Here is a 63,590-nt window from a genome sequence, read left to right as displayed (position 1 = left end):
CTGTGCACCAACTGCTGAGGCCGAGCCCACGCTCTGCGACGAGGCCCCGCCGCAGTGAGAAGCTGAGCCCAACAACTGGCGCGTAGCCCCACTCTCCCCCACCAGAAAAAAGTCTGCACAGCAACGACGACCCAGCACAGCCAAAAATAAATCTTAAACAGAATGAAGTCTCGAGTGCCCATCACGAGGATCCATCAGTCCCGGCGCTCCCACCCCCAGCAGCAGATGGCAAGTGTCTCCAACATCGAGGCGTGGAGGCCCAGCAGAACCTGAACAGGCTGGGAAGGGCGGCGGGGGCAGGCGCGGCCCTGTCCTGCCCCGTGGGTGCTGGTGCCTCCAGGAGAGCAGAGGCCAGGAGAGGGTCTGCTCCTGCTCAGGACGTGGCTGCTCATCTGATGGGGGCCGGGGGAGCGGACGTCTGTCCTGACAAAGGACGAAGCCATAAATGCCGCAGAGACAGACGGATGGATAGAGCCCCCAGCTCCCCACACCCAGCAGCGCGTCCACTTGCTGAGTGCAGGGACCACGTGGCCCCGTGCTCCTTGCAGTCCCCAGCCCTCACTGCGGGGGCTCGATGGGCAGATGGAGGGCTGTCTCTTCCTGCCCTGCCCCAACCTGAGCCCAGAGCCCATCTGATGGGGGTCTTTTCCAGCATCCCTTCTCTCTGTGCCTTTGGTTCCTCTTTCCTTAGGAAACAAAACCTCAAGTCTCTCCTATTAAAATGAAACAAAGCGAAGTAAAACAAAATGACCTGTTTCCCAAACCCCCTCTCTTTCTGTGTCTCTGCTTTGCACCCTTTTTTCTCCACCTAGTTCTCCTTAAAACTTAACACGCCTGGTTCTAGCTCACCAGGACAACAGTGATTTTCTGACTGCAAAATTCTAGGAAAACTTTTCAGCGCAGATGACGGGAGGTGATCAGACAGGTCAGAGGGGAGAACAGGAGCGGGGTAGGAGGGGGTGCTGCTCCTCAACCCGGGGGGCTGGAGCCTGCGCCTGCGCCTGCGTGCTGAGCCGGGCCCTGGGCTGGAGGAGAGGGAGGGGGAGGCTTGGGTGGGAATGCTGGGGACTGGGGAGGGGGTTGTACAGGCCTGCAGGGCTTCCCCGCACCTTCTGTGGGCAGATACACAGCAGCAGCCTTGCCTCAGGCCTGCAGGGCCTTCCCCGCGCCTTCTGTGGGCAGATACGCAGCAGCCTGGCCTCCCCAGCGGGTCTCCAGGCCCCGGGGTGGCCAGGCTGTCCCTGGGCCAGGGGGGACAGGGCGTGGAGGGTGATGACACCGGTGATTCCGCAGGTGAGTGTGTGCCAGCGTACCCACGAGGCACCGGCACTAGAAGAACTTAATTTGCTCTGTTCCCAGGCTGGGGCTCAGAGCTGGACTTCTGTGACTTCAAAGCCCAAGCCGGTCCACTCGTCCTTCTGCCTCTCGTGGATCAGATCTGAACCGCTCCGAGCCGGGCCTGGTGTGTGGGCCACATCCGTGGGCAGACCTCGGGGTGGGAAGCCGGGCCAGCAGGAGTGGGAGGAGCGGGACCGTGACCCAGTTTGGGCCTGGCCCGGGGCTTCAGCCACAGCGTCTGCTGAGTCATTCCACGGCCGGGCTGAGTGGCCGGCTGGGCCTCCTCCCATCTGCCTGATGCGCCTCTCCAGGTCAGGGCAGACCGAATGGCATCCCCGGGGCCTCCCTTGCCTCCCGGGGCCCTGGGCCCTGGGGCTCCCACCTCTCCTCTTCAGGAGAGCCCCGTGGACACCCTGCCCTCCCTGCCCCGCGGGCCTCTGTCCACCCAGCTCCTGCAGAGAGAACTACACTCTTTCCTCCGATGCAGTCTCATTGCACCGAAGGAACAGGCTCTCACTAGCCCCCAATAAACACACATTCCTCCTTCATCAGGAGGCTCTCCTGGTGTCCAGTGTGACTTGTACTTGCTGTGGACAGAAGGCTGTCCCTGGCTCAGTCCTTGGGGGCGGGGGCATGGGGGCAGCCTGGCAGGAAGGGCGCCAAGTGCCAGGCGTCTCTGCGGGGCCCAGGGGGTCTGGGCCGAACCTGGCAGCCTCAGGCCGTGGTGGGGCAGCCACTGGCTGGCCCTGGGGGCCGCCAGCCAGGTCACCTTCAGGTGGCACCTTCCTGGGTCCGTGGCCAGGCCAGCTGGGCAGGGCGGGGGCCGACGAGCGCTATTTTGGGACCCGAGGGGAAGAGACGAAGGAGGCTCTGTTTGCAGCTCTTCTGTCTGCCCACTCCCTCTCCTGGGAGGTCTGTGGACACGGGCGTCCGCCCGCACTGACCCTTCCCACTGAGCTCTATTTTCAGCCGAGACCCGCGTGAGCCCTCTGCGAGGCAAGGATGGTGGCTGTCCTCGCGAGGCTGGCTGTGTAGGGCTGGGCTCGGGTGTGGAGGCTGGCGGTGCACTGGGGGCTCAGCTCATCACCGCCCCACGCCACCGGACACAAGGCGGCTGCGTTGGAGTCCACGCCCCCGGCGCACGGCTCCCCAGGATGGACTGGTCACATCTGCTCACCCTACGTGGCCCCGGGGATGGAGAGCAGGGCCGGGATGTGGCGGGGTGGGGTGCCTGCTCGGAACCTCCGGCCGGGGCAGAGGAGCCCCGCCCTGCGGGCTGGAGAGGGCCCCTCGGGCCTCAGCTTCCAAACTTGGAAGTGCAGGGGTTCAGTTGGACCCCCTACAACTGCAGGTCAGCCGGCTCGGGGGCTCTGGTCCTCTCTCTGCGTGTTCAGTCGGAAACAATTTGCAAGAGGGCCCTGGCAGGGCCTCGGTGGACCAGCCTCCTGCCCAGTGGGTGAGCCCAAGGTCAGGAAGGGGAGCTAGGCTGAGGAGGGACATGGCCACAAGTCCAGGGGGCAAGAAATGCCACACCTCTTTCCCTTCCGTCACTTTAGGTCAGACAGTCTCTCCTCCCAGCTGGCGAGCAGTTCAGGCCGCGGTCCCTACAGCTTGCTCCCCTGCCAGCCGGGGTCACATGGTCTCAGGACCTCACACAGTGCAAACTTGGGGGTGGGCTCTGTCGAGGGAGGGCTCGGGGGCCTGCACATCCAGCAGCCTCAGTTTGTGTGACCCAAGCGCAGGGACCCGCCAGGGAGCCCTGGTGCTCGGCCAGCATCGGGTCCCCAGACTGCTATCCCCTTCCTTCTGGGAGCCCTCTTCCTTCTCTCTCCCTCCCTCGCTTCCCCTAAGACCCTGGACCTAACCTCAGTTCACTCGGGGTTTTAACCTAGCATCCAAAAGCAGGTTATCCTCAGAGTTCTGCTTTCCCCCTGCAAAAGCAACTAAGGCAAGGAAATGCAAGAACTCAGCCAAGTTCCCAGAACAAGTGGAGGGGCAAAAACCTAGTGAAAGCAGATTAAGACAGCTCCCGGCAGCACCAGGTCCCTGGGAAACGCTCCGCTCATCAGGTGGGACGCTGGAGCCATTCCCGCAAAGGCTCCCCAAGGCCCTGATTCAGCAGCAGCAGCTGTGAGGTGAGCTGAGTCACCCTAACCCAGGGAGTCAGGAAGACCACCCCACAGAGGTGGGGCAGCTGGAGGGCGGGGAGAGGACACCCTCCCGGCCTGAACCTATGGGCCTGGAGTCCAGCCCCGTCTTCACCTGCAGCCACAGCCCTGAGGCAGAGCGAGTTCTGAGGAGGCAGGACGGGAGGGCGGTGCTTCCAGCCCTGACTATCTCTGCACCTCCACCTGCAAAGGGCATGGACAGGCCCCTGCTCTGCACGGCCAGGGCCGACCCTGGAACAACACGGGTCTCCACTGCACAGCTCCACAATGACGCAGGCTTTCTCCACCAGCAACTCCAGGGCTACCCCGCCCCTCGTCCCGCATTGGCTGAACCTTGGATGCAGAGAACCTAGGCCCACCTCTAAGTTCTCTGACTGCCCACGTCCCTCACTGTGGTCAAGGATCCTCAGTAGAGAATCTAGGCGAGGTCACAGGTGACAGAGCAGCCCTAACGTTGCGTGCTTCTGACAGGTGGGCGGCTGCCAGCCACTTCCCCCACCCGCCCCCCAAGAGAACCCCCTCTCCCCTTCTCCTCTGGGGCAGCAGGCACTCAACCCAGAACTGATGTATCTGGTCAGGTCCCCAGGCCCACTGTGCTGCTTAGCATCCCCAGCTAGACTGGCTCCTGGTGGAAGGGGCCCTGCACGTGAGGGGCTTGGTATTTGCTGGAATGCCATGGAGCCAGGAGCTGGCTGTGTGTTCCCATCTCCTTAGTGACCATGGGCCCACTGGGCGCCTTCCAAGTACAGGTCCCTTTAAGCTTCCGGAGCAGAGTCCTGTCTGCCCGAGTCCCCAAGCCCTTTGAGCCTCTCTCCTCGACCTGACCTGAGCCCACTGCTTGGCCTTCTCCCTGCGGACGTGCCGCCTCTGCCACGCAGCCCTGGCTCGGCAGCAAGCTGGGACACAGCGCTTGGGCCCGCAGCAGGCACAGGAAGGCCAAGGTGGCCCAGCAGGGCTCCGGACGCCGTGCCCTGACCCCAGCCTCAGTCTACACGGGGGTTTTACAGATGCAGGGACAGTTCCTGCCACACCGCCCGTTACCAGCACAGGATCGTGCAAGCACTGCTCTATGCTCGGGAATCCTGGGTGTTTTCACAGGGACTCTTATCAACCAGCACCTTGGAGAACAAGCTTACATAGAGGTTGTGCCCACGTTTGCTCTGGTAGAGATGCTTGGATTCTAAGTTAACAGCCTCCCCAGGGACTCCGTTACCTGAGAACCTGATCGGTGTCCCCGTCCTCGTCCAGCACGTACTTCTGTAAATGGCCTCAAACCGTCTTCTGGAAGGTAAGGTGTGAAATGACCCCTCGTCGGCCACTTACAAGATGGGGGCTGAGGGCAGAGCGCCCTGGGCGCGCCACAGACCACCCACCGGGCTGCTCTGCGGTCACAGCTGGCGGCCGGTTGCCGCCTGCTGTCCTATCTGGTCAGTAGCATCAGACGCTGAGGCCCATCTGGCGTCACTCTCGCCACCCGCGCCCTCCATGTGGGTCCCCATGGGCCGGCGCTCTCGGGGCGGAAAGGGAGCTGGGCTCTCACGTCCTTTCCGGCTCCCAGTGTGGTCTGCGCCCCCCTCCCCTCCTCCCCACCGAGCTCCCTGAGGCCCAGTGTCCCGGCCACAGACCTTGATGTCCTGGCCGCTCTCCTCCAGGTTCAGGGCGCCCATTTCTCGACTTCTCACCTTGAACCTCCAGTCCTTCTAAGCAGGCAGCCCTGCCCTTCCTACCCGGAAGCTAGTTCTCTTTGGCCAAAGAGATGGACACGAAGAGGGAGTCAGAGGGTAAGTTCTCGTCAGGACCACTGGCCTCCGGGAGGTCTTTTCCATTCCCTGCCGAGTGGATGCAGCCCCTGAATGCACTTCCTCGTCAACAGAAGGGAAACATTATCTGTGCACCTGCCGTAAAGGTGAACGGGAAACAGGAAGGGCCTGCACGTCAAGGGCTCCAGGGAGCGCAGCGGGAGAGGCTGGGGCCGGGCTGGCAGCCCCGCTGGGAACCTGCCCCTCCAGCTTCCCACTGGGGGCAAGGTGGGTGGGAGGCACACCTGATGACACTGAGCCTGAGGCTCCCGCAGCAGCCCTGGGGCCCTTCCCTGAGAACTAGTCAGCTACACTTGTAGCCCACCCCTGCTGTGAGACCACCGCCTTAAGGAACACTCCGCAGCTATTCAACACGGGCTCTGGTACGGGCACGACCAGAAAAGGGGGCGCAGGGCCACTGGCTCCCTCCCAGAAACTGAGCACGTAGCTCTGTCTCTAGGAGGCCCTTTCCAGAGGCTCAGCTGCACAGTCCACGGGGCTGCACCCGGCCCCGGCCCGTCACCTCGCTGCTCCTCTGAGAGCGACAGGAGGCAGTGCCAACGTCAGAGAGCATGCAGACTGCACTCGTTTGTAAAGATCACTTTACTCTCCTAGAAAAATACACATTGCAAATGTGAGGGCCACAACGTCCCCACCTTAGAGGATTCCTGAGGGAGAGGGACAGCCTCAGTATCAGGCTGTGTGTGGGGCGTGTGTGCAAGAGGCATGTTAAATATGGTGGGGGCAAGTGGACTTTTAAAAAAATTTGTTTTTCCATTTTTTTTTTTTTTCTAAAAAAGGAAAACCAAATTGCCATCTGTCTGGCTAACCTCGTGTGCGTGCATGTACGAGGAACAGCATCAGGGAGGGGCTGTCATGCAATGAGGCAAAACCAAGACGGCCTTCTTGGACGGGGACTCTCAGGGTTGCAGGAGGAACAGGGTCCCTGGGGGGCTCCCCTCGGCCCCGAGACAAGTGCATCAGCGGGTGAGGGCAGAAAGCCCACTTCTCTGCGAGGGGAGCTGGAGCGGAACACATCAGACGGACTATGAGACACCAGGTCCGTCCTAGAAGACGAATGGTCGTGACTTCCTGTGCTCCAGGTGGGGGCCCACAACCAGGAACACGATCGTGCCGGGCAGTGTGCTCTGGCCTGGCCGGCAGAAGCCTGGAGCGCAGAGGGGCTCAAGTGGGAGGAGCTGGTGCTCCAGCGCACACTCCGAGAGGCACAGGCCACCAGGCCTCGACCGTCAGTGTCGCCTGAGGCCGCTACTGCAGGCTGAGAAGAGAGAGTCCCAAGGCCAGGAAGGGCTGCACGCCGGGCATGGTGGGCGGGGTTCCCCTCAGATGCCGATGGTCTGCAGCACCCGCCTCTCACTGTCGCTGAGGTGGCCCGAAAACATCACATAGCAGGGCTGCTGGGCGAACTGGCAGAGGAAGTCTGTGAGGTAAGCCTAGAGGGCGGGAAGGGAACGCCTGAGGGCTGCAGCCAGGGGGGGCCGGGCTCTGGCCTTCAGACGAGAGCCCACACCCCAGGGTCCAGTCTCTGGCGAGGTTCAATCCAGAGGCGGAGTGCCACAGGCACTTCCCAGGACCACGCCTCACATACTACCCTGAGAACGTGCCACTCTGAGGACTCTGACCATACAGCTGCAGGAAGCTGGGTTCTAGCACTGAGTGAACCTGAGGAGTGAGGGAAAGGGGAAGGGGCACCTGGGTGGGGAGGAGCATGGGGGGGAGGGAGAGGAGGGGGCACAGGGGGGAACACAGGCACCGGGGTGGGGAGGGGCACCGGGGGCGAGCACAGGCACTTCGGGGAGAAGGGCACCAGGGGCAAGCACGGGCACTGCAGGGGGAGGGGCACCAGGGGGAGGAGGGGGCACCAGGGGGAGCACGGACACGGTGGGGAGGAAGGGGAGGAGGGGGCACCAGTGGGGGCACAGACACTGGGGGAGGAAGGAAGGGGGCACCAGGGGGAGGGGAGGAAGGGGTGGGGGAGCAGGGGCACCGGGGGTAGGCGGGAGCACCGGGGTTGGGAGCACAGGCACTGGGCGGGGGGGGAGGAGCAGGGGTACTGGGGGGGGGAGAGGAGCACTGGGGTGGGGAGCACGGACACTGGGGTGGGGAGCACAGGCACCGGGGGGGAGCACGAACACTGCAGGGAGGAAGGGGAGGAGGGAGCAGCAGGGTGGGGAGCAGGGGCACTGGGGGGAGGAAGGAGCACCGGTGTCGGGAGCACAGGCACCTGGGGAGGGGGTGGGGGGTGGAGCGGGGAGCACAGACACTGGGGTGGGGAGCACGGGCACCGGGGTGGGAGCAGGGGCACCGCGGGGGGAGCACGGGCACCGGGGCGAGCACGGTCAACGGGAGCCCCTCACTCACAGGGCACCGTACCTGCAGGTCGAGCTGATAGAGCGGGTCTGTCAGGGCGTCGGGGTCGTCCTCCTCGTCGTCCTCGTAGTAGTCCTCCTCTGCAGAGACACGCGGGGGCGGGATGGGAAGTGTCACCCACGAGGCTGCGCTCAAGGGGCACAAAAACCCAGGTGCCGCCCTTCGAGGACACCCCCACCTCCTGGCCCCGTGTGTGTACGGCTGTTATCCGCACTCACCGTATTTACTTGTGGCAAGAATGTCGGACAAGAGCTGGCCAGCCAGGCCGTCCTCCTCCTCCTCATCCTCCTCGTCCTGGTCCTCCCACATGTCGTTGGCGTCGTCTGCTTGGAGATGAGAAGCAGCTGGCACGCGCCTCCCCTCCCACCAGACTGGCCAGGACGGAAGGCCCCAAGGGTCCCTGCACCGCGCCCCTAGTCCCAGGGAGAACCAGGGGTGAGCAGACCCTCCCGGCAGTCTGCCTGAGAGCCGACTGTGCTGGGGGGCGGGAACAGGCTGAGAAGCCCCCAAGAGAAGCCAGCCGGGAAGGGTGGCCTCACATCAGGCAGCTCCTGGGAGCCAGCCCCACGCGGGCCTGCAAGGCGAGCCCCAGAGCAGTGGGTAGGGAGCGTGCGGGGACGCAGGGCACCTTGGTTCCACTCGGCGGGAGCAGCCTGGCGGGCGGCATTGGCCTCCATGACGCTGGACAGCTCGTTGATGATGAGCTTCAGGATCTTGACCAGCAGAGGGATGTTGGTCCAGCGCTCGGGGTCTGGGGAGGAGAGAGGAGGCTGCCCTGGGCTGCTCCCTGCACAGCACTGCACCCAGCACTCCACCCCCAGGCCACACGCGGCCCCGAGTGCGTGTGTGCAGAGTGCTCAGGTGTGTCCGACTCTGTGACCCCGTGGACGATGGCCCCACCATGCCCCTCTGTCCACTGGACTCTCCAGGCGAGAATACTGGACTGGGTAACCATACCCTCCTTCACGGGATCATCCCGACACGGGGACGGAACCTGGGTCTCCTGCACTGCAGGCAGGTTCTTTACCACCTGAGCCGCCAGGAAGCCCCCCAGTCATGAGGCTCAATGTTAAGATAACTTCATTGTACTCTACGTCAGTTTAGAGGTCAGGAGAGATGAGAGCCTTCAGGGGCTAAAGGGGACGAGCTGTGTCTGTGAGAAAGCTGGGACACAGGGGCCTGAGCAGGTCAGAGCGCCGCAGGCCCCAGAGACGCAGCCTCAGGGACAGCGTGGGGAGTATGAACCTGCAGTTGGATGGCAGCCGTGACAGACATGGACGCAGGGTCCCGGGCCCAGAGCGGGCTGGCCACCAGACATCCTGTCCACTTGCAGCCACAAGAGGACCACACACGCTGTGCCCCTGCTGCGCGGGAGGAACCCATCTCTGACGCCCCTTCTGAATGCCCCCCAGGTGTCCTAGCCCAGCGGGGGTGGGGCACGGCGTCACGCACTCTTGGCCGACTTGGAGCGGGTGCGGACGCCCTCGTCGGGGCTGTGGAGCTCCTCGCCCTTCACGCGGATGTCCTGCAACCGCCGGTCGTCGGCGGTGATGCCGTGCTGTAGCAGCTTACACAGTGCCACGGAGCTGCAGGGAGAGCGCGCTGTGAGCCGGCCTCCCTGGGGACGCGCCCGACCGCGACTGGGTGGGAATGCGCCTCCGGGCCGGCTGGGGGAATGCCAGAGTCCGACTGAGGGGCTCCTGTTCCTAAGGGCGGGTGGGTGAGAACAGCTCTTGAGCAAAGCCACATGGACGTCCACCCTGGAAGGCGTGGGGGGCGGTGAGAACAGGGGGTAAAGTCCAGGGTAAATTGTTAGAAACCTGGCTTTAAAAACAAGAGGAAGCCAGCAGCAGCCCTCAGGCGGGGCCGGGGAAGGGCTCTTGCCAGGGAAGATCCCGTTTTCTGGAAATTTCAAGATGGCAGCTACTCGCAGCTACAGTTCAGCAAGAAGGAAGAGGGGCCGGGAGCGTGGTGGGCAGTGGGGCCGGGGGGAGCACGAGGCCCACCTGACTTTGCCCTCGTACTGCCCGTAGAAGAGGTGCTGCCGGCTGGTCCACTCGGCCATCACGAACTCCAGGGCGGGCTTGCCGGTGGGTCCGGGGAGGCTGCACAGGAACTCCAGCAGGGGCTCCAACTGCGTGTGCACCAGGTGTGCGAACACCATGATGAGGGACTAGGGGACAGGGGACAGCGGCTCAGGGACCCGGCACACAGGCCCAGGGCCCCCCGCGGACGCCCCCGCACCTGCATGACGCTGAGCGTCTCGGCCTGCTGCATCTTGCTGAGGACAGCGCGCAGGATCTGGTCCAGGCTCTCGCCCAGCTCCCGGCCCGCCCGGGCAATAAGTGTGGACACCAGGCGGCCCACGAAGGCGGCGGTGAACTCAGAGGTGCGGGGGTCCAGCAGCTGGCTTACCACCTGCATGACGTACCACAGCCCGCTGTGGCCCTGCTCGTCGCGCCACTGCGCCACCTGCTCCAGCGTCACCGACACGTAGGCCCGCAGGCACTCGCCTCCGTTCTGCAGACACGGGCAGCCTGTCAGCGCCGGGCTCCAGACCCATACGCACACACTCTCCTCCCAGCCCCTCGTGGGAGCCCAGACACAGATCTCTCATCAGAGGAGGAGCTTCAGCTGCCAGGCTCCACCTCTGGTCCTGGGGAACGCAGCTGAGCTGCAGCTGAGACGGGCCCAGGTCTGGGGACAGAGCAGACCACTGCCTCGAGCCTCCCCAGGTCATCCCTCTGCTGACTCTACTGACAGAAGAGGGCTTCTCGGGGCCCGAGCCTACACGGCTGGGATCTCTTCTGCTGCTCGGACCCCACGCCTTTGAGCAGTCGGAACCTTCCCGGTCCTCCGGACAAGCACAGATGGGAGGGGTTTCTTTCTCCAAGGCAGGAAACGTCTCAGCCTGCTGCTCGGGTGCCACGGCTCAGACACCCACGCGGAGGTACCTGCATGGTGGCGTTGTCGTCCGTGTGCAGGGTGCACTGGGCCACAGCGGGGAAGGCCTGACAGATGAGCAGCTGGGAGAGAGGGGGCTTTGTGCTCCGCACCACCGTGGTCAGGATGTCGATGGCCGTCTGCAGGAGACAAGTCAGGCTGCCTCAGGGGCGGGAAGGGAGGGAGGGGCCCACGGGCCTGCCCACCCACCCAGAGACACTCAGGCCCTAGTGAGAGGCCCCACCGTTCTGCGCCCAGGGACACCCCTGCCCCGAGAACACATCACAGCTGGTCAGGGGCGGCGTAGGGCCATAAGGACGAGGACGCACCGCACACAGCCCCGCGGGGATCTTGTCCGCGGGCGCCTGCATGATGCTGACCAGGGTGGGGATCAGCCGTGTCTGCATGGGGCCCTGGCAGGCCTCGATCTGGGACAGCTCCTTGAAGACATCCTGAGACAGGGAGGCCACCACAGGGTCTGGGGAGACAAGACGCGAGCGCTCTGTCCACGCTGCCTGCCACTGGCCCACACCCAAGCCGCCAGCTTTTGCCTGACCTTTCACCCGGACCTGGGGCCCGGGGCAGCCGCTGGGGCCTGGGAGGCAGCATGTGTGTGAGCTGACAGAGTCGGGGACAAGTCAGCAACAGCTGCTCTGAAAACAGAACCTGCCTCTTTCCCTGGGACAAATCTCTAATGCCTATATTCCTGTGAAACATGGATTCATTATGAGCCCAAATGCTTAGAAAAGCAGCCCCCACTGACAGCTTGTTAAGACACCACCACCTCAGAACTGCCTCACACTGATTTTTCTGGGTCCCACATGTTGAGTAGGACTGCATGTCATCTCCTGGGGGTGCTCCCAAAGCCACTCGAGGCAAAAGAGAAGACCTTCAAACAGCAGAGCCTTGTGAAGAAACGGAACTTTAGCTAAACCTGCTTCACCTACCTAAGAAAAACAGAAACACCCTCCAAGGGGCACTCAATGTGCCGGGCGCTAAGACGCACTGTCTGTAGCAGACGAGAACTGCAGCCCACTCGGGGGTGCACGGCCACGGCAGCAAATAAGCAGCAACATAGCCCCTGGGGGAGGCCGCGTGGCGGGCAGGGAGCGTGCAGGGTGGAGTCCTCCTTAGGGCACGCTCTTGTCACACAACGAATCAAGTAAAACATCCACTCCTGCTCAGTTGTTTAAGTTACGTCCGGCTGTCAGTGACCCCACAGACCACGGCCTAAAACGTCCAGTTGACCTCACATTAGTACCACCCCCCTTCCAAGCGTCAATATGCATTCTTCAGGTATAAATGTCCTCAACATTTTTTCTGATAATAAAACCAAAATCTGGGATTCTATTCTACGAGTTTTGGAAAACAATCTATTTACTTACTACAAGGTGAGCACCTCCCTATGGCTTTATTTCTTTGAGACTGGATTATTAATGGCTGCACAGCATTCCATTTTATGGATGTAATTAATCTCTAATTATTTCCAAAGACTTGCTACTACAGAAAACACACTATGAACACCTGATCCTAGACCTCTGTCTGCCTCCTCTTCTTCAGCTCCCCTCTAATCCTAGTTCTAGGCCTCTTCTTTCAGAAAGCTTTTGATTTTGCTGCTCAGCCTCCCACCTCACTGCTGGCTCTTTTCTCCAGCTCCTAAAGAGAGCAAGTCACAGGCGCAGGCTCTCTGCTGTCTGCATCTACACACAAGCAGCCTCTTGCTAACTCACAGTCCCCTCTGCCCTAACGCACAGCCCACGAGACTCGGGGGCATCCGCGCGGCCCCGCCCCGCATACCGTTGCTGTACTTCAGGAAGATGGCGATGGTGAAGGGGCAGATTTTGCTCTCCATGCTCGCTGTGAACTCGGGGTCCACCGTGCACACGATGCACAGGGTCTCCATCACCAGGTTGAGGACCTCGGAGCTGAACTGGGCTGCGAGGTGGATCAGGCCGTCCAGGATGCTGGGGAGGAAGGGCTGCAGCACAGCTGTGCTCTCCGAGACTTTCAGCTGGTCACAGTAGCTGGGGAGCAAGACAAGCAGATGCTCACCAGCAGGCCCGCTCTGGGCTCCCTAGTCAGTGTGACCTGTTACAGAGTTCATGAACCTACTTCTAGAGTTCACTAGACTTTTACATCTTTGTGTAGTTTTTTTTTTTCTTTTAGAATTTTCAGCACCACCATTTCTATGTTTTCTAAGGTATTTCTGCTTTGGTCTTCACGATTTCCTTTAAAATTTCTTTCATCCCATTTTGTTATGAAATCCCAGTCATAGCTATATCCAGATCATTAAGATATTAAGTCAAATGCATTATGCTTCCTCGGACTATAGTTTTAGGCACATTCCTCAGATAGATAGATATAAAGATATAATATGTACTTTTTTGTTATTTTCCAGTTAGTGTTTTTAAATCTCTTCCAATACAACGGTTATTCATTAATAGTAGACTATTCTTTTACTTTCAAGTTACGAAAATTTTGTACTTTTTGGCAGTTTTTGCATCCTAAAATTAGATCAATTTATAGAAACATTTTACTCATACTTACAAATTTGGTGTACTATTTGTGGGGTTTAGATGTTTGTTTTAAAACAGAAAGACTCACAGACTTTGAACCTATGGTGACAGGGGCAGAAGGTGGAGAAGAGGGATAGCGGGAGTTTGGGATGGACATGTACCCACTGCTGTACTGAAAACAGATAACCAACAAGGACCTGCTGCGTAGCACAGGAAACTCTGCTCACTACTGTAATCATCTAGATGGCAGAAGAGTTTAAGAACAGACACATGTACGACTGAATCTCTGTGCTGACCCCTGACACGAACACAGCACTGTTAGTCAACTACACTCCAACATAAAAATTTTTAAAAAATTTACCTTAAAAAAAACATTACACATACTTCTACCTCAGTTCAGTTCAGTCGCTCAGTTGTGTCTGACTCTTTGCGACCCCATGAATTGCAGCACGCCAGGCCTCCCTGTCCATCACCAACACCTGGAGTTCACTCAGACTCATGTCCATCAAGTCGGTGATGCCATCCAGCCATCTCATCCTCTGTCATCCCCTTCTCCTCCTGCCCCTAATCCCTCAGCATCAAGGTCTTTTCCAATGAGTCAACTCTTTGCATGAGGTGGCCAAAGTATTGGAGTTTCAGTTTCAGCATCAGTCCTTCCAATGAACACCCAGGACTGATCTCCTTTAGAATGGACTCGTTGGATCTCCTTTCAGTCCAAGGGACTCTCAAGAGTCTTCTCCAACACCACAATTCAAAAGCATCAATTCTTCAGCGCTCAGCTTTCTTCACAGTCCAACTCTCATATCCATACATGACTACTAGAAAAACCATAGTCTTGACTAGACAGACCTTTGTTGGCAAAGTAATGTCTCTGCTTTTGAATATGCTGTCTAGGTTGGTCATAACTTTCCTTCCACGGAGTAAGCGTCTTTTAATTTCATGGCTGCAATCACCATCTGCCATGATTTTGGAGCCCCCAAAAATAAAGTCTGACACTGTTTCCACTGTTTCCCCATCTATTTCCCCATGAATTGATGGGACCGGATGCCATGATCTTCGTTTTCTGAATGTTGAGCTTTAAGCCAACTTTTTCACTCTCCTCTTTCACCTTCATCAAGAGGCTTTTGAGCTCCTCTTCACCTTCTGCCATAAGGGTGGTGTCATCTGCATATCTGAGGTTATTGATATTTCTCCCGGCAATCTTGATTCCAGCTTGTGCTTCTTCCAGCCCAACGTTTCTCATGATGTACTCTGCATAGAAGTTAAATAAGCAGGGTGACAATATACAGCCCTGACGTACTCCTTTTCCTATTTGGAACCAGTCTGTTGTTCCATGTCCTGTTCTAACTGTTGCTTCCTGACCTGCATATAGGTTTCTCAAGAGGCAGATCAGGTGGTCTGGTATTTCCATCCCTTTCAGAATTTTCCACAGTTTATTGTGATCCACACAGTCAAAGGCTTTGGCATAGTCAATAAAGCAGAAATAGATGTTTTTCTGTAACTCTCATCCTTTTTCCACAATTCAGTGGATGTTGGCAATTTGATCTCTGGTTCCTCTGCCTCTTCTAAAACCAGCTTGAACATCTGGAAGTTCGCACTTCACGTATTGCTGAAGCCTGGCTTGGAGAATTTTGAGCATTATTTTACTAGCGTGTGAGATGAGTGCAACTGTGCGGTAGTTTGAGCATTCTTTGGCATTGCCTTTCTTTGCGATTGGAATGAGAACTGACCTTTTCCAGTCCTGTGACCACTGCTGAGTTTTCCAAATTTGCTGGCATATTGAGTGCAGCACTTTCACAGCATCATCTTTCAGGATTTGAAATAGCTCAACTGGAATTCCATCACCTCCACTAGCTTTGTTCGTAGTGATGCTTTCTAAGGCCCACTTGACTTCACATTCCAGGATGTCTGGCTCGAGGTGAGTGATCACACCATTGTGATTATCTTAGTCGTGAAGCTCTTTTTTGTACAGTTCTTCTGTGTATTCTTGCCACATTAACCTCTTAAATCAATAAACATTTACTAGATGCTGCTCACCATGTCCAATGGGATACATTATAAAAATACATCATCCAAGTCTTTATTTCTGTTATCCATGGAATGGTAACAAGTCAGTAACAACACTGTTTCTGTACGTTAACAGAACCCGGTGCAGAGACACGGCCCTCCCCAGGTTCTCAGTGAGTGGTTTCTCTTGGTGTAGTTTTTAGATGTCTCGTAACATCTGTGTCAGCCGCTGGGTTCAGAGGTCATGGTGACCAGTATACCTGTGGGCTTGGACCTCAGGTCTGACCACTCCCTGTTCCTGGCTCACAGCTCCTTGATGCTCAAGGCCACTGTGCTCTGCACCACCCCTCCTGAAGAGTGGGCTGGGCAGACACTTGCGCTGGGACTGACTGGGCCCACTCCTCCCAAGGTGGCCACACTCTAATAAGTGTCAGCACAGCCTGGCAGGTCAGAGGGGCCGCCCTGTGTGCTCAGACCATATGGGATCTTCTATGCCATGCTGAAGAGGTTAAGCTTTACTCTGGAAGTCAGTGTGTCTCAAAGTTTTTTTTCTTTCACAAACCACTTCTGACATCTAATTTCTTCTTTCCCCTAGAGTCTTCAGGGGAACCAACACCCCAGGAAAACGCTGTTTGTGTCCAGTGGCCTCATGGATCGCCTGGCACGCTCCTTCTCCTGGGTACCTTCATCCCAGAGCTTGAAGAGCATAACCAGGGCCAGAGAGTTTCCATTGCAGCAGCAAAAATACAAGTACTCAATTCTAGAAAGACCAGTTTGAGAGCTGAGATAATAAAGATGGCAGCAGTCTGCAGTTGCAGGCAGCAAAACCCCTCGGGGGCCCCTGCAGGAACTCAGGCAGATGCTGAGCACACACAGGGCAGCTGGAGTGGGAGGGGGGCAGGGGGGGAGGGGGAGAGGAGAGTGGGGAACCGAGCTCCAGAGGCAGGGGATGGTGTCTCTGGAAGAGCTCCGGAGGCAGGGGCTGGTGTCTCTGGGAGGACAGAGCTCTGCTTTGGATGCAGGACCCACAGGTGTGGGGTCTGCACCTCTATGGTGACAGGGACTGCAGGCAGGGGAGGCCTGCAGGTGGTCGTTAGGAGGCTCAGCAGTGGCTGCTGTTAGTCTTCAGGTCCTCACGCCTGTCCTGGTACAGACAGGAGCACACACGTGAACCTGGAGCTGTGGAGAAAGGTCGGCACACATGTGACTAGAGAAATGTGGCCCACGTGTAAGGATCTGTCACCAGTATCCCGCGCAGGAGCGCTCTGAGGCAGTCCGCACTACGATGGACAGGAGGCGGGGCAGGCTCAGGGAGGCGCTGAGGACAAGCTGGGCTGAGACTGGCTGCAGAATGAAGAGGGCAGGGCCACACGTGAACCCCGGCTGAGGACAGGCCCAGCGAGGACCCTGCCCCACAGGAGCTCGCCCCCGGGGTCCGCTCTCCGCACGTGACGCACAGCCCTGTAAACGTGGGCCATGCCGCTTCTCTGCTCTGCGTGTTCGTGGCTTCCGTCAGTTCTCCCGGGACAGCGGCTACACCTTTCAAGAAAGCCCTGCCTGTGTAGTCAGAGAACTGAAAGTTATTTAAAAAAAAAAAAAAAAAAAAAAAAAAGCTTTCTTCACGTATTTTTTTCTGATTATAAAAGCAGGATAAAATGTCCGCTTCTCTCAGCGTTACTGCGGCGTACTCCATCCACGACACGGTGAGCACGAGCGCTGTGGCACCCGGATGCGTGTCCACACCGCACAGGTTTCCCCTCATCCACTTTCTCACCACGTCCGTCCCCTCAGGCTCCCCTGCTGCTGGGAACGTGCGGTCTCCACTCTCCGTTACACACAGCGCAGGCGCCGACAGTCGCGCTCCATGCTGGAGCCTCAGGCCTGACTCATCCTGGGACGACAGCGAGCTCCCTTCCCCCTTCCTTGCCCGCACCCTGACCCCGGCCTTCTGCTCTCCTTCACAGCAAGTCTGGCCTTTCCAGAAGCCTCCAGAGGGAGGTGTGTGGCTCAGCTCAGTCAGCACAGTGCCCTCGAGGTCCACCCGGCTGCTGCAGAAGGCAGGCTTCCCTTGCACAGCTGAGTTCCGTCCACTGGACACACATCACCTTTGCCCACTCCCCGCCGATGCCCTCAAGCAGCTGCCACAGCCCGGCTACGTGAACAGCACAGCAAGGAGAGCGAGCACAGGCATCAGTTCAAGATTGTGTTTCATTTCCTCTGGTTGGATCAAATGGTAGCTCTATTTTTTAATTTTTTTAAGACCCTCCATACTCTTCTCCACAGTGGTTGCACCAATTTACACTCCCACCAACAGTACAAAAGTGTTCCTTTCTCTCCACTCCCTCGTTAATCTTGTTATCTTTTTAAAAAATATTAACTAGCTTGCTTATTTCTGGCTCTGCTGGGCCTTCACTGCAGTGTGTGGGCTCTCTTTAGCTATGGCGTGTGGGCTCAGTTCTGGCACACAAGCTGAGTTGTCCCGCAGCACATGCAATCTTCTCGGACCAGGAATCAAATCCGTGTCCCCCTGTCCTGGCAAGTGGATTCTTATCCACTGAGCCACCAGGGAAGTCCTCTTCTTGTCTTTTTGACACTAGCCATGCTGACAAGTTTGACATGAGAGCTCACTGTGGTTTTGATTTGCATTTTCCTGGGACCTAGTGGTGTTGAGCACCCTGTCATGTACCTATTGGCCACCTGTGTGTCTTCTCTAGGAAAAAACGTCTTTTCCAACCCTCTGCCATTTATTTTTTACCAGATGGTTTATTTGCTATTGAGCTGTATGAGCCTGTTAAATATTTTGCATATTAACCCCTTATCAGATAAATGGTTTGCAAATATTTTCTTTCATTCGGTGGCTGCTGCTTCCTTCGGCTCACGGCTTCCTGTGCTTTTTTAGTCTGATGTGGTCCCACTCATTCATTTTTGCTTTTGTTGCCTCTGCTCTTGGTGTCAAATATAAGAAGTCACTGCCAAGACCAGTGTCAGAGAATTTAATTTTTAGGTTTTCTAAGAGTCTCGTGATTTAGGTCTTAGTTCAAGTCTTCATTTTGAGCTGACTTCAGTATATGGTGTAAGACTGTTGCTGTTCAGTCACTAAGTCACGTCCGACTCTTTGCGACCCCATGGACTGCAGCATCCCAGGCTTCCCTGTCCTTCACTATCCCCCAGAGTTTGTTCAAACTCATGCCCATTGAGTCAGTGATGCTATCCAACTATCTCATCCTCTGTTGTTCCATTCTCCTCCTGCCCTCAGTCCTTCCCAGCATCAGGGTCTTTTCCACTGAGTCAGCTCTTCCCAGCAGGTGGCCAAAATAGTGGAGCTTCAGCATCAGTCCTTCCAGTGAATATTCAGAACCGATTTCCTTTAGGATGGACTGGTTGGATCTCCTTGCAGTCCAAGGGACTCTCAAGAGTCTTCTCCAACACCACAGTTCAAAAGCATCAATTCTTTGGCGCTCAGCCTTCTTTATGGTCCAGCTTTCACATCCATATATGACCACTGGAGATGGCCTTGACTAGACGGACCTCTGTTGGCAAAGTGATGTCTCTGCTTTTGAATATGCTGTCTAAGTCTGTCATAGCTTCTTTTTCAAGGAGCAAGCGTCTTTTAATTTCACGGCTGCAGTCACTGTCCACAGTGATTCTGAAGCCCAAGAAAATCACTGTTTCCATTTCCCCCCCATCTACTTGCCATGAAGTAATGGGACTGGATGCCATGACTTTAAGTACGCTTTTTGAATGCTGAGTTTTAAGCCAGCTTTTTCACTCTCCTCTTTCACCTTCATCAAGAGGCTCTTTAGTTCCTCTTCACTTTCTGCCATTAGGGCGGTATCATCTGCATATCTGAGGTTACTGATATTTCTCTCAGCAGTCTTGATTCCAGTTTGTGATTCATCCAGCCTGGCATTTCGCATGATGTACTCTGCATATAAGTTAAATAAGCAGTGTGTAAGATAAGGGTCCAGATTTTCAAATACCATTTACTGCAGAGCCTGTCCTCCCCCCGTGTGTGTTCTTGGCTCCTCTGTCATAAAGTAATTGGCCTCAGAAGTGCAGGTGTACAGCTGGGCTCTCTATTCTGCTCCATGATCTTTGTGTCTGTTTTTAATGCCAATACCATCCTATTTTGATTACTATCACTTTGTAATACAGTTTAAAATCAAGAACTGTGATACCATACAAATTCTGGAATTGTTTGTTCTATTTATGTAAAAAATGCCATTGGAATTTTGAGCGGGACTACACTGAATCTGTAGATTGCTTTCGGTAGTTTGGACATTTAAATAGTGTTCATTATTTCCATCTACGAACATGAAATATCTATTAGTTTGTGTCTTCAGTTTCTTTCCTTGATGTCTTATAGCTTTATGTGTATAGATCTTTCATCTTGGTGACTTATGTTTATTCTTAGATACTTTATTGTTTTTGATGCAACTATTTTTTAAATTTCTCTTTCTGATAGCTCATTATTCTTTTCTAACTGCTCTGCTCAGGAATTCAGTACTATGTTGAGAAGGAGTGGTCACAGTGGGTACCCTTACCTTGCTCTTGATCTTAAGAGGAAAAGCTTTCAGCCGTTCACTGCTGAACATATTAGCTGGGGGCGGGGGGGGGGAGGCGGTCATATATGGCCTTTATTGTGTTGAGATGTGTTCCTTCTACGTGCTTTGTTGAAAGCTTTTGTCATGAAAGGGTACTGAATTTTGTCAAGTGCTTTTTCTGCATCTATTGAGATATTCACATCTTTTAATTTTTCATTCTGTTAAGTGGGTATTGCATTTATTAGTTAGTTTACGCATGCTGAGCCCTTTGCATCCCAGGGGTCAGCCCCGCTTGACGGCGGTGTGCTGCCCTTCACGGTGCCACTGGGCCGAGTTTGCTGGCGCTGTGCTGAGGGCCACACTCGTCCGGCACACTGGCCTGTCGTTTCTTTTCCTGTAGTGTCCTTGTTATCAGGGTAATGCTGGCCGAGAAAAATGAGTATGCAAATGTTCCCACCTCTTCAGCATTTGGAAGGAGTCTGAGAAAGGCTGGCATTTACTTCTCTTTGAACATTTGGTAGAGCTCACCAGTGGAGCCATCTGGTCCTGGGCTTTTCCCGTGGCAGCTTTCTCGTTACTGACTCACGCTCCTCATCAGCTACTGGTCTGTTCAGATTTTCAAATTCTTCTTGTTCAGGTTTGCTAGGCTGTATGTTTCTAAGAATTTATGCATTTCTTCTAGGTTAAGCAGTCTGTTGGCACACACTTGCTCTCCGTGGTCTCTCGCGAGCCTCTGTCTCTCTGTGGTGGCAGTTGTGAAGGCTCCTGCTTCGTTCGTATGAGGGCTCTCTCTCTTCGTTTTAGTCTAGCTATAGCTTGTCAACTGTGTTTAGTTTTTCAAAATACCAGCTCTTACTCTCATCAAACTCTTCTAACGTCTCTCTGGCCCCCACTCATCTGTCGCTGCTCTTGCCTTCCTCCTGCTGCCTCTGGGCTTCATCTGTTCTCTTTTGAGCTCCTGAGGAAGGAAGTGAGGTTGTTTGAGATTGTTTTTTCTTTTTTTGCTTTAATGTAAGTGTTCCTTTGTTAGAACTCCTTTTTCTGTATCCTGTAAGTTTTGGTATGTTGTATTTCCATTGTCATGTGTTTCAAGACATGTTTAGATTTCTCTTTTAATTTTTCCTTTGACCCACGGGTTGTTCAGAAAAGTACTGTTTGATTTCCATGTATCTTTGATTTTTTTAGCTTTCCTACTGTAACTAATTTCAAAAGTTTCCTCCACATGTGACTGGAAAAGACACTCGATATGATTTTCACCTTAGATTTACCAACGTTGGCATCACGGCCTGTCCTGGAGCACACCCCATGCAAGCCTGGGAAGGAGGTGCGCTCAGCTGCTGCTGGATGAACTGCTCAGTAGGTCTGCTGGGTCCATCTGGGGGAAAGTGTAGTTTAGGTCCAATGTTCCATTACTGATTTTCTGTTTGGACAAACACCCCCTGTAAAGGGGATGGAGTATAAATCTGCTGTTATTGTACTGCTGTCTGTCTCTCCTTTCGGATATGACTATCTGCTGGGTGTACTTAGGTGCTCTGATGGCAGACGCACGCGCATTTGTGACCGTCCTAGTTTCCTGATGAATCAGCCCCCTTATAGTATAATGTGCGGTTTCGTGTTACAGCTTCTGAATTAAAGCCCACTTGCTGATAAAAGCACAGATTCTCACTCTCTTCTGGTTTCCACGTCACGTGGAGCATCTTTTCTCCTCTACTTTCAGCCTGTGTGTCTTAAGACCTGTAGCCTCAACTGGTTCTTTCTTCTAATCCATTCAGCTAATTTGACTTTTAATTGGAGAATTTAGTCCATTTATATTTAAGATAACTTTTGTAAGTGAGCCCAGTTTACTAGCTGCCATTTTACTAACTGTTTGCTGGCTCTCCTGTGGTCCCATTCCCCATTGCCCCTCTGGCTGTCTTCCTCTGTGAATGGTGATCTTCCAAAGAGAAATGCTTTCCTTCTTTTCTCTTTACTGTTTGTGTGTCTATCACAGACTTTGCTTTGTGGTCACCATAAAGCATTGTACAGACATAAAGAAACTCTACTCCTTTACTCCCATCCGTTAATGTCTCTGATATCACAATTTAACCCCTTTTATACTGTGTATTCATTATAATGAGGACTTTCCTGGTGGGTCAGACAGTAAAGCATCTGCCTACAATGCGGGAGACCTGGGTTCATTTAGCTGGTTATTTGTAATACTTTCATATTTTACCCTTTAGAGTCAGGTGGTTAACACCATCATATCACAGTATTAAGAGTATTCTGAATCAATAATATACTTACCTGTAGCAATACATTGTATATTTCCACATTAGTAATATGCATCTTTTCATTTCAGCTTGAAGAATTTCCAGTGTTTCTTGTAAGGCAGGTCTAGCAGTGAAGAACTCCTTCGGCTTTGTTTGTCTTGGAAAGTCTTCATGTAGTCTTCACTTCTGAAGGACAGCTTTGCTAGGTAAAGTATTCTTGGTTGGCAGCTTTTTCATTCAGCACCTAGAATGTATTATTCCACTGTCTCTTGGCCTGCAAAGTTTCTGCTGAGAAATCTGTTGCTGGCCTTACGGGAGCTTCCTTGTATGAGCAGAAGGTTTTTGCTTCTTAATGCTTTGAAAATTCTGTCTTTGATTTTAGATAGTTTTATTATACCATTTGATTCAAATGGCGTCTATTTGAAACGAATGGATCATTTACTGGATAACCAGAGAAGGCAATGGCAACCCACTCCAGGAAAATCCCATGGGTGGAGGAGCCTGGTAGGCTGCAGTCCATGGGGTCAGGAAGAGTAGAACACGACTGAGCAACTTCACTTTCACTTTTCACTTTCATGCATTGGAGAAGGAAATGGCAACCCACTCCAGTGTTCTTGCCTGGAGAATCCCAGGGACGGCGGGGCCTGGTGGGCTGCCGTCTATGGGGTCGCACAGAGTCGGACACGACTGAAGCGACTTAGCAGCAGTAGCAGCATTATACTGTGTCTTGAAGATCACCTTGGACTGAAATTTTGGGGTGAAGTATATTAGCTTTATGACTAGGAGGTGCAAGTCTCCTCTCAGATTTGGGAAGTTCTCATGCATTATTTCTTTAAAAAGGCCTCTTCCCTTTCTTCTGGGGCTCCAATCATGCATCTACTATTTCTCCTAAAGGCACCACTGGGTTCACATTTCCTCCTTGGTTTTCATTCTTTATTCTCTGTCATCCTCTGACTGGAAGGCCCCATCTTCTATTTCACAGACCTCTTCTACCTGATTCATTCTGCTACTGATGCTTTCTATGGTATCCTTCAGCTCCAGAATTCATTTGTTATTTTTTTATGATTTCTCTCTCTTGGTTGAATTTCTCATTCTGTCTGTGAGTTGTTTTTCTGATTTCATGAAGTTGTGTTTTTGTGCTTTCCTGCAGTTAATTGAACTGCTTAAAATGATATTTTGAATTCTTTATCAGATGAATCACAGATCTCCACGTCTTTGGGGCTGGTTACTGGAGAGCGACTGTGTTTCTTTTCTGACACCATGCTTTCTTGGTTTTTCAGGTTCCTTCATGTCTTTCATTGCAGTCTTCACATCAGAGGTAGCAGTCAGCTCCTTCAGGCTGTAGTGACCAGCCTCTTACAAGTGCCTGGTCCTGAATTTCTCACCCTGGTGCCGGGCTGGAGCATCCATTGGGCTGTGGACTTCAACAAAGGCTCCCCCATCTGTGGGTAGCTGTCTCAGTCAGTGTTCTCCAGGAGTTCCTGGACCACTCCTCGATCCAGAGCTGGGACAGCCTGTGCTGCTATAACCTGAAACACAGGTTGGTGAGATTCCCCCTGGCTGCTTGGTGTACGGTGATGATGACAGAACCAAGTCAAATGGAACCATAGCCAGGACTGTGGTTGGCAAATCAGCAGACAGGATGTGAGCCTATCTTCTCCAAACAGCTCTCTTGTCCTCAGGCGGCTCTGACTTGGACAGATGCCAAACTGTGGGTGCAGGAGGGACAGAGCGAGGGCCCCTTGTTCAGGCTCCTCTGACAGCCTGCACCCTAGTGCCCTCTGAGGACACACAGTGATGCCCAGCGTCTCAATCTGCTTCAGAAGGTCAGGAGGCAGTGCAGGCGGGTGGAAGAGAAATTGTGTTTTTAGGGTTTCAAGCAATTCTTAGGACTCAACTGAGGCTCTCAGATTTGGACTTGAAAACACCCCTGCAAACACCAATGCCTCTCTGGTCTGAGGAGGAGCACAAATAAAGGACTACCTGAGCCATGAGCTGTGAGAAAGGTGCAAAACTGGGGAAAACACGCACAGTTTCCAGGCCATATTATCCCAAGTTTGGTTTCTAGCACAGATACCATCAGTCAAGCAGGCGGGCTGGGCTCTCAGCCCGCTTCTATGCTATGCTCCACTACCGTGCAGCCCCAGGCAAGTCAGGTCTCTCTCAGAGCCCAGGTTCGGCCCCTCTGTGGGGGAGGGAGCAGTCCAGATGGTCCCAGAACTGGACTGATTTGAAAAGGAAAGAGGAGTAAAAACAGGACACATCTGGGACTCACAGAAGCCCTGTCCTGCCAACATTCATTCTGCAGGAGATCTTCGTCAGAAATTTCCGAGCGACACGGTGAACAGGTAACTGCTGTTTGGGACTTCTACCCTGAGCAACTTTCTCTTAAGACAGGTCTGCTCGCTCTAAGGTGGCGTACTCACCCCCAGATGGCTCTCACTGCGGAGATTCGAACTGATGGGGGTTGTGTCTCGTGAAGACCACTAACCGTTGCCTGAAGAAACTGCTGGATCAATTCAGGGGACATAGCAACTGTAAAGCGACTGGCAGCCCAGAGGGCCCGGCCCAGGAGGAAAGGAGACACTGGGGAGGAGAGAGAGCAGTCAGGGCCGGGCACGCTGCAGCTCCTCGCCCTCCTCCCAACCCCCGCACCCCGGCGCGCCGCAACAGGGAGGCACTGCCTCACACACACACAGCCAATCAACAGGAAAGGAGGACCGGAAAAGACAGAAGCAAATGTGTGACCTATGGCACAGAACCTAGAGCAGTCTCCCAGATTCCCAAGGTACATTCTGAACATTCCTAGACCAAAAAGACATCCCAGCCCTGACCCCACCCCAGCTCTCGCCATTCCTCATGCACTGCTAACCAGCTCTCTGGAAGCTTCTCCATGGCCAGGTTTTCCCTACTCTTGGACCAACTGGAATATTACAAATTATATCTCTGTCATTCTCTTATTTAAAATGTCAATAAATTCCACAGCTTACCAAATAAAGTCCCTTGGATCAGTGCCTCTGGCATCACCTCCAATTCCTCTCTGTGCCTCCAGACTCAGGCATGCAGCCCACCCTAGCTGTCATCTTATGTTGCCATTTCTGTGCTTGGCTTTTAAGCCAACACACTCACCTCTCCTTGCATTATCTAACCGATCTCTTGGGCTGAAGTAATCCTAATTGTCTCTGAGCCACTTTAATCTCACGTCATCAGCTTTCTAACATGAACTATATATATATATATATATATATTCAAATATATATACACTGATATTCCAGCCACCGGGATAAGGATTACTATGCCCTGCCTATTATTAAGATGTTTGAGAATAGAGACTATACTTATTTAGCTGTCACAGGGCTTAACCTTGTTATCTGTACAATAAACATTAGTTGATGGGACCTATTCAACAGAACCTACCAAACTGTGCCAGATAATTACATAATAAATTACATAATGGAGAGTAACAATTCTCAAAATACGGTCCTGGAAGTTACAAAAGTGAAACATTTTCGTAGCAAAACTAAGACAACGCTCAACTGTTTCAGTCTCACTCCCTGTGGAGTACACAGTGGTTTTCCAAAGGTTACATGACGTGTCACCAGGGCTCTAACAGCTAATGGGAGGTATGCTTGCAATTCTTATGTTCTGAAAGCTTCTCAGTTTTAATTTCTAGTATGTCAAATAATGTCACATGTGACAAAAAAATCTCCTTGGGGTTATTGATAATTTTTAAAGGTGTAAAGGGGTCCTGAGACCAAAGAGTTTGAGAATGGCTCGTATAGAAAAGCTTTGCTATGGCAAATTCTGGAAAAAATATGCTGGTGGGTGTGAGAAACTCCAGCACTGTCATCAACATGTAATCACACTGTGTGCGTCAGGGGCCAGGCGCTGCGGGATGGAGGGTGTGTGACAAGGCTTCCACTCGCACACGTACATTTCAGCAGAAGAGACAGAAACATTCACCAAGCTCAACAGACTGCACACATGGTAACTGCAGAACAAAAAGGAGTCTCCTCAGTGGGTCTGAGATCACGACGCTCAACTGCTTAGTTCTATGACCTGTGACTCAGAATGAGAGAGGACCTAATGACCTCAATAGAGACAGCGGAGAAGATTCTCCAATGGCTTAAGCTACCCAAAGGGCTAACTCAGGACAAGGACACAGGACAGTGCACTGGCATGGCAGGAGCAATGAGGGCCCCATGACTTAGGCTCAGAGAGGAAGCAGAGACTGAGCTGGGATCTGGCTCTCAGGAGGCCGCTGTCCCGCAGCCACAGCCCTGTGCCCCGAGGAATGGGCTCCATGCAGTCGAGGCGATTCCTTTTAAGGCTAGCAGTGATCACGGACGTGAGAGCAGAACACTTTAATTATCTAGTTAGAATGGTTTTAGAGAGAACAGATAGTTTGAGAAAACTGATGGGAAGCAAACAGAGAGGATGAGCCTGACACAGACTGCCTGAGGGTACAGGGGGCTCTGCATTTACAACTCCTGCCAGAGTGCTCCCTGCACAGCAGCCACACTTGCGCCCTGTTCAGACGCCAAACACCACCCCGGGCAGTGGGCGTGAACCCGGGGGGCAGATGTGGGAGAGGGGTAAGGAATGAGCAGTGAGGCCGCCCCAGACTCAGAGCTGCTGAAATCTGAGTCAAGGTCCCCGGGCAGTGCAGAGTCAAAGGAGCCCCAGCTCCAGGCTGCAGGAAGAATTCCACCCCAAGGTTTACCTAAGTGAACAACAGAGCTGAGACCCCCAGAATCCTGCTGTGCTGAAACACACCTGAGAGGTTGAGGTCTGCAAGGACGACGCCGGTCAGGAAGCCGTGCATGTCGAAGGGGATCCTGCCGCTCTTCACGCTGTCAGTGACGATGGACTTCACCGAGCCCAGGGCCAGCATGCAGGCCTCGTGGACCTTCCACCTGCCAAAGGGACCCCATGGCCAGTCACACAAACCCCCCGCCAGAGACACAAGCACTCGAGGGAAAGGCACTTCAGCAAGCCTGACCCTGAAGGGCACTGAGCTACTCTTCCAATCTAAGCCTATATCTGAAAACAGTATAATTTAACAGTAACAGGTTTTTCTAACTAAAAACAAAGCAAAAGCCCTTCCTTTCCAGGCTTTTTAAAAAGGAATAAAAGCATCGAACCAACTATTTTAAGGAAAAACTGCTCTAGAACAGGTGATTCAAAGCCAGGATGCCTGCCCTCACCCACCGCCCAGAGGGTGCCCCCACGACGTGGCCTGCTGCCCCCTCTCACCAGTGCTCAGCGCCGCTGCTCTTGGTCTGCTCAGCCTCCTGTAAGTGCCGAGCGGCCGCGGCGGCCAATGCAGCCGCGCTCTCATTCTGGAAATCAGAGGCCACAGCCTAGGATGAGAGGAGAGGTGCCAACGAATATTTCTGTGCAAATTAAAACCATAAACTGCATTGCTGTGCATGTGGCTAACGTGATCAGATACACTCATAATGCAACCCCGAGCTGTATGAAGGTCTCTAAGTTAAAGCAGCACCCGTCTCTCTGCAGAGGCTGAGCTCTCTAAAGCTTACAGAATGGATGGCTACATTCTGCAGAGCATCAGGGGTCAATGAGAGACACAGCTGTGGACAGCAATGGACCAGGTATTTATCTCTGGGAGGTCAACTTGGAAAAGCAGAGCAAATCTACTAAGTGACATGCCGTGGCCCTCCTGAGGTGCCTTAGAAACACCAAAGGACAACAGACTGCCCACCAACAATGAAACGGGAATAAGTGTATCACCAGACAGGCAGCAGCTTCTCCACAGACCTCAGGCTAGAGATAGCTCTGTGCTCCGGTCAGAGCCACAGGAGACGGGCAGCCACCGGGACGTTCACCTCGCAGCAATCGAAGCTTGCAAATCTGCCAGCCTCTAGTCTGCGCTACACACAGACCCTTGCTGAAGACTGAACTAAGCCGAAGAGTCCCTGATGCAGACGCCCCCTCCCATTAGAACACCGCGCCCCGCACAGCTCTTTCATCAACATTGGCGTGAGAAGCAGGGCCGGACCAAGGGCTTTAGAATTCCTGCGTCTCAGACTTCACTTGAGATGCTCTGTGTTAGTTCTCAGTCACCTCTGACTCTTTGCGACCCCATGGCTGTGGCCCACCAGGCTCCTCCGCTCATGGAATTCTCCAGGCAAGAAGACTGGAGTGGGTTGCCATTCCCTTCTCAGGGGATCTTCCTGACCCAGGGATTGAACCCGGGCCTCCTGCGGGGTTGCAGGCAGATTCTTTACCATCTGAGCTGCTCTGTTACCCACCCCAGTCTGAGGTAAAGCTGTCCAAAACCAGTGCTGAGCAAAGGCTCGAGGGAGGTCTAGAACAAAGAGGAGAAGCCGACGCCGTCAGGACCCTGGTGAGTGGGTGTCGGGGCAGCCCTCTCACCAGCAGCAGGTCCTGGGCCGCGATCCTGACGGTGTAGGAGAAGGTATCGTCGTCCTCGTCTTCCACAAACTGCTGGGGGTTGGCGGTCCACACTTTGATCTGAAAGAACGATGTGGTCAGCTCTGTGAGGCTCCCTCTTCTAGTCCACACACACGGGAAGATTCCAACCTTCTGTTTTTATCTTGACCAGAACGCTACTCTTTCTGATGCAAAGAAGCAAACCCTTTACCAAACCATGCAGCTACGGCCGCTGTAGAAGGTGGCTGACTGCTGGCCCCTCCTACTGCCAGTCGGCTGTGACCCCAACAGGCCAATTTGCTGAGTCTAGTGGGTCTGATGGAAATCCAATGTGAAAATCATGTCAATTCCTAGGACACAGTGGCATTACCATATTTTTAATGCTCTCTTCTGGTCTAATGGACTCTCTGACTAGGCTAAGGATCTGAACGCTGTGTCTCACTATCTGCAGAGAAAGGCCAGGCTCTTCTTGCTATCACACCCTTGGTTAGGGGTCCCCTACAGATACCAAAGTGGGAGTATTCTACAAGTCCAACTACCTACCACAGAAGCTGATAAACCCCAGCACCCAGGGACTTGGCAAAATGATGTGAATGAAACCACAGCTTTCCTAGCACTTCCGGTCACGTTGCTCTTCAGGTATCAGTTTTTAGAAATTAACAGATGCCTGACCCAGACCCCACACTGAAGCTGCACTTGCACGCCGCTCACTGACTCCACCATGCAGGTACCTGCTCCTCAGTGATCTGCATGTAGAGGATGATGTAGTAAATCAACTCAGGCAAGGCCTTCTTGACAGTGCTTTTGAATTTGCTATTTTCCAGGAGAGCGTGGACAAACTCAAAAATGCTAAAGACGAGGTTTTCAAAGCCCAGGACTTCACCTACAGGAAGTACGTGAGAGAAGCTCTTAGTGGCAAGAAGACAGAAAGAAGCACAGATGCTGTGAAGGAACTACACCACCTCTGTGAGCAGGGGTCAGTTAAAGCACTCGTGGGAATGGAAGAGGCCCAGGGGGTCAAAGAAGGGAATTTCAGGTACTAGGCACTCTTTGGTTTTTCCAGCACAAAAACCAGGGAATTCCCTGGTGGCCCAGTGGTTAGGACTTTGGGCTTTCACTGCTGAGGGCCTGGGTTCAATCCCTCGTTGGGGAATTAAGATCCTGGAATTCACGCAGGGGAACCAAAAGAAAGAAAAAAGAATCTGAAACACTGAATATATTTTCCACTGAGAAATTCCATGATTTCGTAAGACTTATGCAAATGCTGACGAGGAACAGATTACAGATTTTCAATTTTTGTTTCCCCACATCTAATCCACTGACAGGAAACTCAATGAGAACATTCTCAAGAGAGCAAAGCCTCTAATTTCCTGCCTTTGTCCTGGCTCCCTTCTCCACTACGAGGTATACGACCAAACGCGCTACATACCGTCGGAGTCCACAGGATCCTCTACTTCCTCTGTGTAATTGACTTCCGTCCTCACATAAGTATGATGAAGAGTAAAGAAACAGAATTTGCAGTCTGCTTTGCACACATTCTACAAGGGGACATGACACACTCCGACACTACGAGTAGATACTTTAAGAAAGCGGAACCACGTGAACGTGAGGCCCGAGGCTCTAGACCCCCAACTACAGGGGTGGCAGGTCCCTGCCCTCTCCCAGAAAGGATATAAGGCTGCACTGTCAGTCAGGGTGTTCCAAACAATGGGCAGGATCTGCGGCATGGAGGACGCCATGTGCTTTGGGAAGTTCTTCACCAGGGCTGTCACTGCCTGAGGAGTTACAGGAAAAACCCGAGAGTCACAAGTGAAACGGGAGAAAAATTACTGGTGTCAGACCACCCTGCAGACTCCCAGCACCCCCAACAGCAAGCACTCACCTTCAGGACCTCCATCTTGAACCCACTGTCTGACGTGGGACCGTCTGGGATCTGCAGGGCCTGGACAAAGGCCTCTGTGAACTGCTGCACCACGGGAAAAATCAGGACTTTGGCTGCACCCTGAAGGCAGAAATTACGATCAGTCCTGGACTCAGCCCGAATCTATGGCATCCAGGCACATGGCACCTCCAGACCCTCCAGGCTCAGGCCCTCGTCAGAAGGGTGTGGCCACACGGTCACTGGAGGTGTCCCCAGGGTCTGCCGTGTCCTTATTCAACACTGGCGGCTCCTCACCAGGAGCTCCTCAAACCACTCCTGATTCCAGGGACTGGTATTTCTTAGCTAGGCTGGTCCCACACAGGAGGCAATGAAAGCGCAATAAAGCCCCGGGTGCCAGCTAGTGCGAAAAGGATGCAGGACAAGATACCAGGAAAAGACAGACTCAAATGAAAGGAGACCCAGATGCACATGGATGCTCACTGCATCAAAAGCACGGCTGCTGCGCCCAACACACCCCGCCAGCGTCCAGGGCAGGCCAGCGGCCACGACAGAGGCGTGCTCACCTTCTCCAGCTCCTCCATGTTGCAGATCATGTGCGCACAGGTGGTGAAGATCTCCACGGCTCGGGAGCGGGTTCGGATCCCATACACCTGGGAGCGAGTCACAGCGGGGCTGTGAGGCTAACGTGCGTGCACGTGTGACTCAACTGTGACCACTCAACCCTGACCTGGGCACAGATTTATTTAATCCACAGAATAAAAGGCAACACAATGTGAGAACTTACTAGAATCAGCCGTGTATAGAGGCCCCTGTGGGCTAATCTGACTGAAAACATGAAGCTGGGTACACCTCGGAATCCCAACACAGTGTAGTGCTTTCAAAATACAGCCCCTGGCTAGGGATGGGGAGGAGCAGCGAGGCTGAAACATCCCCCAGTGGGCAGTCATCAACCCAACACACGCAGTAAGGCCCGTGGTGAGCAGTGCGGGAGACTGTCCCCGACACGCGGCTGAGGGGGCAGGCAGGTGGGTGGCCCCAGAGGGGCCTGAGCAGCCTCGCGGTGGCAGCTTGGAGCTCCAGCAGCCCCTCTGCTCTCCCCAGAGGCCTGGCCTCCCAGTCGCAAGGGAAGGGGCCGAGGCTTGTCCGACGCAGCCCTCGGTCAACTCTTGTCTTCAGGTATGGGATCAGCAGCAGACACAACAGGCTCCCGAGAGCCAGGGCCGCTCTCGGCAATGCGAAGACCCTACCTCGGCCATGGTGAAGATCTTGTACATCTCTGGGAGGATGACGGGTGCAACCAGCGGCATCTGCGTGTCGGTGACTTCTCGAGTGAATTCTACAAAGAAAGGAGGCAGTAAAAATAACACTGCTTTATAAAGACATTCGTGTGACAACTGCTGGACTGCTTTAGGGAGCACGCAGGGAAGATGCTGGCCAGGAGCCCTACCCTGGGGCAGGGAAGCAGCGTGAAGCATTTGTTAGAAGGGAAAGGAGCACCGCAGGGGAAAAGGAGCGCACACCAGACTGTGGAGCGCGCGGCCACTGGAGAACCTGGGCTCAGCCTGGCCTGCGCCCGGTGCCGGCACCCAGGCGCACCCGGGGCCGCCTCACCGGGTTCCGCCTTCAGCACCTGCCCCCCTGAAGCCGCCGTGACACAGGTGAGAGCCTGGGAGACACCAGGGTCCCGCTCCAGCCTGCACATGGGGACGACGGCGCCGACCAGGGTCAGGCTGCTGCTCAGAGGACGAGCAAGGGGTCGCTACCCCGTCAATCTGGCCATCGAGCCAGACTTTCCGTTTGCGTCCAAAACCTCACGAGGCGCCGAGGCAGCAAGCTGAGCTCTGAAACGCATCACTGAAAGTGGAACACAGGACCCGAGCCCGCGTCCGCTCACTTGTCTGCTGCTTGACCAACTGCATTTTGTACTCTGATGCTCATTCTTCACTTTACAGCCCTTCATATAGTTAAGTCCAAAAAAAGTTTTCTGAGGGCACTCATCAAGTCAGAGAAAGTGCAGGACGCCAGCAGCTGCATCTCCAAAGCGCTTTTAGACGAAGAGGGAACCAAGGCCTGTGTGTCAGCGGACTCAGCTGTGACAGCTGGGCCTGCGCTGCCTTCCCACAATCAGCCTTGGTTCTCATGGATGAACGGTGAGTTTAATGGGAAGCTTTGCTAAACCAGGCAGACAGGAGCAGGGCCTTGAACAGCCCCGACGAGCCCCTTCTCCTCCCGGCCTCCTGCCCACCCATGGCACCCTGCGCCCTGCACGTGTGCCTCAGCGGCCCCCAGAGCGCGATCCAACCTCATGCAGCAGCTCCCTGGTGTGAGGTGGCGCTCTCCACACACATCCGCTGCCTCCAGCACAGTGGCATACCCTGCCAGCTCCTTCCCTGCGGCCTAGTGCAAAGTCATCTCACTGAGCAGACTCCCCCAGTCACACACAGCGAGGGCTCTGCAGTGAGACAACTCTGGGGACACGGACAACTACCTTTTCTTCCAGGTTTTACAAAGAGCAGCTGAACTTTGTGTTGGCAGACAGGGAAAGAGTAGGCTTCCTTTCCTTAGCAGAAAACAGATCTGTTAGTTGATATTTTGGCATCAAGAGGCTGTGAGTAAAGAATCCTAGAAAGCTCACTCCACAGAAGGGTACGAGAGGCCACCTGAGAAGTAAGCCACACGGAGAAGCAGAGCCATGAGCAGGGAAGCCAGAGTCCGAGCAGAGAGCGTGTGATTTTCTCAGCTGGGTGGCTGTGTGTGCCATGAGCACGTGTCACAGGTGATCACACAAGTGCACCCAGCTGGGCGGTGCAACGAGACAGGGGCGTGGGAGGAGGGGCATGAAACGCAACTCGAGGAGGGGCTGCCTTTGGACGCAGATCTGGCACAACCGTTAGTGTCAGACTGCTGCCGTGGCTCAGCTGCTCAGTTGTGTCCGGATCTTTGCAACCCCATGGACTGTATTATTCCAGGCTTCCCTGTCCTTCACCACCTCCTGGAGCTTGCTCAAACTCAGTACTAGATGAACTTGTAAAATTGGGCCCCGATGCCAAGTTTAATAAAGCAAGAGCTGTAGAAACGCCGTTCCTAACTAGGTAAGAATACCTGTCAGGAGAGACGGCAGATCATGGAGAAGAAAAGATATGAAAACCTGTAAAGGAGAGGGGACCGTGCTTTCTGACACGTCAACATCCAGTGGCTAAGGTCCAGACAAGGACTCCCTGAAAGCAAAGCAGAGGCGGCGGGAGCAAGCAGGGCAGGATCTGCAGAGGCGGGGCTTCCGGCCGTGTCGGGGCTGGGGGTGCTGAGATCAGGCCTTTGAGGGACTGACAGAGCACCGTGCTTAGAAGAGCTCCTCACCAAACCTCTCGGGACCAAAAGCTCAAGTATCTCTCTCAACGGCTCACACCAAAGACTGCACATTTCCTAAGCTGGCCAAGCGAAGGTCCTGATTACATCGTGTGACTGTTTTTATCTTCTTTCCACATTCCCAGAAAAACTTGACTACTCTTATCTTTGCATTGAACTACGTAGAAAATACTATATAACGATGATGACAATCACAACAGCTACAATCTCTCGCAAACCTGTTGTCCTGGCATAGGACACCTCACCGAGACGAGCTCACCAAAGCCACCAGAAGCCCTTGCCAGGTGAACAGTACCCTCACCTGAACTTTACACACCAGGAAAACTCAGGTTCAAGAGATGAGCAGCTCGGGTCAAGGTACAGCCAGACCGTGAACTGCAGTCTGCACGCCGGACCGCCACGCGTGACCCTCTCCTGAGGGGGGAGGGTCCCTGACGTGGGAGGGCAGCGTGGAAGTGAGAGCCGGGAGGAGTGGGGGGCGCACGGGGTCCAGGGTCCGAGGCCAGGCTGCGGAGCCCGTACCTGTCAGCACCCGCATGGCACCGTGGACGGCGTTCACATCTCCGCTCACCAGCATCTCCATGAGCAGGTTGAAGAGCTGCGGCCAGGCCTCGGGCCAGTCCCAGTGTGCGATGGCCGACACCGCGTAGGCCACGCTGGAGCGCACCTTGCTTATGGACTCCCTCAGGCCGTTGGGCAACAGTTCCCGGATGACTATCTTTGCCTGGAGAGGAGAGAAGCCCGCCTGCATCTGACCGGGGTGAGAGAGCAGCAGGTCGCTGCCCAGTTCATGTGCTGGAAAAGCAGCGTGGGGGGGACACTGCACACCTGTGCAGAGCCCCACACACACTGCACCCCGAGTCACCCATGGCTCCACACTCACACTGTCCACGACAGGAACCACCAGGCACATGCGGCCATTTAAAGTGATGAAAACTAAATGAAATTAAAAATTGAGCTTGTCAGCCGCCTGAGCCCCATCTGAAGCGCTTGGCACCACGCACGGAGAGCAGCTGTCCCAGACGGCACAGGCACGGAACACTCCCACTGTGGCAAGTTCCAAAGGACCTCAGACCTTGAAATGTCATAGGGCCCCAGGACGGCTGCACAGCACTGGACCAGGGAGGAACGCTACCTCATGCAACCCGCAAACAATTCCCTGAAGCTGGAATTTTATTAGATATTTAGGAAACTGAACCTCAAAAGTTATACTTTTAGAACGTTTTATAGCTAGTAAAAGGCGGGCTGGAATGTGAACAAGGTCCGCCTGGCACTCGAGCTCTCTCATCTGCAGCATGTTGCCCAGAATGGCAGCCGCCAATCACTCCATCCCCTTCTGCCCGGCCTCGTGACAGCCCCAGCCTCCTACGATGGCCCCTCAAACCTCCACAGCGAGACAAGTCAAGTGCCTCTCCTCACCCTTTCTGTGGTCTCAGGAGGCCTGAACTTCTCCGACTGGGCACACCAGTGAGTCTCCACATACTGTTTCAGGATGACTGATGCCAGCTGTGAAGGAAACAAGCCAGGTGGGAAAGCAAGGAAAGCCTTTCTTCACACACACACCTATACACAGGGCCTGACACACCCATCTGAAGCCTGTCCAGATCTGGTGCAAAACTCTAAGTTATTCATAAATTGGCCTTACCCTTTCACTTTCCCATAAAAAAGTTTTACCACCAAGTAGAGAGAACTTATTTATAAACGGGGCCAGTCAGTCTTGACTTACCTGACGGATCGCCAGTGCCCCCTGGGGATCGACAGTCAACTCTGCCAGGTGGACACCGAATTCTGGAAGAGAAAATTCCACTGTGAGTCTAAGAACACCCAGGAAAGCCATGGCGGTTCACTGAGCTCTAACCCTGATGCCAACAAGAAAGATCTCAGAGTCTGATTCGGTGTCTCCAAAGGTGCTGGTGACCGCTCAGACCAACTTCTCTAGGAAAGACGAGCGGGGAGCCTGCAGCGTGGGCTGCTTGCCGTGGGCAGTCCCAGCACCTCTCACTTCCCCTGTCACTGCGCCCTGTCTTGCCCTTCAAGGTGGCAATAAACGCAGTGTCTAATTGAAAACTGGTGCTACCTAACCCCAAAGAAAACTTAAAAGCTGAGACTTCAGGAGTTGCCCAGATCTACGCCATCAGGTAAGAGATGATTAAGTCTAAGAAAATAGGGTCTTAACAGGCTTAGTCCTAAAAACACAACTGTTACAAGCCAACAGTTTCTAATAAGCAATGTAAGTGGTAATTTCAAAATGCATACTGGGGGCTTCCCTGGTGGTACTGTGGGTAAGAACCCTCCTCTCCACACAGGGGACATGGTCTGGATCCCTGGTCTAGAAGACCCCACGTGCCATGGGGCAGTGAAGCCCGTGCTCCCTGAGAGACGCCACTGCAACGAGAAGCTCGAGCACCACAACCAGGAAAGGCCGTGCAGCCACAGAGACCCAGCACGCGCGTGCATGTGCGCGCGCACGCACACACACACACACACAAGCACATACGGGGAGGCAGCATGTACCACAACCAGGAAGACCATGCGGCCACGGAGACCCAGCACACACGCGCGCGCGCGCACACACACATAAGCATATGGGGAGGCTGCCACGCTCACTCCCAAGTTAAAATTTAGATCCTTCAATGCAATCCCTGTCAAAATTCCAATGACTGTCCTGTAGAGACAGAAAAACCCATCCTAAATTTCATATGGAATCTCAAGGGATCCCAAATAGCCAAAACAATCTTGACAAAGACCACCTGAACTGGAGGAGCCACTCCCCACTTTCAGAACTTGCTACAAATCGACAACAATCAACAGTGTGGTGCTGGCACAGAGCCAGGCACACAGACCAGCAGGACAAACTGCCAACGCGCAAAGAGCGGTCTGCTCGACGACGGGCGCTGGGACAACTGGGACAGCCGCGTGCGGAGGGCTAACCTGAGCCTCAGCTCACACCACACACAAAAATTAACTCAAAACGGCTCAAGAACAGGTGGGATCTTAGCTCCCCAACCAGGGACTGAACACAGGCCCCCTGTCCTGGGAGCACAGAGTGTTAACCCATGGACCACCAGAGGAGTCTCCTTGTCTGAGAAAGTCTTAATTCTTCAGCTTTAAAGGTTAACTTAGCGGATAGAGAATTCTAGGTGGGTGATGTATTTTCTATGATCACGTTAAATACTTCACTCCACTCCTCTCCTGCTTGTATGGCTCCTGAAGAGCCGTCCAATGTAACTGTTAACTCTTGTTCCTCCACACATAAGGAACTCTTTTCCTCTGACTCCTTTTAAGATTGTCTCTTTCTCTTGGTTTTCTCCAGTTTGAATATGCTAGGCACAGCTGTATTTTAGTCTTGCTGGTCCTAACTTTTGTCAAATTAAAATTTTAAGGTAGTCAAATTTATCAATCTTTTGCTGCCTTTGGATTTTGGGCCATAGTTGAAAGCCTTTCTTTATGCCAAAGATAAAGAAAAGTTTTCCCATACGTCTTTCTACAATTTTTATGGTTTCTTTTTAAACATTTAGGTTCTGAATCCCTTTGCCGCTTACTTTTTGTATGGTGTGGGAATGGATCTAATTGCAACTGCTCCCCACGCAGCTGTCCCAGCTCCTTTACTGAAGGTCCGTCCTTACCGCCGTGTTTTGAGACGCCACCTTTACCAACACTAAGCTTGCAGGTGCTCGCGTCTATTTCTAGACTCGCTGCCTTATTCCGCAGTCCTACCTGCCTGTCTGTGCGCCAGTGCCGTGCTGCCTGTTTCGACTGTAGAGGCTGCAGGTGAGGTTTCAGCGTCTACTAGAACTAACCCCTCTTCCGTTTGCTGCTTTCGGTGTTTTGGGAGCTACTCCTTCCACGCTTACTTTTTGGTGACCTTCAGAATCAACCCGTCTCACTCGTCTAGAAGGCAGCGCTGTCCTATCGAAAGATAGCTCACCATCCTATTCGTCCATGCCTGCTTTTAACCCTTTCAGGATGGCTAGCGCTGCCCCAGGAGTTTTCCGCATAGTTCCTGTTCATCTCACTCCTGGGCACTTATTCTTTTTGTCGCTATTGTAAACTCCTTAAAAAAAAAAACCAAATCACTATATCCTCTAGCCTTTTACTGTTTGTGTATGTGAAGGACACTGATTCTGTGTTTTAACTTTTTTGTATCTTTAATTTATGCTACCTTACTGGATTCTTACTCATTCTTATTACATTCTTATTTTAAGCTACAATTACTGATACAATCCTATGGCACTTAAGTCTCACTCAGGAAAGGAGAGTTCTTGCAAGACTAAAAAAGTTGCCACATTCTTTCTATAGCAGTTACTAAGTTATTAAGTCACAAGCAAACAGTTAAAATCTGCAGAACTACCTCTAAAGACACTGAAGTCCATTCTAATTCTTAGGGTTAATCTGGCTAGTTCAGTCTCTGTTAAGTTTCATAAAACGCATTTTTACTAGAATAAACAATAGGTCCCTACAACCCAAAGATATGGGAGTCAACTTTCCCAATGGACTAACATAGATGAGTCAGACTGCTTGGATACTGACCAAAGCTCAAGCTGAGTGGGAGAAAAACCCCTGAAGTGCACGTGTGACACCCACAGAAGGGGGAGAGGGGAAAGGCGCCTGTCAGGGACCCCACACGCCCTCTGACCTCAGATCCTCGGTGTGTAAACGGGCGCTAACCTGACGGCTCCAAGTCGGCCAAGAAGCTCGGGATTCTCTCCCCTGAACCCTGTCCGCCGATCCTGGTGAGCCTGTGTGAGGCCCTTCAGAACGTCTGTAACACACTCGAAAGTTACCTGGGACACACACTGTTTTCTTTTAAGGCATCATTTCAACAATGGTTGCACGGACCACTCTGATGCGGGTATTAATGTCCCCACCAAAAGTACAAGGTCTGGATCACCACAACAGGGACAAACAAGATCAAGATAAACAAAATCTTTAACCACAAGGTGTGAAAAAGAAAGATACTGAGGTATAAAATGGGGCATTTTTGAAAGGACTTGAAACTTGAGTGGAGACTATAAAGCTTAAGCCGGTCTGAATAATTACCTCCCAACTCAAGCACAGATAGAGGTGGAGCGCTCACACTGAGGCTCACAGAAGGGAGAAGGAACCAGGCCTTTCCCACCAGCCCACCCTGCACCCGTCAGAAAAGTCATTACTGCAGAAAGACCAGGCGAACTACACAGGGGCCCTTTCTCACCAACCCAAGAACTGCCAAGCCCACTCTTTTTAAAGAAGAGCTTTGTGTGAACACACGCTTTCCATCCAAGGCCATGAGGAGGTGGTAGTCTGGTGAGGGTCACAGTAATTGGGAGCTATTTACTCAAACATAATCTTTAAATTCATCTTGTCCTGGAACCTATCAAAGATCACACCCCAATTTCCACCAATCACCGTGCTTCACACATCGCTGAGATTGCAGTACAAGATGGTGAGAGCAAGAGACCACGAGAAGGTTAAGATCCACGTGGGGGCCCCAAAACCTACGTCAGCCAGGGGATTTGTACCTACAACCTGGTTCCACAGAGGATTTTGTCTGCAAGTTTATTTCCTCCACAGAAGAAAGAAGAGGCGTGAAAGTTCAAAAAGATGACTCTCTGCTCAAAAGCCTTAACGGAAATAAAAATCTTCAAAGAGTATCACCTAAGGACAAATCTTTAAAGTAGAATGGATAAACAGAATAGATTTTCTTCACCACAGGCTCCCAGAGTTTCAAGGACAGTGTCATGATCAACTTTGCTTTGGAAACCCCAAAAATTCAAAGACAAAGAGCTCATATGCATTAGGTTAAAGGGGGATATAAGAAGGAAGATAGCAATTTTATTTAACCTAATTTATTCTAGACTACAGGCTTCCCTAGTGGCTCAGACAGTAAAGCGTCTGTCTGCAATGCAGGAGACCCAGGTTTGATCCCTGGGTTGGGAAGATCCCATGGAGAAGGAAACGGCAGCCCACTCCAGTATTCTTGCCAGGAAAATCCCATGGACCATGGAGCCTATACACCCATTAGAAATATAGGCAATCTGTCACAATAGGAGTTTCATACTATAAGATTTAATTTTATTTTCAGTTAATCTTAATCTACTTAAAAAACCATAAGTGTGACAAGGTATGACATTGGTGCTGTGCAGATGGAGAACTCTTACTCTATAAAAGTAACACACAGGATGAAACGCCACGAAAAAACCCGCAAGCTCTCTGACTTACTTTAAAACTTATCAATACCATTGCCTTATCTGCTGATGACTTCTGTGAAGTAGGAAAAACTCCTATTTACAGATATTCACTTAACAGAGATAATATAGTAGTTTTTGATGCACTGTAACTAAAGATATCCATTAAAAAAAAAGTATTTTTATTTTGCTGTGTGTTGGGGGATTTTCAGTTTTGCTGAAATTAACGTAATTTCTTCAAAAAGCATGAGAACACCTGAATAACTTACTCTGGGATGATTAAGGCAAGGAAAATACAAGAGACACAGATAGGCATAGTTCTCTTACTGCGTCTTGCTTGAAAAGGACAAATACAGATTAAAGTAAGATTCAATCTATGAACTTAAGCCGAAGAGGGACATTCTCAAGCGGGCTCTAAGAAGTCAGCTTTCTAAAGCCATTTTCCTTAAGAAATTGCATGTCTCTGGTTCCCTTTCCCAAGACGAGGAAGGACAGGCCTGTAAGCCTGGGTTCACACCAACTCCAAGAGGGGCTGGATTCACCTTTAACCCGACCCCACAAGGTGCCTCAAACCTCCTTTGGAGGAAACCTCTCGCTCTCTCCAAACCACCCTCTGGCCTTTCAGTCTCTGTTGCCCTCTCTGGTTTTCCCTGCTCCCCTTTCTTTCACTTCACCCCACTAGGCAAAAACAGGATCCTTCTACAACTTGGCTTAGAAGGGAAGCTCCAAGGACAGCATGGAGGAGAAAGGATAAGCTGAGAAATACAAGCTCCTGGTCTCAAGGGCCGACTGGAGACTTGAGCTGGACGGTCAGGAAAGCTCCTGTTCCAAGAACTGGGGACCAGCTTATCTGGGAAGGAGGGAGTCTCTGGGGAAGCCCCCTTTCTCACAGGACTGTCACAAAACCACAGCTGAAAGGAAAAAGAAAACTCCACCACTGGCCTTTTTCCGAGCGCGGCCGCCTTCCGCGGGGCTCAGTGCCCGCCACGCGCCCAGGAGTGCATCTGGATCCTGGAGGGGCTCCCTTCGCAGCTGACAGTGCTTACGCTACACTGCAAGAGAGCCAGAAAAGCGCTCGTGAGAACCAGGAAGCAGACCTCAGCCCGCAGGCGCCGGAGACGGAGTAACACAGATGGCTGGGCAACAGGAGATGCCAGGAAAAGCGCGCGAGAGAATCCCCCTCCCCAGCTCAACACAGCAGTGGTGGGAGGAAAGGAAAAAATGTGTTTTCTGTGACCTATCTGCTGGCAGCAAGACATAAAAAACTAAGTCAAGGCCAAATGTCTTCATTTCTAACAAGAAGAAATACCTAAAAGAAGAAAACCACCTAGGCTCTCACGTCATATAGCAAGTTTACCATCTGCCCCGCAGTGCAGGGGGCGTGCGCTCAGCCCCGGTCAGGGAACTAAGACCCCACACGCCACGCAGCCACTAAGCACGCGCTGCAGCCAAAGGTCCCCAACAACAACGCGAGGACCTGAGTGCTGTAACCGACCCGACACAGCAAAATGAGTAAGTGTCAAAAGGAAAGTCGGTACTATGCTGGCCTGGAGAATTAAAGCTTACGAATGAAAGCAACACATTCCAGCACTCAGGTGATGCTGCTCTCAGAGGAGAGGAGACAGAGAAGAAAAGAAGGAAACAACTGTGTTCTGAGACATAAAAACAGTCCGAGCATAAACACACCAAAAATGAAGAGCTGACACTCTTCAAAGTTACGATCGTGGTGTAAGTTGCGCGCGCGCGCACACACACACACAGAGTTCAAAAAGCTGAGTAGAGAACACCAGACTTTGATGTAAGTGACCTTCAATAGTTCACGAACTTTCCTTCTTTTAAATTACCATGTTTATAAGATGCGTGATATGATCCCACCTATTAAATAAAATAGAATTAGAAGAACACTTGAACAGATCAAAAAGACTAATTCCTACTTTACGGAGGCAGAACTAAATTCCTACAAACACTGTTGATAAAACACAAAATCGCAACCTTCCTAAGGAGACAAAGGGCACCAATCATCTGCTGGAATTGTACTGTGCAGCCCGGGACCCTCCAGACTCTGAAGTGCTAAGCGTCTCAGGCTGGCAGTGCCGTCTGAAGAGGGTGGCTCTATGTCCTCCACCCGTCAGCCCTGTTTACAGGCTGCACGACTCCAGAAGGCTTGCTGGGTTCCCTCAGGTGCCCAGTGACCGGGGAAGCAAGACAATCACTCCAGCACACCAGGCTGATGTGAACAGCCCGTCCTCATCCTTTCAAAGCTAACTCACTACACGAGTCAGGTGGATCTCTCAAACACACACACTTTTTTGGCTTAAGAGAACAGACTCCCATACTGGAAAATCTGGGAACTGGTGAGCGATGAGTTATTTCCTGGAAAATACCTGCTTGCTGGCTGAATGACCCAGATGTACCTTGGGTTCCAGCACCTCAATTTTCCACGATAACTGCTTCTTAAAATTTCTTCTATACCAGACTCTGCTCAGAGCATGACGACCTCTTATCTGTCTACTTAACATGGACTTTACAACTGACCTGTGTCTTCCCCCCCAAATTAAATGAGAGATTCTTCCACTTAATCTCCAAGACTCAGGGTCATCACTCGGCAGCCAAGGAAGGTAGCAGACTGTCTGTCAAAGAGAGCAGATGCCGGGACCAGCTCCCACGTGAGGCAGGAATAAGTGGCTCATAAAGACAGTGTCCTGCCACTTCACGGCAGATAGATGGGGAATCCGTGGCAACAGTGGCTGACTTTATTTTTCTGGGCTCCAAAATCACTGCAGAAGGTGATTGCAGCCATGAAATTAAAAGACACTTACTCCTTGGAAGGAAAGTTATGACCAACCTAGACAGCACATTAAAAAGCACAGACATTACTTTGTCAACAAAGGTCCGTCTAGTCAAGGCTATGGTTTTTCCAGTAGTTATGTATGGATGTGAGAGTTGGACTATAAAGAAAGCTGAGCGCAGAAGAATTGATGCTTTTGAACTGTGGTGTTGGGGAAGACTCTTGAGAGTCCCTTGGACAGCAAGGCGATCCAACCAGTCCATCCTAAAGGAGATCAGTGTTCATTGGAAGGACTGATGTTGAAGCTGAAACTGGGTGTTCATTGGAAGGACTGATGTTGAAGGTGAAACTCCAATCCTTTGGCCACCTGATGTGAAGAGCTGACTCATTGGAAAAGGCCCTGATGCTGGGAAAGATTGAGGGCAGGAGGAGAAGGGGATGACAGAGGATGAGATGGTTGGATGGCATCATCAACTCAATGGGTTTCGGTGGACTCCAGGAGTTGGTGAGGGACAGGGAGGCCTGGCGTGCTGCAGTCCAGGGGTCGCAAAGAGTCAGACACGGCTGAGTCACTGAACTGAACTGAAAGACAGTGTGGCTATTCAAGGGGTCTAGAAACAACCATGTCTGGTTGTCATCCAACCTTGGGCCTCATGGAACCAAAAAAGGATCAAAAGACCACAGATAATAATAGACAGCAACTCCCAGATTTCCCATTAACGCCCAAGTTTTAAGGAAGTGTATTTCCTAGGACCAGAGAGCAAGGTTTCTCCTACTAGTATAAAACTAGAGCAGGAAGCAACTCCAAAGGAGTGGAAAAGATTCATTCATTTGCAAGAACAGCTGCTCACCTTGGCCTGCAGGGTGTTCTAATGCTGGGAGCAAGGCCCTGCCCACTTCACCAGGCCAGACAGCTGGCTGAAGCCTGGCTGGGAAGCCACGTGCTCTGTTTTCATTAAAGAAGAAAGCAACCATGGAAAGGAAACGTGTGAGAAAGAGAATATGAGACAGAAGGTACTCTGCACCCAATGGCAAAACACAGCATGTCAAACACCAGGAGAGGAAGAGAGAGAAGCAAGGCACTGCTTCTGAGGGCAGGATCGCCACCCTCCCTCAGAAACAGGTTACTGAAAGGGATTTCTCTATAGTTTTTACTTAACAGGAATTAGAATATTTGAAAACCTAAATAACCTCCAAAGGGTCCAAAGTACTGCATTCAATTCCACAGACTCGACATAGCCCGGCACACTACATCCCACAGCTGCGTCTACGCCTTCCTACCGGGCCGCCAGCAGCACGAAGTCTCTTCACACCTCCAAGCACGTTCCCTAAGTTATGCGGGGGGTGTGTGTCAATCTATTCCCATCAGTGGCAGCAATCAAATGCAGAAATTCTGCCCTTCTGTTTAATTTTTCACTTTGGGATCCAAAAAGATGAAGTAAGAGAGCAGAACTGCAAGAAGATCTCAAGATGATGGCTGACTCTGCCTAGATGGGACCGTCTTGCTGGCTGTGGCGGAGAGGCCCAGAGCCCAGCTGCCGTGGGACAGCTCTAACAGGAGCCAGGCTCGCCTTCCCGAGGGGCATTGGGCACCCTGGTGCCACCCAGGGAGGGCACCACATCTGCAACATCACTCAAGTAGTAACCTAAATGTGACAAAGTTCCTCTGCTTCTTTCTCCTTCATACCCAAGGGAGGCAGAGGCATTAGTGTGAGTAAAGGAATTTCACCTAGTAGGCAGAGATGACTCCCGCAGATCAGTCTGCACACGGCTCTCAAAGAGCTTTCTCCTGCCTAGTGGTTGCTCCTCTTACAGGGTCTGACATTCACAAAACAATGACAGTTAAAACTGGGCCTTCAAAATGGTCCTCAACCCCCAAAATCCCAGATCTCATAACTTAGGTTTTCAAGAGCTTTCTCATGCTGTGGGAGAATACAAAATTAAATTTATGGGAGCTTTGTGTTAAATTATTAAAAAAAAAAACAAACACAAAACCCTCAGTCCATAGGAGGGCCAACTCCCATGGCCAATCTGAGAGGTTGTGGGGCCGTCCTGCTGAGCTCCGGGAGTCCGCAGGTTTGGAGTTTTGCCCACGAAGCCCCGACAGGCCAGCCGTGTTCCCGACAGAAAGCTCGAGCGGATTCCCCTCCTCGGGTTTCAGGATCCAACGCTCGTCGGAGCGTGGCTGCCCCGGGGCCTGCAGAAAGGCCCGCTCGGCAGAAGCTGGCGGACCACCTAAGACCAAAGGCTTGTCTCGTTCTCCATCACTCCCGAGCTCCCAGTAGAAGGAGGGGGACAAAGACACAAAGACAAAGGACGGCCGGCCCCTCCGAACAGCGCCGGCCGATCGGAAGACCGGCGGGGACGCGGCGGGGCGGGGAGGCGCCCGCACAGAGACCGACTCCCGGGGACGCGTGCGGAGGCCCCGCCAGGCCCCCGGCGGGCCGCGGCGGCCGGGAGCGCGCCCCCAGCCCCGAGCCCCGGGCTGCCCGGAGCCCTCCGCGTCGCCGCCCAGTCCGGCCCTCCAGGCCAGGCCTCCCCGGGCCCAGTCTCCGGCCGGGGCTCGGGCAGCGGCCAGCGCGGCCCAGACCCGCCGCCCTCACGGCGGCCCGCCTCACTCACCCTCCGTCACCTCCAGCACCTTAATCTGCTCCTCAGCGGCCGCCCGCACCTCCTGCACCGGGGACAGAATCCCGGTGAGCGTGTCCACCAGCGCCTCCTTCAGCCCCTGGGCCACCGGCCCCGGTAGTCCCGAGGCCGCGCCAGCCGCCGCCGCCGCCATCTTGCCCCGCGCCGCGCGCCCGCCCCGCGGCCCGACCCGCCGCCGCCGCCGCCGCCGCCGCCGCCGGACGGCTCCCGCGCGCGGCCAATCCGCAAAGCCGCGCCTGCGTGCTGGCCGGCGGAAGCGCGGGGGCGGGGCCGCGGCCCGAGCCTCCGGAGACAGCGCCACCTGCCGCGGGGACGAGAACTGCACTGTCTCCACAGGAACCGGACCCGGTGGCGGAAGAGGGGCGGCCAGCTGCCAGTGCGCAGCGTCCGCTGGAACGCAGCCCTGACTTCCACAGGCACGGATTCCTCAGGTGTAAGACACCACGTCAGAAGAGGGCGGGATGAGGATCTGCGGACACGGCTTTAGGGAGAGGATCCGGATTAGCGCCTACTTCAAACCAACCTCTTTTGCCCCCAAACAAGCGAGTTTTCCTCTCTCAGACGGGAATCCAGAGGTCGGGGGAAAGACTCTGAAGCGACTGGCAGGAGTGCGTTGGTTTTTCAGGTGGGTGAGTCCAGCCTCAAGGACTGGGCCAGGAGAGACTGCCGTGGGAAAGGGCATTCCTTCCAGAGCAAGTGCTTATATGACTATATGAGAGTAAGCCCTATTAGTTGAGAAACTGTAACTTTTTTCCAAGGAAATTATGGCTGGACCTTAAAGAGGTGGAGGGATGAGTAGTTAATATGGCCCTCCCGGGCCAACCCGGGGCAAGTCTCAAGGTGTAGACACTCCTGAAGCCTGAAGGACTGCTGAGAGGGGTTAGCAGTGCAGGGCAGGGCGCTGGCTCCCTTCTTGGACCGGGAGGGTCAGAGCCAATGGGAACAGGCATTCGTTAGTAAGCGGTTCAGGTTAAGCCCCTTAAAGGAACCATGACTCAGTCCCAAGCAGCAAAGGAAACCAGCCATCAGTTCCTAGCCCAGTTCTAAGACTGCGGAGGCTACGTTGGCAGCAGGGAGAAGCCACCTCACCTGAGTATTCTTCCGAAAGAATGATTCCTTCATTACTTACATTGAGAAGAGCTCTAAACCCATTTGCCACCTCCTATTAGATGGCAGAACCCACTCCATCATTCTTGCCTGGAGAATCCCATGGACAGAGGAGCCTGGTGGGCTACAGTCCATGGGGTCGCAAAGAGGCAGACACGGCTTAGTGCCTAAACCACCACCATTAGAGGGCAGAGGTGGCTTGTGTCACGGGCACAACTTTGTAGGGGAAAGATGTCCATTTGGAGGCTGCAGTTCCCCAGTAAGAAAGAGGCTGTTCTTTCAGTGGCCAGGAAAAGCAGAATTCCATTAGAACAGACGTCCATTAGACGTCATGTCACTTTTACCCCCAGAAGAAAACTTAGGCAAGTCCGGAGAGGGGTCTGTTTTCGAACATCGTGGCAGTGGATGGAGAATGCCAGAGCCTCCATGTCTGCACTGGACGTTTCAGGCTCTGGTGAAGGACGTTGGTCCAGTATGCAGGCAGGACCCCGAGCCACCCCAGCCAAGGGGGCCGAGGGACTCCTGCTTAAGGACTGAGGAGCAGACATCTGGGCAGGTGGGTCTTAACTCTGGGTTTGGCAAATGACCTTCCCCATCAAGGCATGGACCAGAAGATAAATGAGACAAAAACCAGACAGAGGGAGCTAGAGAGAGCCAGCGGACAACACAGGAGATAACTTTATTGAAACGCAAATGGCATTGAACAGGTGACTTGCTGGGAGGAGACATGCCTGATGGACAGAGGACCCAGGTGAGAGGGCTTCTGGCAGTGAGGGAAGAAGGCCTCATCCGCTGGCCCCGGGATGGATTTAACTGTCAACTGACTTATTATTTAAGACAAATCACCCAGCTCTCTCATGATTGTTACCGCAATTATGTATAAATACAATGGCTCCCTTTCTCTACATCAGATATGAAAGGGGGTAGGTTGAAAGAGGGGAAGACCAATGATAAAAACTAAAATATGAAGACACACACATATCCTGGTTTGGGGGTTTGTGCCCAATAAATTAAAAAAAAAAAAAGTGTTGTAAAGATCCCTGCCCACCTTCCACCGGAGGATCGCCATGCATTTGAGAAACAAAGGCTCCATCACACAAACAGTGCTGTCTAAAACAGGGCAGGTGAGAAGGACAAGGAGAGGAACCCAGCAAGGGCTGGGATTCATTTGAGAAAAAGGTTGTTCTGTTAAAGAAACAAAAACAAGAACACTTAGGAAGCGGGAGACTCCTGCACAGCAGTGGTCTGGAGACCATCTGGGACAGGGAGCTCTTGCCTTCTCATCTGTGTCTTCAGTCTGGAGACATGGCAGGGATGCAGGGAGATCCGCAGATGAAGAACCCGGCAGGCCGTGGGGTGACTTCAGTGCAGGCTTCACGCCTTCCTCAGGCTCTCATCCTCCTCCAGGCACTTGGTCCCTGACCCCAGGAGGCCCAGTGCCAGATGGGTCTTTGTCCCCCACCCACAAGCGCTCTCACAGGGCAAATGGACTAACTAAACAAGGCCAGTTGTACACACATCTCCCCCATGGCCCCATCTGTGAGTTTGGGAAAATACGAAGCTCTTTTCAGTTAAAAAAAAAATTGTTTTAATCGGGGGAAAGATGGACGCCCCGAGGGCCCTCTGCTCATCTCTGAGAAGGCTCTCCTGTGGCCAGGCAGGACCAGGGGTGGGGCGGGCAGAAGGTTCTGGCAGGTGCCCTTTAGAACTGGGACAAGGGTGAGGGGTGCTGCCAGGACAAGCTTCGTGGAAATACAGATCAGACTTTTAAACTGCTCTCATCCCATCAGCAAAAAGAGGCCGAGTTGAGAAGTAGCACCCAGCAGTAGACACCTGGAGGAGGCTTCCCTCTGCGTCCCCTCAGGAAGCCCCCTGGAAATCTCAGAGCTGTGATATTTTTCCCTGGAGGTTGTGTTCTACGAGGAAATGCAAGCATTCCCCTAACTTCTGCCCCAAAGCACACACTCTTTCTGTTAAATAAAAGGAAAGACAGAATCATGCGGACACGTGAGAAGACCTTGAAACTAATGTTAAAGTCTGAATTTTACCTAGAACCTTATTTGTGGTCCTAAAGCCCCAGTGTGGGGACTCTGGTCCTTGGCTTTCCCTGACACAGTGGATTGAACCTGTAGTGTCCAGCACAATTACCAAGAGGGTTCGTTAAAACAAAACTCGCCGGGCCGTCTCCCTGGTTTCTGATTCAGTAGGTCTGGGACGGGGTCTGAGAGTTTCATTTCCACAAGCCCTCAGATGCTGCCGACACTGATGGTCTGACACAGATACAAGAACTGCTGCTTTAAGAAATGAAAGAGGTGAATCAAAGGACCGATGTTGACTTCCTTCCACGACCATGCCCGTCACAGAAAGCTCTCCAGACACAGCCATTAAGAGACCCAAAGGCCAAACTGGGAGGACCCAGTAGCACAGGCTTAATACCCCTGGCCTGGCAGCCCTGCAGCTGCTGAGTTTCTCTTGGTGTGTGCCCTTACTCTCAGACTGCGCCGTCTCCCACAGGGTCTGTGACGGGAGTATGTACTCCAGGCTGGGCTGACAAGCACACGTGGGCAGTGGGCAAGCCAAGGCGGTGGCCCCCATGGCTCTGACAAGGTTGACTGAGGGTTCATGAATATATAAAGCTCCTTTCAGTTATAAAGGGCGTTATTCTCAGGCTTTGGTCATCTGAGAACAGTGTCCCTAAAACCATTTTCTTACTGTGGCCTCTCGGGTGGGGCCATGGGCCAGAACTCAGTAGTATAATAGTTATCCAGTTATCATAGGACAGTTCCAGTGTTCCAGCAGCAAACCCTCTGGAAAAGTACATTTCATGCCATCAGTGCGCAGGCAGCGGGGTGGGGGTGGGGGTGTTTATAGAGTCTCCCTACCGGCTTCTGCTTAGCTAAGACCCAGGAGTAGGGAAGGAAGCACGAGGAGAACGCGATCAGCCCTAGAAAGAGGGCTGTGTGAAATGTGCAGTGAGGACAAGACCAGCTTCCTTTCCCAGACACCCTGCAATAGAGGGTCCCACAAGTCTCGCTCTCACAGGCAGCCTTCGCCTCTGTGCAGGGCTCCCGTGTGAGGTGTTGCTGGGAGGGGGCTCTCTCCTCCCTCTGGAAATAAAGTGACCTCTGAGACTGACGGGTGCCCCCTCTGAATACTTGGGGTCTTGTTGCAAAGAGCTCGAAGTGGAGATGAGATTAGGCCCAAACCAGGAAAAGCGGAAGAAACAAATTTTCTAAATGCCTATGTTGTCTTAGGTCCTCAAGGAGGGTGGGCAGACTAGTTGGTCATTCAAAACCAAAGCTTAGCCTGCGGACCGCTAGGGACTCTGCGAGGGGACCCCCAAGACCTCAGCCAGCCTCCCACTTCCCAACACGCAGGTCACGCAACAGAGACGCCGAGACTAGACGCGCAGAGATAAGCACCGCGGAGCTGCCTCGGAAGATGCAACGGCGGCAGCCAGCCGCTCCCGGAGACACACACACAGATAGCGCGTTCTCTGCCGGCCTTGACACCTCGCGCTTTATTTCTGGTGCCTAAGCAGGAACGGAGGACAAACACACTGGACAAAATGCGGTGGTCTCCTTCATCCAGAAATGGGGGCCGTGGTTGCACCTCTGCCCGGAAGTGGGGCTGGGCGCTGAAGCACATGGTCTGCTCGCCAGATGCGGTGAGGAGAGGAGCTGGGGGCAGGAGGGGGCGGCACCCAGCCCAGTCCTGGAGGGGCCGGGTTTTCTCAAGGTGCCGGGATGCGAGTTTAGTCCTGGGACCTGGCCGTCCCTTTCTGAGGGGTCCCAGCGTCTCAACCAAGAAGCAGGGGGACCGGTGGGAGAGGATGCTGTGGATCTGCGCTGGCCACTCACTCCAGGGCAGGGGCGGAGGGCGGGGGGTCGGCTTCAGAGGGGCCTGCGTGAGCGCCGAGGGGCCTAGCACCGTGAGGAGGCTTGGCCAGCCGCAGTCGCCACGATTCCTGGGGGATGATGGACGCCCACAGCCAGGGGCCCAGGTGGACAACTGGAAATGGAGTCCAGACTCCAGAGGGACAGCGGTGGGTGGTGCCCCCGCGCTGGCCGGGAGCCCACTTTCTGGAGGCTGGCAGCTGAAGAGCCAAGTGCAACGCCGCCGTTGGCTCTGTGGGCCAGGGCTCAGAGATGAGGCGCAAGAACCCGAGGCCGCCAGGGCCAGCCTGCTGAGATCCAGGCAGACTGCACCGTGGCCTCCACGCTGGCCGGGGAGGCAGGCATCACTCCGGGAGGTCTGAGGCAGTTGGAATGGAGGAAGGGGGTCACCCCTTTCCTTTTTCTCAAGTAGCCAGTAACACCCAGGACAGAAGGCACCGGCCGGGCAGCACCGAGAACAGAGATGGGGCTCAGCCCTGGGGGAGACGGCGCTGGAGCCGGAGCCGGAGCCCAGCCCCGGGTCGACAGCCAAGGTGGGGCTGAGAGGCCAGCGCCCAGGGAAGGCCCACCTGGCGGGGTGTCTTCTCGTCCTTCCAAGCTGGGACGCCCCGCTCCAGGGCCGCCTCCTTCTGCACGGCAGAGACCTTAAGGCAGTGATGTCAGCACCATCCTTGGACAGGCAGCCTCTTCCCACAGGAGAATTGCATATTTTCTGGCAGGGTTGGGGTCTTCACAGCTCTAGCAGCATTAACAGACATTCCCTTCAGCAGATAAGATCCGTCATCCCTGGGAGCCACCAGGGGAATTGCAGAAGCCTCTGAAAGGAGCAATCTGACCACCTTTTGGACCTAAGTGAACGTCTTCTAATAGGAAGATTCAGATGCAGTTGCTCCTTGGTTTGGTGGGACAGAGAGATCCAGGTTAGTGGTTATTGTGCCTGTAGGTTCTGATAAGAGTGTGTGCTACTTGGGGCTCCAAAGAGCATCACAGATCCCTGGTCTGCAGAGCCCAAAACCACAGCCTCGCCAGGCAACCCAGTGCACTGGGCAGTTAGTCGAGGGCTTCTTTATGGCCAGCTCCTGCGGTTTGGACGCCATTTCTCAGGTGATCCTGAGGGCCCACAAGATAAGATGTGTGTTTAGTGGAGATTAATGTTTCCTGCTAGACAGTGAGTGTAAGGACTCACATCTTCTTTTTTTATACCTAGTGACTGGTACACAGTAAGTGCCCAATAAATGCTTGTCCAATGAAGGAATTAGCACTGCCGAACCTTCAGGGCAACTTCTGCAAAAGGTGGATCCCTTTCGAAGGCAGATCTTTGCCACCAAATCAGACTCCTTATATTCTGATTGGGAGCGTCTCACTTGGGTGTCCACTCCTAAGTGAATCTTCGCTTGTTCAGAACCAACAGTAAAAGCCAGCCAGGGATTTTGGATTCAGTTGGGCAAAGCAGTTGCCATCAGAACAGTGCATGGAGGGGCTCCACAGGCCACAGACAGAGGGAGATTTCCAGTTTCCAGTTTCCCTCCGGTCCACGGGGAAGCTCAGCTGAGGTCTTCTGTCAGGATGGGCCCACGTTCTCCTCCAGAGACTGGCCGCCATGCTCCAGGCAAGATGTGTGGCACTCGAGGTCCCTCCTGTCCCACTGCTGAGCTGGCACTTCAGGTCCCACGAGAGCCCCCAGAGTGCCAGACACGGCTGCGTGGCAGGCGCCTTGCGGGTGCCAGTTGCCTGGCATTGGATTCTCCACAGGGCGACCTGGAAAAGCCAGAACAGCCCCAGGATAAGCAGCTTGAGCATTTCATGGACTTGTGAGGGTACAGGAAAACAAGCCGAGAAAGAAGAGGAAAATAAATAGGCAAATGAGAGGGAAAAATGGAAACAAAACAAAAATAAAAAAAAAGTCGGGTTTATTGACTCGTGTGCTAACTTAGATGCTGTGAGCAGAGCCGGTGGCGTTTCTCTGAAGGCTGCAGTGGCATCCTCGTGGTCTGGCCGCGTCTCACGTGGGTCCCGTGTCGCTGGTATCCCCCATGTGTCGAGAGGGGGGGCGGGTAGCGCACCTTGCAACTGGACTTCCTCCCTCCAGCTTCATTTTTTCCTTTTTTTTTTCTTTAAACCTTTTACAGATTGATTTAAACGTTGTAAACCACATGGTTTTTTTTTTCCTGCAGCCTGATCTTGGGGGCAGGGAGAGCTGTTGGCAGTGGCTGGAACTGGGCAGGGTCCGAGGGAGGGTCCAGGAGCCGCCTCCTCCCAGAAGACTTCCCCCGGCGAGGCTGTGTCTCTGAGCCGTTTGTGAGAATCAGGAACTACCGCGGGCTTGTTTGATGTCTTCTGAACCCCTCCCCAGAAAGCCCAGGAGTTTGTAATTGAGACAAGAAATCAAGGAAAAAGAGCCAGGATCATCTTCTCCTCAGAGTCACCAGAGGAGACTAGGAGATGGATCTGGGGACGCGGGTCCACCCGCCAGTCCCACAGGGAGTTCTCCAAGGTGCAGCACCAGGAACCTGCCCCTTCCTCCACGGCCCCTCCTGTCCTGGGGCTGGAGAGCCCGCGCTGGGAGAAAGCAGGGCAGAGGGGACGGCACGGCACTGTCCCCCGCCCCGCTGTCCCGTGACTGGCTGCTGGGCCCTCAGAGCGTGGCCTGGAGGCTGGGGTCCAGGATGCTCTCTCTGTCTGGAGACTCGATGTAATTGGCAGCTTCCTGCAGTTTCAGCAGCATGGCCATCTAAAGAGGGGCAGAGAGACAGCTAAGGAGAGTGGGGACTTGCAAGTGGTGGAGAACCCAGGGAGTGCAGGGCTGGTTCCACCCTGTGTGAACCCGGCCTTGGGGAGTGAGGGGCGACTGGGGGTGGCGTACGCTGTGACCTGCTGGCCACTCCCTGGAGGGTGTGGGGGCCCCAAGGCCGCCTAACAGCTCTTCTCCAAGAGGCTGCAGCCCAGGGGGCTAAGCACCGAACTCAGGTGCCATTAGGACCTGTTTCTCCCCAGGCCCGCCCATCTCTCCAGCCCCGCCCACCCCATCCCTCCAGCCCCGCACCCCTCCCTCCCCACCCCGCCAGGCCTAGCCTGGATGCCAGTGTCTTCACCTCCTGCCCTGGTCCTCTCGGCTTCCTCAACAGGTCACAACTCTGACCCCCTCATTCAGCTAAGGAAGCATCGTTGTTCCAGCCTTCTGTTTACACGATTAACACTGTCCTGACTTAAAAGCCTTTTTATACAGAGAACACCTGTTTTCTACAAGGTCCAAATTTAAATAACATGTATTAGGATTAAAGTAGAACGATCTCCTACTGGCAGTGTAGAAGTGCAAGATCTTGGGTTTGTGCATGTGTCCATCAGATCAGATCAGATCAGTTGCTCAGTCGTGTCTGACTCTCTGCGACCCCATGAATCGCAGCACACCAGGCCTCCCTGTCTATCACCAACTCCCGGAGTTCACTCAGACTCACGTCCGAGTCAGATGCCATCCAGCCATCTCATCTTCTGTCGTCCCCTTCTCCTCCTGCCCCCAATCCCTCCCAGCATCAGAGTCTTTTCCAATGAGCATGTGTCCATACCATCTGCTAAACCGTCCTGCCAGATGGCTTGATGACCAACACCCCCTCCAGCAGAAGGAAGGGCCGAGCCCACCACATGTGTGACTCTGCCAACATTGAGCTGGTTACCTCCTTGTCATAGGCTTCCCCTCAGTGATTAAAGAGGGGAAGGGTCGCCTTCCATTTTTATCCTCTAGTCAAAGCCTGCTCATATCCTCGGTCCATGTTCTGTACGGAAGTTTCAGGGTCTGGGTCATATGTTTTGGGTGTCAGTTCTCTTTGTTACAAGCACTGTAGATATTTTTGTAGTTTGTCACCTGTCTCAGCCCGTTTTTTTCTTTTTTAAAAACTATTTATTTGGCTGCACTGGGTCTTACTGGCCACACACAAACTCTTAGCTTCAGCACGTGGGATCTAGTTCCCTGACCAGGGACTGAACCCGGCTCCTGCCTTGGGAAGGCGGAAGGAAGCCCCTCAGCCCACTTTCTAAGAGCTCCTGGAGTCACTGCACCGTGGCTGTCCCCAGGACGACCCCAGGGAGCAAGGACAGGAGCAGGACCAACATCTATGGGTCCCTGGCTCCCCCGCTCTGCATGCTGTTCCCACCTGGCCTCTGCCGGATACACCCGTTGCTGGTGGGCGACACCGCTTAGCTCAGTCTGGGGTTCTGATGGTCAGAGCTGCCACCAGTGGCCTCACGTTCACCCCGGCCTCTGGGCCCAGCAGGGTGTGGACGAGGCTTCCGTTCTGTGACACCCTGACTTCCGCCTTACAGCGGCCTCTACTCACCAGTGGGTCTGAGTCCAGGGAGCTGGGGGTGCTGTCCTTGACTGTCCTGTCCTCTGGGGGCGAGGCAATGCTGTGGGGGCCCACGGTGGGGGGCGGCAGGTGGTACAGCTTTGACTGGTCTTGTTGGGCTGAGGGCCAGGGAAGAGTGTCCCGGACCCACTCCACAGGGTCCTCCCAAGCGGCTTTCTGCCCGTGAACCTGGAGAGGAAGGAGCAGTGTGATCACTGGTGAAGAGCCCGCGGGTGAGCAGCTCCTGATGTGTGTGCCGCGTGCGCAGTCCCTCAGTTGTGTCCAATCTTCTCGGCCCCGTGGACTGCAGCCCGCCAGCTCCTCTCCATGGGCTTCTCCAGGCAAGAATACTGGGTGGGTTGCCATGCCCTCGTGCAGGGGATCTTCCTGACGCAGGGATCGAACCCTTGTCTCTCGCGCCTCCTGCACCGGCAGGCGGGTTCTTTACCACTAGCCCCACCTGGGAAGCCCCCTGAAGTGTCTATACTTCCTCAAACGTAAAGCCATGAAGTTTGGATTCCTGTAGGATTTTGAGTTTCCCAAAATGGGAAATAAAATAAGTTGGCACAGATTGGTAGAAGCCGTCTTGTTTGTTTTTTAAGTTTTGGCCACAGCACACGCATGTGGGCCCTTAGCCCCTCACCCAGAGACCGAACCTGCGCCCCAGGTGCTGAAAGGCGGAGTCTTAACCACAGGGCCGACGGGGAGTCCCGAGACCATCTTGGAGAATAATTTGGCAAACTGTATTAAAACTTGACATGGACCCCACAAGTCATATGACCCTGCAATTTTACTTTCCAAGTAAGAAATTTCAGTTCGGTAATAATAATACCTTTTGAAAGAAATTTGGGCTTTGCTGAAAGGAGATATCATCTGTGTAAAAATGGTTTAAATTACAAAACTGTTAATAATAATGCAAAATTAAATGAAAATGGTGACACACTGCATCTCTGGAACTCTCCCACATCATCAGATGGTGTGTGTCACACCGACACGTGACGCTTATGGATAAAACATGACCACTGGTCCAGTCACCACGTCACCGGTCAGTGGACCAGTGATGAGTATGCCCTAATTCACGGGTGAGAAAACTGAGGAGGTTTTTAAAAGTGACAGCTGCCTTTTGCACAAAGTTCTTATTCTCACTTTTACAAACGTTTTCACACATTTCATTTGACTTCAAAACAGAGCGAATTTATACTGTCTCCTTTCTTACATACGAGGAGTTTAAAAAGGTCAAGTAACTTGACCAGAATGACATTTTTATTAGTAATTAGTAATGACCTAAAGCTATAATAGGATTTTACTTAATTCTTAACTCAGTTGTTTCTCTATCTGGCCAAATCCCTAGGGAGTGGTTTGAGTTTGGAGGAGACTCAGAGGCCGAGGACTGGACACACAGCCCCAGGCCAGTGGTCGTTAGCCGTTTGCTGGGCGCTGGCCGTAGGCAGGAAGGCAGCACGGTCTGCATAGCGCCTCGCCCGGCCTGGTAGGAGGAGAGCCTAAAAATCTCAGGGGCCGCGTGTCGGACTCTGTCTCCACTCTGTGAGGTGGGCCAGCCTGGCCTCGGTTGAGCAGGGGCTGCGTGTCGGACTCTGTCCACTCTGTGAGGTGGGCCAGCCTGGCCTCGGTTGAGCAGGGTCCAGGGTGGGCTCACCTTAATGCCATCCTTGGCCCCTTCCTGTAGGTAGGGGATGATGGAATTGTTCCACAGGTCGATGAACCAGGTCCGGAAATCCTCGATGCCAATGGGGCAAGACAGAAAGAAGCAGGGACCTGGCAAGAGAAGAGGGCTGTGAAGACGGCCTAGAGCCTCACTCCCTGGCTGTCTGCCCCACTGACTCCCTAATACCAGGCAGAAGGCCTTGGAACTAGAGCATGAAAGAAGCACAGGGCTGGGCTAAACTGAGATCGTGGTCAAGACAGTGGGAGCTGACAGCCTGCTGCAGCCTCAGAAATGATGCTTCTCCAGGTGGATGGGAGGCGGGGGAGCCAGAGGCAGCTTTTAGCTCCCCTAACACCTCCCCTGCGTCTTCTCAGCGATCCTGGGGGTGTGGGTGAGGTCAGGGCTCTGACAGCTGACGCAGGCAGGGGGACCACACTGGGCACTTACTCAGCGACCCGCAGCTCTAAGGCTGCAGGCGTGGGGCCAGTGAGTGCTCCACACACTGAGGGCATGGAGGGAAGGGACCCACGCCAGGCATGGGGCCAGTGAGTGCTCCACACACTGAGGGCATGGAGGGAAGGGGACCCACGCCAGGCATGGGGCCAGTGAGTGCTCCACACACTGAGGGCATGGAGAGAAGGGGACCCACGCCAGGCATGGGGCCAGTGAGTGCTCCACACACTGAGGGCATGGAGGGAAAGGGACCCACGCCAGCCCCGCCCAGGCGAGGCGCAGGCTGTACCGATGAGGAAGTCGGAGGTGCTGTGCTTCTCCAGGAAGGTGTGCAGGTGGTACCACAGCTTGGGCACCCAGTCCAGCACCCGCAGCAGCTCCTCCCTGTTGGCGTTGATGTCGCCGTCCGACTCCACCAGCTTCCTCCTCAGGTAGCGAACCAGGAAGCCGTTGGCGGGCTCCACGTTGTTGGAGAAGGTCAGCATCCTGTGGCCAGGGATGCAGAGGGTCGGCGGGGGCACTGCACGAGGGTGTGTCGACTCCGCTCCCACCCGCCCTGAGCCGCCTGCCTCCCACTGATGCCCACGGGTCTGCTGAACTCAGGGCCGAGGAAGAGCTGGCGCTCAGATCAGTGACCCCCTCAGGTAACCATCGGACCCCACTGGCCTGGACAAGGGGTGTGTGGACAGAGGCTGCACCTCTTCCCGTGTCAAGGGCCCTTCTCCCTCTGCACCGACACGGCACACACCTCCTCTCCCAGCCCACAGGGCGCTGCCACTTGTCTTTCCTTCTGCTGTGCCTCTGGCCAGATCCCGGACTGAACTGGTTTACAGACTTGGGGGCATCTGGAGGCCCATCCAGGGCCATAGATCTTACCTGAAGCTCAGGTGCAAGCCGTGATTGGGTGTCATTTTTACTGGTTGATTAGTGGTACCAATAATATAGGGACTGCGGGAAGACAGAGGAAAAAGACTGGCTTAGACCTGTCTGAACACTGGATTTCTGCCGTGTGCTACCCCACTCCGGGGAACGCCTGGGGTGGACTGGGCTCCCCCCGCCCGCCGTGGGGAGTCTGGTCCTGACCCCAGCTCACCATTTGTGGTACTTGCAGGTCAGGGCCCCATTGACCAGCTCGCTGATGGAGCCTGCCTCACTCAGGTCATCCAACAGGATCACCAGGGGGACGTCCCCAGTTCCTGTTTCCCGGTCTATCTGGTTGGCCAGGTTGGAGAGATACAGCTGCAGGTCCTGAAATGAAAGAAGGGGGCGGTCAGCACTCAGGAGCAGCGAGCCCCCGGACCAGCCTTGCAGAGGAGGGTTTCAGAGGAGCTGGGCTGGTTCTGGATCCCGGGAGGGGCCTTGGTTCCTGTGTGATGCGCTTGGACCTGGGACTGCAGAAGCCACCACCCCAGCCCCATCAGCAGTGGCCCCTAAACCCCTCAAGGTTGGGGAACACACTTGTCTTAGATAGCTGTGCACAGGATCTGCACTGGGAGCCACCCGAAATGGATGTGCCTCCCCGTGGGGCACAGCACGCAGCGACCTTGGAGAGGGACCTGGCAGGGCTCAGCACAGCGTGTGACAGTTCCGAGGGCTCCCCTAAAGGATGCCAGCCCACGGTCAGAGAGACGTTCTAGAAAGAGGCTGAGGGGAGGCAGAGGAGAGACTGACAAGGCGGGCAGAGGGCTGGTGGGACGTGAGAGGGACGGAGCACCCCGGGGAGGGAGGAGCCTGGATAGGGCTGCCGCGGGGGTAGGGCAGCACGGTGGAGCAGGGCGGTCCGGGCGAGCTCGGGCACCTTGCAGGACTGCTGGTGCATGTTGAAGGTGCTGACGATGCCCTCGGTGACCTCGCGGCCAGAGCGCTCCACCAGGTACTCGGCCAGGCGGTTGGTCAGGTAGGTCTTGCCGGTGCCGCTGGGGCCCGAGAGGACGAGCCGCCGGTGCTTGAGCAGCAGGCCGATGTAGTGCTGCATCATGGGCTTGGGGATGAGCGTCTCGAACACCAGGCTGTCCACACACTTCTCCCTGAGACCTGCAACACGCCTGCCTGTCTGAGCCGGCGCCCCTGGGCCCAACAGGACCCCCTGGGCTGGCTCTGATCACGCGGGGCAGGCCGTGTGCTGTGGGGGTGGGTGGAGGGGAAGCCCAGGTGGGGCAGAAATGTCCTGTGAACACGTTCCCTGGGACGAGTCCGGAGCAGGTGAGCCTCTCTTGTGTTTCACGGTGACCTCCACCCTGCAGCCCCTCAGCCAGCTCCTGCTCCAGGAATACACGATGGACTGCCTGACAGTCCCCCTGCACCCCACAGCCCTCCACCCAAGGGTCCGGGACTGACCTTTGAGGGAGACCACTATGTTGTTAACCCCTCGGCGGCAGGGGGGCAACTCTGGGGGCTCCGCGTCCAGGAGCCGTTTCACGTGGCTGATGCTGTAGCCGTGGATGGACTCAGTGCTCAGTCCCAGCGTGGAGGCCGGGTCCATCTTAGAGATGTAGTCCTGACGGGAAGGGAGGCGGAGAAAGAAGGTGCTTGAGAGGGACGAGGAGGAGATCAAGACCACAGGACGAGCAACGCTACAGGGCACAGCGATCCACGAGGAAGGGGAGGAGCCGTCTGTCTCCTGGGGGCTTCTGCACAGAGGCTCCGAGGCCCGGGCCCCCGTGTTCTCAGAGGACCGGCAGCCCCTGAGCTCCTGCACCTCTTACCTTGAACACCTGGAAAACAGCGCCGTCCAGCAGCTTCCAGTCAACCTGCCCGCTGACCTTGCTGCACCCCAGGAAGAACTCCTGCTGCTTCAAGTCCTGTGAGGCCAAGGTGGGCGGCTCAGGAGCCACGTACGCTGGGCTTGGGGGTCCTCAGAGCCAAGGCTTCTTGGGTGGAAACGACGGTGTCACGCCCCCCGAGTTCCTTACCCCTTTGATGATGTGCTGGGGGGGCATCCTCACCACCACCCGGAGGGTCACCTCCTCCTTTGGGCCGCAGGTGCTGATGCCATCCATGGGGGACAGGTCTGGAGGTGGGGACAGGAATGCTGGTTGGTGGGCACCCCAGACTACCCTACACCTTCTGCCACTCCCCTTTCCACAAAGTCTTTATCTACCCCAAAGAAGTACCAGGAGTCCAAGCCCAAAGAGCGAAGAGGGTTTCAGGACCACAGCGATCCTTGGTGTCTCAGGACTCTGGCGTCGGCTCGCCGCAGCACTGGTACCTCTCTGACCCCGGAAGCCGCACCAGAGTGCGTGAGGGGGGAATACTTTCCTTCTTTTCACCCGCCCAGGGCCTTCGCCCCAACAGGTACCTGTGTCTGCGAGGCTTGGGCTGAAGGAATGGGTGAGCGCCAGGCCCAAGGAGCGACGAGGGGAGGGTAGAGCCGAAGATCCCGGGATCTGCCCAGGAGCGGAGCCCGCCGAGGGGCCTGGGGCCACCTTCAGCCGGTCGTTCTCTGCTTTCAGCAGGTCCACCTCCAACTGTGGCGAGAACAGGCGGGTCTGGAGCCTCGGCCGCAGGGTCCTGCAGACCCGCCCCGCGCTGCATCCCTCTCGCAGCCAAGGACCCACGTCCCTTCCCATCCTGCAGCCCCGCCCCTCCCCGTATCCCCGTCCTGTGCTCCATCCCGCAGCCATCCCCGCAACCCGCCCCGTCCCGCGGCCCCGCCTGGTTCTGCGGCCCCGCCCCTCCCGCAGCCCCGCCCCGCCCAGGACCGACCTGCATGTTGTGCATGGTCTCCCGCAGCTGGTCCAGCTGGTGGGCCGAGTTGAGGGCTTCCAGGCGGATGTCTGTGAGCTTCATTTCCTTCTCCCACAGCTCTGAGCGCAGCTCGGACACCTCCTTCTTCTCCGGCTCCTCCTCCTCGCTGCCATGGAACAGCCGGGCGTGGGGGGCCGGGGGAGCGGGGCCCCTGGAAGTAGGCGTGGAGCACTGGGCGTTGGACCCTGAGCCCGCGGGCGGCCGTCACTGGCCCCACGGCCTGGGGAGGGGGCTACAGTGGGGGGCGGCCTGGGAACACTTACTCGGGGGCGTCGGTGCCCGCAGAAGACGAGGTGGAGGACTTGATGGAGGGTGAGGCAGTCTCGGTGGACGCGTGCTGCAGTTTGGGGGACGAGGGGGCGGAGGAGTCCGGCGTGGCGATCTCCTCGATGTCAGAATAGGAGGAGGCTGACTTGGGCCCCTTCTTTATACTGAAGGCTTTGTTGAAGGAACTTCGGAGCTAAAACAAAGCAGATTGGGGAGAGAGCTGTGAGGCCAGGCCCTGGAGATGGGGAAGTGGGAGGGGGCTTCTGAGACACGGACCAGAGGAAGGGATGTGCAGCAGTGAGCACGCCCTCAGGAGGGCTTCTCTGGCCTTGTGACATGAGGGTGGGAGGCTTGCCTAGGGACTCAGGCTGAGTGAGTAAGACTCCCCGCACTGTGGAAACATCCTGGGTTTTTTCTCCCCCTTGGGGGCTCCCTGCTGTGAAGGGACGGAGGGGACCCCCGGGGCACAGGGTGTACCTCCTGGTGACCCCATCCTGCTTTTTTCAGCAGATCAGCAATTGCTTAGCCTGCAGCCTGGCTCATTTGGGCCTCAGGACCCACCTCTGAGCTGGGCTTATCAGATCAGAGCCTACCCAGCAGACAGGGACAACATGATTCTGTGAATCAAAAGATGGGAGTGAACCAAGCTCCTTTCACTGCCGCCCGCGCTCAGCACATTGCAGGATACAAGTGTTTTTGACCATGTCCACTCAAGTGTGCCAGAATCAAGGGATACTTCCCAGCATTTCCTCCGAGTATGCAGGAGGAACTGGCTTGGTCTTGGGTGCTGACGAGCTGGATGTTAGGGATGTGGGAGGCAAACCAGGGATCTGCCCCGCGCCCGTCACATGCATCCATTCAGCATGCACACACACGCAGGGACACGGAGATGGAGCTGCAGCCGGAGACAGAGTGCGGAGGGCCAAAGCAGACCAGATCGCTGGGACGGCAAGAGCAGAGTGCAAATCTGAGGACTCTTCCCAGGTGTCTCCTGGGGCTCAGGGCAGCTGTGGGTGGTGGTGGCGCAGCAGGGGCGTGTTGGGGTCTCTACCAGGAAGGACATAAGGAAGACCCATCTGGCTCGATGGGGGTGTGAGGGGGGAGTGTGTGTGCAGGTTGTGCCCTCTCTGGATAGTCAGGGCTCAGTGTCAGAAGCGCAGTTCTCTGTGGAGATGGAGACCTGGGACTAGGAAACGAGCCTCCCACTTTTGTCTCGAACCCTTGCGTCTCAGGAGACCGTGTGTGTGTCCACGTGTGAACTGTGACCTCCATCTGCAGGCCCCCCACCCCGCTGAGGTCATGGAGATCCTAAGTGGGAACAGTGCTCTGTGTGAGTCTGTGTTTCCAACGCAGAACTGCTGGGCAGAGGGACTGTACGGTGCGATGTGGTAAGGGATGCTGGGGTCAAATGATGGAGCAAGACAAACCCAGATTCTGTCCTGAGGGACATCTCAGCACGTCTCCAGTGAGGCCGTGCGTGTAGAAGGCAGCACTCCTCAGATCTGAGCATCTCGAGGGGCTGGTGTGAAACTCGGGGCAATGCCAAGCTATGACTCAAGTTTCAGTAATCACCCTGCTCCCCATGACCCTTGGACAGGCTCTAGGGGACGGAACCTCTCCCTGAACCTCCCGCTTCTGACCGGCGTCTGCAGGAAGCACTGCTCTCTGTCCACCAAGATCCCACCTCGATTCCACCTCCAGTGGGCTCCTGCCCCGCTATGACACTCTGCCTGCCTCCTGGGACAAGCCGTCTATGAACTCCTAGAGCCTCGCTCACTGAATTAACAAGCATTCTGACACCACTGGATTGTCATCAGTCTTATATAGACTATTTCTGTCTACCTGGCAATTCCCCAGGCTCTTTGAGATCACAGATTCCATGTTTTGGAGAAGGCAATGGGAACCCACTCCAGTACTCTTGCCTGGAAAATCCCATGGATGAAGGAGCCTGGTAGGCTGCAGTCCATGGGGTCACTAAGAGTCAGACACGACTGAGCGACTTCACTTTCACTTTCCACTTTCATGCACTGGAGAAGGAAATGGCAACCCACTCCAGTGTTCTTGCCTGGAGAATCCCATGGACGGAGAAGCCTGGTAGGCTGCAGTCCATGGGGTCGCACAGAGTCGGACACGACTGAAGCGACGCAGCAACAAATTCCATGTTTCCTACCCTCAGACACCCAGCCAGTGTTGGCATAGGGTCCGAGTGGACTTCATGGGTCTGGTGTGTCAGGGTTCGCTGTTTATTTCTGACGTTTATACCCTAATCCCCGAAACCCCTCTGTCAACCCCACGGCTGCTCGGAGGGCTCAGGCTCGGGGGTGATCTGAGGTCCCACCCCTCACCTCTCTCGGGCTCATTTTACTTCAGAGCTAAATCCTCAGGCCGCACCCAAGCTGACCTGGCCTCTGGCGAGCGTGGTAACGCTCACCCCCTTAGAGCCTTCCGTGTGGGGGGTCTAGGGCTTGGTGGAGCGAGGGGCCAGGGCACACTGTCTTGGCAGCCTGATGGGCACTGTCCCGTTTGGCTGCTTTTGTAGCAGGTGGACTTTGGCACCAGGGGAGACGGGAGGGGGCAGCACCCTCCCACTGCCCCAGCCAGACCGCTCCTCTGTCCTCCAGGGGCGGCCGTGGGTCGACATGCAGGGAGGGTTAGGGGCTTGGTGGAGGTGGTCACGGTTAGTTTCATGAGTGGTTGTCTCTGTTTAGGGGGAAGGGGTTGCTCTGGAGAAGGGGAGGGTATGGCAGAGGCAAAGAGGAACGGGGAGGAATGAGTGTCTTACCTCGTAGACCTGGAAAAAAATAGGGATTTAAGTCAGCATTTTGAAGGAAAAAAAAAAAAAAGCAACACTTAATCACTCATTTCACACAGCGGCCCATCTGGACTACAC

At 54.4% G+C, this 63,590-nt stretch overlaps 2 protein-coding genes across 2 annotated transcripts in view; both read right to left on the bottom strand.

Moving 5' to 3' along the window:
* Nucleotides 1-5,890: 5,890 nt before the first annotated feature.
* Nucleotides 5,891-45,420, bottom strand: IPO9 (importin 9). The gene is made up of 24 exons (XM_070384625.1): nucleotides 45,198-45,420; nucleotides 35,347-35,408; nucleotides 35,040-35,126; nucleotides 34,143-34,344; nucleotides 31,502-31,590; nucleotides 30,818-30,904; nucleotides 30,255-30,374; nucleotides 30,047-30,147; nucleotides 29,802-29,860; nucleotides 29,104-29,255; nucleotides 28,355-28,453; nucleotides 27,212-27,318; nucleotides 26,732-26,871; nucleotides 24,382-24,541; nucleotides 12,437-12,663; nucleotides 10,969-11,117; nucleotides 10,651-10,779; nucleotides 9,941-10,216; nucleotides 9,703-9,869; nucleotides 9,149-9,282; nucleotides 8,325-8,447; nucleotides 7,915-8,019; nucleotides 7,700-7,776; nucleotides 5,891-6,759 (listed from the first exon to the last, which is right to left on the bottom strand). The coding sequence occupies exons 1-24, from the start codon at nucleotides 45,355-45,357 to the stop codon at nucleotides 6,649-6,651; spliced, it is 3,123 nt and encodes a 1,040-aa protein (XP_070240726.1). The 5' UTR covers nucleotides 45,358-45,420; the 3' UTR covers nucleotides 5,891-6,648.
* Nucleotides 45,421-52,120: 6,700 nt separating this feature from the next.
* The window catches only part of NAV1 (neuron navigator 1), a 197,015-nt gene continuing 185,545 nt past the window's right edge, over nucleotides 52,121-63,590 (bottom strand). The window contains 13 exon segments of the mRNA XM_070384624.1: nucleotides 52,121-52,958; nucleotides 54,559-54,756; nucleotides 56,225-56,343; nucleotides 56,976-57,172; nucleotides 57,563-57,634; nucleotides 57,780-57,934; nucleotides 58,485-58,720; nucleotides 59,024-59,183; nucleotides 59,392-59,487; nucleotides 59,599-59,696; nucleotides 59,985-60,153; nucleotides 60,392-60,584; nucleotides 60,697-60,893. Of these exon segments, the coding sequence (XP_070240725.1) occupies nucleotides 52,863-52,958; nucleotides 54,559-54,756; nucleotides 56,225-56,343; nucleotides 56,976-57,172; nucleotides 57,563-57,634; nucleotides 57,780-57,934; nucleotides 58,485-58,720; nucleotides 59,024-59,183; nucleotides 59,392-59,487; nucleotides 59,599-59,696; nucleotides 59,985-60,153; nucleotides 60,392-60,584; nucleotides 60,697-60,893 (1,986 nt within the window). The 3' untranslated portion in view covers nucleotides 52,121-52,862.

The sequence above is a fragment of the Bos mutus genome, chromosome 16, assembly GCF_027580195.1.
Source record: "Bos mutus isolate GX-2022 chromosome 16, NWIPB_WYAK_1.1, whole genome shotgun sequence".
Lineage (NCBI taxonomy): Eukaryota > Metazoa > Chordata > Mammalia > Artiodactyla > Bovidae > Bos > Bos mutus.
This window is presented reverse-complemented; position numbering and strand designations above follow the sequence as displayed.

What these genes read in the sequence shown, in the direction of transcription:
- IPO9 (XM_070384625.1), bottom strand. Translation starts at nt 45,357, where the DNA reads ATGGCGGCGGCGGCGGCTGGCGCGGCCTCGGGACTACCGGGGCCGGTG. An exon ending in AGACGCTCAGCGTCATGCAG is followed by an intron (nt 9,870 to 9,940) that starts GTGCGGGGGCGT and finishes CCTGTCCCCTAG; the next exon opens with TCCCTCATCATGGTGTTCGC. An exon ending in TCCCGCCGAGTGGAACCAAG is followed by an intron (nt 8,020 to 8,324) that starts GTGCCCTGCGTC and finishes ATCTCCAAGCAG; the next exon opens with ACGACGCCAACGACATGTGG.